General features: G+C 37.2%; 3 protein-coding genes across 6 annotated transcripts; 1 reads left to right on the top strand and 2 right to left on the bottom strand.

Annotated features, from left to right (window-relative positions):
- Nucleotides 1-17,397: 17,397 nt before the first annotated feature.
- Nucleotides 17,398-31,904, bottom strand: LOC131942971 (paired box protein Pax-1). The gene is made up of 3 exons (XM_059302960.1): nucleotides 31,873-31,904; nucleotides 30,851-31,272; nucleotides 17,398-19,185 (listed from the first exon to the last, which is right to left on the bottom strand). Exons 2-3 carry the CDS (start codon nucleotides 30,852-30,854, stop codon nucleotides 18,254-18,256), a joined length of 936 nt encoding a protein of 311 aa, XP_059158943.1. The 5' UTR covers nucleotides 30,855-31,272; nucleotides 31,873-31,904; the 3' UTR covers nucleotides 17,398-18,253.
- An 8,547-nt stretch (nucleotides 31,905-40,451) lies between these two features.
- Nucleotides 40,452-61,501, bottom strand: LOC131943657 (gamma-tubulin complex component 6). Of its 4 annotated transcripts, XM_059303864.1 has the most exons (32): nucleotides 61,364-61,501; nucleotides 57,330-57,499; nucleotides 56,779-56,903; nucleotides 55,462-55,577; nucleotides 55,144-55,232; nucleotides 54,861-54,921; nucleotides 54,713-54,769; nucleotides 54,337-54,464; nucleotides 53,228-53,270; nucleotides 52,862-53,013; nucleotides 52,442-52,649; nucleotides 51,688-51,983; nucleotides 51,280-51,349; nucleotides 51,059-51,168; nucleotides 50,865-50,956; nucleotides 50,586-50,725; nucleotides 50,304-50,446; nucleotides 49,586-49,677; nucleotides 48,753-48,841; nucleotides 48,389-48,504; nucleotides 48,123-48,288; nucleotides 46,571-47,702; nucleotides 46,233-46,313; nucleotides 45,977-46,139; nucleotides 45,650-45,791; nucleotides 45,375-45,531; nucleotides 44,978-45,015; nucleotides 44,712-44,844; nucleotides 43,974-44,028; nucleotides 41,858-42,019; nucleotides 41,452-41,648; nucleotides 40,452-41,319 (listed from the first exon to the last, which is right to left on the bottom strand). In XM_059303864.1, exons 2-32 carry the CDS (start codon nucleotides 57,497-57,499, stop codon nucleotides 41,222-41,224), a joined length of 4,821 nt encoding a protein of 1,606 aa, XP_059159847.1. In that variant the 5' UTR covers nucleotides 61,364-61,501; the 3' UTR covers nucleotides 40,452-41,221. The 4 variants fall into 4 exon arrangements, with proteins under 4 accessions (XP_059159847.1, XP_059159864.1, XP_059159855.1 ...); XM_059303881.1 differs by lacking the exons at nucleotides 40,452-41,319; nucleotides 41,452-41,648; nucleotides 41,858-42,019 and adding an exon at nucleotides 42,026-42,297; XM_059303872.1 differs by lacking the exons at nucleotides 40,452-41,319; nucleotides 41,452-41,648; nucleotides 41,858-42,019 and adding an exon at nucleotides 43,350-43,655.
- A 294-nt stretch (nucleotides 61,502-61,795) lies between these two features.
- LOC131943157 (zinc finger protein-like 1) lies at nucleotides 61,796-71,331 on the top strand. Its single transcript, XM_059303172.1, has 6 exons — nucleotides 61,796-62,105; nucleotides 66,749-66,869; nucleotides 67,147-67,340; nucleotides 67,586-67,901; nucleotides 68,169-68,295; nucleotides 68,377-71,331. The coding sequence occupies exons 1-6, from the start codon at nucleotides 62,004-62,006 to the stop codon at nucleotides 68,573-68,575; spliced, it is 1,059 nt and encodes a 352-aa protein (XP_059159155.1). The 5' UTR covers nucleotides 61,796-62,003; the 3' UTR covers nucleotides 68,576-71,331.
- Nucleotides 71,332-72,089: the final 758 nt, after the last annotated feature.

Below are 72,089 nucleotides of genomic sequence, written 5' to 3'. Positions count from 1 at the left end.
GTCTTCCAATTTGTGCATGTACCCATTTGACCTAATCACGCGCTATTGTATCTATGCAAGGGATAATTTACTTTCCCCGTCGCACTTATTCACCCCGCGATGTTTCCTCCATTACATTTCTGTAAAACGCGTCATTCTATCGCAGCCATCATATTCATTTCTCACCTCCTTCTTTGAAGAGCAGACAAAGTTTCCTTCTCATTTTTCTCCGGTTACCTCCCCTATCCCCTGAACAATCAATTCTCGTGCGAGTGAGTTTCCAGGGTGGGTTCCCCTGTCTCGGCAAGGTTTCCCTACCTGCAGCTCGTCTAGTTAGGGGATTTTCGCGCCCCGTGCGGATTCTCGAATGTACCCCCCAGCCCCACTTGAAAAAAAAACCGCCCCCCCCCCCAGTTACTCCTCTAGAACTGCTACTAGTTTTTAAATATTTGACATTTTGTTTACATACAAATATTTCCAGATATCAATTTTACTCTCACACCCTGCTACCATGTTGTTATTTAAGCATTATTTCTATTCAAATGACGTCAGCTGTGACGTGTTTAACCGACTGGTTGTGACGTCACGACTATAAGAGGCAGGTGGTCCGGGGATAGGGTCCACTAATACATCGCCGACTAAATTAGTTTTAAAATAGAATAAAAAAATGGCGTTCATTAAGCCTAAATGAGCAGTAGCTGCCCTGGTCTATTGATTTTTTTTTTTAATTTACAGGTGAACGATTAACACCGTGTATGAATATGAGCATTCTACTTTGATTTTCTCCATTGATTATTATAAATAGGGCCTATATGATGTAATTTTAAATTATCTTAAAGTTGGTTGCATTGATGTTTATACATTCAAACTGTTTTAAACAGTTTATCAATGAGCTACATGTTGTTCACGTATGAGCAAAAAATATAGTATTTATCTAGAGGTATGAAATAATGTACGGTCTACAAACGACCTCTACCCTCCTCCCCCCCCCCCCCAACCAAGATGTGGGTAGTGCTTCAATCTTTGTGTTGTACATAGTCCATGCTTCAATCTTTGTGTTGTACATAGTCCATGCTTCAATCTTTGTGTCGTACATAGTCCATGCTTCAATCTTTGTGTCGTACATAGTCCATGCTTCAATCTTTGTGTCGTACATAGTCCATGCTTCAATCTTTGTGTCGTACATAGTCCATGCTTCAATGTGTCGTACATGGTCCATGCTTCAATCTTTGTGTCGTACATAGTCCATGCTTCAATCTTTGTGTCGTACATGGTCCATGCTTCAATCTTTGTGTCGTACATAGTCCATGCTTCAATCTTTGTGTCGTACATGGTCCATGCTTCAATCTTTGTGTCGTACATGGTCCATGCTTCAATCTTTGTGTCGTACATAGTCCATGCTTCAATCTTTGTGTCGTACATAGTCCATGCTTCAATCTTTGTGTCGTACACGGTCCATGCTTCAATCTTTGTGTCGTACATAGTCCATGCTTCAATCTTTGTGTCGTACATGGTCCATGCTTCAATCTTTGTGTCGTACATGGTCCATGCTTCAATCTTTGTGTCGTACATAGTCCATGCTTCAATCTTTGTGTCATACTTGGTCCATGTAGGTAGTGCTTGAATCTTTGCCTCGCGTCCATTGTAAATCACTGACCGGCTCTCGTGTCTTGTACATGTGTGTACACGTGTGTACGCACGCAGTAATTAAAGTTTTGTCACTGGATGACAGAGCAATTAAAAACTGCTAATGAATATTTTTTTAAACTTCAAAATGTAAACCACATGTGTATACTCACCAACCGCCACCACAACGTATCACATTTCCAGCTCTCCTACCCCGGCCCCCTCCAAACTCCACCACCCTGCACGCCCCCCCCCTCCCCCACACGTCTGCAGAGTTCCTCCATGTAGAAAAGTAATGAGCTCTAGAACTGATTGTGACAGTACAAATAGTGCATGCAAGCTAAGTTACACCAGCGCTTCGTGTTCTACAACAATTTACTGCATGGATTGTTTCCCTTTACTAGCTGTTTCACAAACTGGTAGAACTGTCGTTTTTATTTGAGGTTTTTTAGCAACATTCTTCTTAGATAAAAGACAGTTTTGATGATGTTATTTTTTTTCCGACCAAATTGGTTTCAAAATAACGATCATATTTTTACTTCAGAATTCAATGTAAAGAAAAAACTATCTTAACTTTGAACATATCTAGTTGTGCCGTAAGCAGCATCTTAGCTTGTAAGTTCAGTGCTATTCACACAACTGGTAACAACTGAAACGTCAGGAGACTAAGTACGGGTTGTCATAAAATCATCGGGACTCTCCTTGACAAAGATTTGATTTCTACTGTTTGATCTCACCGCAGCTTGGCCGCTATGGTCAGTGTGTTTACATGGGGCAGATTCTAGAAGCGCACAAAGCTAAACTATACATCACACAATAGCTAGACTATACATCACACAACAGCTAGTCTATACATCACACAACAGCTAGTCTTTACATCACACAACAGCTAGACTATACATCACACAACAGCTAGACTATACCACCACACAAAAGCTAGATTATACATCACACAACAGCTAGACTATACATCAGTCAGCTACACAATATGTGGGGAAGTTTACAGAGGTTGATCAATGAATGGGTAGAGCTAATAAATTGTGATCAAAACAAAAACGTGATGCAAACAAAATGCACAAGGTAACAGAAAGCATACACAATTATTATCTCAGTTGAAAGTGTGCATACTTAATAAAACAGTGTCAGTTCGTACTTGTCCCAACAAAACATTGTCAGTTCAGTTTATACTTATCCGACAAAACAGCGTCAGTTCATACTTATCTCAACAAAACAGCGTTAGTTCATACTTATCTCAACAAAACAGCGTCAGTTTTACTTGTCCCAAGAAAATAGAAAGAGAATTCATGCTTCTGTGAACAAAACTAACAGAGAGAAAGAAAAGACAGAAGAAAGTGCAGCTCCTCTAGCTGTCGTCTGCAAGTCTCGTCTCTCAGACAACACCTCTCGTATTCCCGCTCCCCCGGCATGTTTGTAAACAAACAATTAAAAGCACATCCAAACCCTTGATCTTAGCCAGGCCTCAATCTGATTCAAACTTTCAAATGAAGCCTTTTCGGTTACCAGTTTTTTTTTTTTTTTTTTTTTTTTTTTTTACTTTCTAACGACCGGAAATTTTTAAAGGAAAAATTGAAGATATTACCTTACCGATGGAGGGAAACGTAACAGCGGAAAGTCAACGATTCGTGCCGTTCCATTAGTTGTCGTTCACAAAGACTGGGCTCGCCTCAAGTAAATTGTACGTTTGAAATTCATAAGGTTTCCGTCGGGGCGAAAACGATATTTGCTTTCTGTCTGATTAGCTTTTTCGTCGCGGTATTGGCAATTTTGTTCGCGTAATTAGCTCACCGCGAGCGACATGAAACGAAACGGATACGGCTCATGGTGGCGAGGCTCCAGGAGTTGTCGTTCCTGGAGATTTCACAAACAAAATGGCGACTTTTGATTCTGCTGACGATTGAGCCAATTTGCTCTCGCCTTCGCTAGAAAAGTAATAGAGTTAGCTTAGTAATTGAAGTAATCGAGTTAACTTTGTAATTACTACCATCGTTTTTTTAAAGCAGCAAGCACGTCGGGCATATTGATATATATAAATATAAATAAAATAAAACATATATATATATATATATATATATATATATATATATATATATATATATATATATATATATTCTGTTTTTAGGACAAGTTCGAAATAATTTGCCTGGCAGTTCTGTTGCATGAAAATAACTTTCCAATAGGACGTGTGAAATATTAACGTTTATAGAATGGTTTAATAAAATAAATGTGTACATTTATTACATTTTAAAGGGAAAAATGAAAACTGGCAATAATCATAATCCTTTTATGCATTTGCCTAACATGAAACCTGTACATAACCCTAAATTAAACCTAAACCTAAACCTTGTATTGTTTGAGATAGGGTAAGGCATTAGTTTATGCTGCACTGTTTTCCTTGAAACTCTTGAAGCCTTGTTGCCCTGCTATTCCCCTGGATTGTGTTCTGGGCGATATTTTGTGCTAGCTAACAGAGCCCTACAGTCTCACTCTACAATTATTATATTTTATATCTCTTGCCTCGTCAGACTTGTGCTAGCTAACAGAGATCTAGACTGGACATTTACCTACACTGTTATGTCTACACTGGACATTTACCTACAATGGTAGGTCTAGACTGGACATTTACCTGCAATAGTAAGTCTAGACAGAACATTTATCTACAATGGTAGGTCTAGACTTGACTTTTACCTACAATGGTAGGTCTAGACAGAACATTTATCTACAGTGGTAGGTCTAGACAGAACATTTACCTACAATGGTAGGTCTAGACAGAACATTTATCTACAGTGGTAGGTCTAGACAGAACATTTACCTACAATGGTAGGTCTAGACAGAACATTTACCTACAATGGTAGGTCTAGACAGAACATTTACCTACAGTGGTAGGTCTAGACAGAACATTTACCTACAATGTTGGGTCTAGACTGGACATTTAGCTACAGTGGTAGGTCTAGACTGGACATTTAGCTACACTGTTAGGTCTAGACTGGACATTTAGCTACAGTGGTAGGTCTAGACTGGACATTTAGCTACAGTGGTAGGTCTAGACTGAACATTTACCTACACTGTTAGGTCTAGACTGGACATTTAGCTACAGTGGTAGGTCTAGACTGGACATTTAGCTACAGTGGTAGGTCTAGACTGAACATTTACCTACACTGTTAGGTCTAGACTGGACATTTAGCTACAGTGGTAGGTCTAGACTGGACATTTAGCTACAGTGGTAGGTCTAGCCTGAACATTTACCTACAGTGGTAGGTCTAGACTGGACATTTAGCTACAGTGGTAGGTCTAGACTGAACATTTACCTACACTGTTAGGTCTAGACTGGACATTTAGCTACAGTGGTATGTCTAGACTGAACATTTAGCTACAGTGGTAGGTCTAGACTGGACATATACATTTAGCGATGCTAAAACTGATCCCAGTTAAAAATGAATAAACTATTAATTGCAGCATAAAGCCATGGCCCTATCTTCACAAACGTTCTCAAGGGATATAACTCGCAAGTTCAAGGGACGTAATTCACTAGTTCAAGGGACGTAATTCATTAGTTCAAACGACGGTAACTCGGCCATTAAGCACGCGCTAATGACGTCGTATTTGTCAAAATGGCTGCAAGATGAATCAAGACCATCATCTTCAGAGGTGAATGCTGGCATCTCCACGGGGCAATTTGTGGTCACGTGGACAGTCTAACACGTGCTGTGGCCGGTTCCACCTGCTAGTGTCCGTTTGGTCCACAGATCTCCCGGTCAACTCACCTTTTGCCTCGTAGAATTCCGAAATGACCAGTTGCAGCGCAATCGTTATTTATAGTCCTTTAAATGGTCAAATTTTGGTAACAAGGGATTTGAGAGGGCCCATTGATGTGTGGTGATTTTTTAGCGATTTTTTTTCTTTTACCACACATTTTACCACCCAAAATACCACACATTTTACCACACACTTTGCCATTATTTAAAACAGGCTTTGCACTCCTCCGGTAATTTAGACAAAAACAATTTTCCACCCATTTTTCCCACCCATTTTTCCACCCATTTTTCCACCCATTTTTTCCACCCATTTTTTACTTTCTCGTATATACGAAGTATAGAGAAAGTCTTGTAATCGTACAAAATAAATAAATCGAGATTTTTACAAATCTCGCCGTTTTACACCTCACTAATACGGAAAAACATAATTTTGCAATTTTGTCCGTATGTCTGTGTGTCTGTCTGTCTGTGTGTGTGTCTGTCTGTGTGTGTGTAAACACGATAACTTGAGTACCGTTACAGCTAGGTTGATGAAATCTCATATATAAGTATTTTATCAAAATCGTAGATCCGTATCAACTTTTGAGCGATTTCCGATAACCGGAAGTGGTACTTTTTCTACTTTGAATTTTTCAAAAGACTATAACTTGAGTATTATTTCAGATAGATAAATGAAATTTTACATGTAAGTAAAAGATCTAATCCCCCACCTTCTATCAAATTTCCGTTGACGGGAAGTACTAATTTACGCTATTTCCGATTTCTCAAAAAACGCATGTAAATTTAAAAAGTACTAATAATATTGCGCCCTATTATGCACATTTTGTTTTGGCGTTCGCTTGGTGCGCAATTATTTTTTCAATGAGATTCTATTCTATTTTTACAAGCTTTTATTTAACTCACTTTCTCGTCAGTCGCCAGTCGTCAGTCGCCAGTCGTCAGTCTAGACCGAAACGCAGGAGTGAAAATTCGGAAACTTCTACTTGACCGATACGATTCACACTTGGCACGTGGGTCAAGACATCAGGACAATGCAATCTGAAATTAAATTTGACTTAATTGGATGCCTAATTAATTTTTTATGAATTAATTAAAATTTGGACCGAATCAATAGGCATGTCTATCCAACCACACCACACGCGTCATCACGTTCAATAGCTGCGCCATCACCTTCAGTAGGCGCGCCATCACGTTCAATAGACGCGCAATGGTTTTTAGTCATGTAACACTATTGTAAATAAAACATGTAAAGTACTGAAAAAAAATTCATAAAAAACGTTTTAATAACAAGCTTTTATGTAATGATGCACTAAAAAGTAGAAAATAAATTATACACTACTATTTAAATTACTATAAAGAAAAGCGTGGGTCTCTTCTCAAATATTAGTAAAGGTATCAAATAGGTACTAAAGTACTAAAGTGACCCACGCTTTTCTTTCTTTAAATAGAAGTGTATAATTTATTTTCTACTTTTTAGTGCATCATTACATAAAAGCTTGTTATTAAAACGTTTTTTATGAATTTTTTAAAAAGTTTAAGTAATTAAAAATCATGTCTATATTCCGAGTTATATAAGAATATTCGAGAAAGTTTAGGGGAGATCACTCCCGGTTTATTTTCAACCCATTTTCATCATAGACACTTGGGGCACAGACTAAACCTTTAGAAAAAATTCAATTTCTTAACCGTAATCACCTACGCTTGAACAAGTGAACTCAACTTTACTTGCCCTATAGACAGTCAGGTTTGAAAGGGAACTTTGGCCCTAGCCTGTGTGTAGTATTGGTGTAGGTTAGCTCTAATTTAACAAATTATAATGTAACATCTATTTTTATATATCTTCTTGATCCTTATTTATTATTCAGCGCCCTATTGCGAAATCTGAAGGTTAGTAGCGCCCCCTACAGGGACATGCGCGGCACAGCGCCTTCCCCCCCCCCCCTAGGGGTATGCTTGATACAGCGCCCCCTATAGGGTAACGCTTGATACAGCGCCCCCTATAGGGGCTAGCTCGATACAGCGCCCCCTAGTGGGCTACATCACTTCCAACTGTTAGCTGCACCTGTCCCTCCCCCTCACCTCACATCAATGAGATTTCTGGGATGCCGCCCGTCCGTGGGTTTGTTTTGACGGTGGTCAAGTGGCCGAACCCTGGGGATGATGACTCCAATACCCAGTCACGTGGTACAGACTGACCAGTGCGCTATGGCCAGGAACTAATCAACGAGGATTGAATATTTTTACGACTTTACGCTATTCTAAATAATCCAGCCTAGTATAAATAAAGCTTAATAACATTAGAATAGATTTTCTTCTCTAACTTTGAAACAGCGAATGTGCAAGAACTATGTAGTGTGCTCCCCATTTATTGAAGAAATTTAGAATGTACAGAGATAACTCTACATTCTTTTTTCTCACTACCCCCCTATCAGTTTTGAACCCACCTCCAGACTACTGTTATATAACATTTCAAACGACCCTCCATACAATAATAATATAACATTTCAAACGACCCTCCATACAATATAACATTTCAAACGACCCTCCATACAATATAACATATCTAGGACAAACCGCCCCACACTAATATACCCACCCAAATTAAAACGAAACGCACACGCACACTCACATACACACACAATTCCACGATACTAACTAAAGTAAAGCCATAACTACCAGCTGAGGTTAGGTCATCACTACCAGCTGTGTTAAGACCATCACTGCCAGCTGAGGTTAGACCATTACTACCAGCTGAGGGATGGCCATCACCACCAGCTAACTACCAGCTGAGGTAGACCATCACTACCAACTGAGGTAGACCATCACTACCAGCTAACTACCAGTTGAGTTAGGCCATCACTACAAGCTAAGGCCATCACTACCAGCTGAGGTAGGCCATCACTACTATCTGAGGTAGGCCATCACTACTAGCTGAGGTAAGGCCATCACTACCAGCTGAGGTTAGGCCATCACTACTAGTTGAGGTAAGACCATTACTACCAGCTGAGGTAGACCATCACTACTAGCTGATGTAACGGTTTCCGCGTATCACTTCCTGATTACAACACGCCAAAACAATAAACTGAGTAGGTGCTCTAAAAATAAACAAATCAACCCTCGCGCGGCCGCCTCGTTCTGACTTGCTGCTCGCGGGGTGGGGCGTTCTATCCAAACAACATGGGTCTAATGGCGGGCACTTCAAAGTGCCGGGATGGTCGAGTGGATGTGTTCTGTGGGTGATGGATGGCCGAGGTTCGGTCATTTCACAAGCGGAGCGGTTTGATGTCCCAGTCAAAACATGCGCGAGATTTGATGGGGACAAGATAGTGATAGCCACATGGTTGTTAGGACCACGTGACCGCTGGCCAGATGACCTCTAGCCTCATGACCACGTGCCATATGATTACAATACGGGTAGCCACAAAATCTACTAGCTGTATGACCACTATTTGACCACAACTAAAATATCGCTAGCCACATGACCAGTAGGCAACTTTTAGCAAGCCACACGACTACATGACCATTTGCAACACGACTATACGACCACTAGCCGCATTTGATTGACTGTACAAGAATTCCGTGATTGATTTTCCCTCGACCATTAGCCACTCGACCACATGACCACTAGCCACAGGGTCACATGACCACCACCCCAGTTCACACCTCCATACACTCCTCTCACACCTCAACACACAAACACCCCTGCGCCCCACCTGGAGGCGCTGTACAGCATTACAGCTAGGGGTGCACCTAATGAAAACCTCTTCAATAGTTCCGGGGCTGTCTCGGTGATTTACTGGTCAATTATTTCCTAGTGTAGGGGGTCAAGTGCTGTCTTACGTCATACTTCTGGAACCTTCGCTAGACGGGAACCTCTTTGTTAGACTCGGCCCCACTCTAGTTGAAGGTATTACATAATGTCCTCTCAGATAGATCCATGTTTTCATCTCACGTGTAGTGGTAACAATTCTCTGTTGTTTTTTGTGGAGCTGACGTCAAATATCTTTATCTTTTGTGTCGTCTGTACATGAAGTCACACACAGTGGCTGTGGGAGAGGTTTTTGGTTTGTGACAAAATGTGACGCTGGGTTGTGACACTGAGTTGTGACGCTGGGTTGTAAGGCTGGGTTGTGACCCTGGGTTGTGACGCTGAGTTGTGACGCTGGGTTGTGAGTGAGGAAGGGGAGACAAAGTCGCATGTGCCATACATTTTTTATTTCTTAAAAATCAAGACAGTGAAGGTTTTTTTTTTACAATTTTTGTTACAATCATGTTTTTTAAAGTAAAGTGTTGGTGTATGGGAGTTGGGGGGGGGGGGGGGGGAGGGGGGAGGGGAAAGGGAGATAACATTTTTGGACGTGGTGTGACGAAGTGAGTTAAAAATCTAATTCCTTTTTGTGACGTTACGTTAAACGTCAGTTTCCAATAGTAAAGCTATCCAACGTTTTAGAAGCATGTGAAATTTCTTTTGTTACATTTTATCACCGTAGCTCTGAGAGAAGATTTTGTTGTGAGTGAAAATGTCGCCTTCCAGCAATCAAACATGACAGTTGTAAGAGCAGGTAGGCTGACAGAAATATAGTGCAGAACTGTCTCAATTGTCTACCAGTACCAACACCCCCCTCCCCGTAATTCAATCACTGCTGCAGGCGTCACTGCATCCCCCACATCAACCGGCCACAGCGGCAGACGTTCAGGGGATAACTCTGACAAATTGTTCACAGTTACGTCCCCTGCCTAGCAACTCTCCTCCAACGTAATGCAGACATTGTGTGCCTCATTAAACAGCGGCAGTAGCACTTGAGTCCTGGCACTTTTAGCGTGAAGACAAGAGACGTTGGGAGGGGGGGTGGGGGTGAGAGAGTGAGGTGGACTAATCTAATGACCTCTGACCCCACACAGCGACAATACAAAGTAGTACATATATATATATATATATATATATATATATATATATATATATATATATATATATATATATATATATATATATATATATATATATATATATATATATATATATATATATATATATATATATATATATATATATATATATATATATATATATTATTTTTAAAAAAAAAATTAATTTTTTTTTCCCAAAGATGGCAGATAAGTTTTGTTGAATCAAGACAAGATAATTAATTAGTATTAGCTGTTCTAGAATTATTATCGCCGTTGATGTTTTTGTAAACTTTTTAAAGAAAGATGTGATCCATTGTAAGCGTTCTGTGAGACCTAGGGTTCTAACTTACAGGCAATATCTGTGACCATCCAGCTCTAGCTGGTACCCAGCATTACACAGACTGTACGCTTATTGACCAACACCAGCTTAAAATTTTAGTAAATTCTACTTCACCTACAGCTCGTCAGATCCGGGAATCCAACCTGACCTTGGTTGTAATGTATGTCAGCGATCCATCTTCTGGCAGTCCATATGTCAGGCATATGTCAGTCCTTTGTTCAGCTATGTGTGTCACGTTGCGTGACCTTTATGCGTCAGATGTGTCATCTGTCCGTGATGTATCATCCTTACATCATTTGGTGGCGACGTCTAGCGGAATATCACATGTCTAAACATCTTTGTTCATCATCACACGGAGCGGGATCATCTCAACAGAAAACAATTCCGAAACACACAAAAACCAAAGCAGATCCAAATATTTTTGTAACAAGCTACATTGCTGCCCGTAGTTTATTACACCCACGTGTGGGCTCACACACACAGGCGCACACACACACACACAGACGCACACACTCCCTGCTAAAAAAAAACCTCGGTGAGCCTCAGGCGACAGACTTGTGTTTTCAATGAGCCCTAGCAGAACTCATGCAGCACAACACGACAAGGGAAGTAATTAGTACAAGTTATGCAGACGCGAGGCCCAGCAGACGAGAGGGGAATACCCGCGCACGTCTGCCATACTTGAGTTAATTTATTACATAAATCAATTGGCCATGCATTGTTGGCCTTTTTTTTCTACATCAATTGGCCTTGCATTGTTTGGCCTTTTTTTCCACTTATGCCCAATAACCCGCAGAAACAAATGCGCCCATTTGTTTTTAAACTGACACAAAAATATGAGTAGCAATCGTCTTCGTAGCCGCCATATAGAAGCAATCTGATTGCTGTTTTAACCTATTTGCAGTTAGGGAAATTACCAGTTAGGAAATTAGCAATTTAGGCAATTTATAATTTAGACAATTCACTATTTAAAGCAAATCATAGTTCAGGGAATTTCCAGTTAAATAACAAGCTTTTATACTATAATGCACTAAAAATTATTGTCTGGAAAATATAAAATTATGCACTACTTTTTGAAAAACTATAAAGAAAAGTGTTGGTCGCTTCCTAAATTTTAGTAAACGGTATTCAATACATAACATACAGACCCACGGGTTTTTGACCCACCTGCCAAGTTTCAGATAAATTGGTCGGTTAGCAGTGGTCGAAATTTCGCTCGTCAGTTTCGATCCAAGACGAAGCACCACAGAACGACAGACTAGAGAACTAGGAAGCAAGTTAAATAAAAGCTTGTAACGAAATTAACTTTAAAATGTTGAATGGTGGTGTATCAAAGTCTTACAAAAAAGTATCTCGTTATGATGTCAATGTGTAGTATTTATATGATATAGTGTGTGATTATTTTGTCGGATTAGTTTTTTTTTTGTCATTTTGTCTGGTCATTTTGTCGGGTTATTTCGTCTGGTCACTTAGGCCTGGTTCTTTACATAGGTTTGTTTAAAGTGAGGCTCCACCAGGTCAAGTACCTGGCTGTGACGTTGTATTTGCATGACGTCACAAATAGAGATTATGACATCACAGAAAGCAGGTTAACTTATAACCTGAGAGCGAACGTCATGTATAAAATTGCCGCTTAAACCACACTTCCTGACAAAGCTTAAAACCGAATCACTGGAGCGGTATACATGCGACGTTGTTTTCAGCAGGCGACTGCATCACACAGATCGCGTTACAGTTGGGGGGTAGAGCTCACGACAAGAATCGCACGCACGTGCCGCCAACTGCTACTCACGATGTTCACAGTTTGTCAGTGCTCGTCATATTTTTATGGCTGGGTGTAGAGGGAAATATGGCCGCCAGCACCTGAAGGCACGCATGCGCAGTTTACACACGCCTGTCCGCGCCACGGTAAGTGAACTGTCGTCACTTCCGATCAGGGCCGGCTACTCTAGATGTCTGAAACTGATGTGTTAAGAGATTAATAATGCTCGCGGTGATAAAAATGAAAAGCCCGGCAGTCGATGAAAGAAAAAGCGCCATTGCTGGAACGGAACCTTCAGATTATCAGCTAATCCACTTCCCATGTCACGCTCCATTGAACATTAAGTGATCACGTTCATCTGATGTGCTCCCTGAGCCCTGATCGTCCTTTCACTGAGTGTTTAAACACACGTTTGTGGTGTTGCTAATCAATTAGGCTTTGCTAAAAAAAAATCACAGTTTTCAGAACTTGTGTAATAATTATCTCAGCTTTTTTCTCCGTCAAGACAGGTGTATTTCATGTTAAATATTACTACACTATTTACCAAATTTATTAAAATATACTTAAAATGATCATTTTTTACTTTCTCGTATACAAAGTATAGAGGAAGTATTGTAATCGTGCAAAAAATCACCTCCCTGATTCGGAAAAACATAGTTTTGCAATTTTGTCCGTATGTCTGTGTGCGTGTATGTATGTGTTTATGTGTGTATGTGATTACCTGTGAACACGATAACTTGATTACCGTTACATCTAGGTTGATGAAATTTCATATATAAGTATTATATCAAATTTGTAGTCCTGTATTAACTTTTCAGCGATTTCCGGTAACAGGAAGTGGAACTTATTCTACTTTCAATTTTTCAAAAACCTATAACTTGAGTAGGCTACTGTTTCAGATAGATAAATGAAATTTCACATGTAATTAAAAGATCTAATTCTCTGCTTTCTATCAAAGTTTGAGTTATTTCGAATTTCTAAAAAAAACGCATATGAATTTATCAAGTATACCACGCTATATTGTTTGCCGTTCACTTGATGTGCAATTCTTTTTTTTATGAGATTCTATTCTAGTTTTAAAAAGTTTAATTATGTAAAAACTGATTAAAAATCATGTCTATATCACCAGTTGCCATCCCCCGTAATGTTATATAAGAATATTCGAGACAGTTTAGGGGAGATCACTCCCGCTTTATTTGTTTTTAATTTTTTTTTATAGCTGCCACATAAAAGACCTATAAATGTATAATGGAAATTGCAGAATGTGTGCACGATTATTAAAATAAATGTGTTTATAAAGCATTTGAGGTTTTCGTTGGACTTTAAAGATTGAGTGTATTTTCGGAAAACCAAGCAAAATTGTTAAAAAGCCAAAACTAATTTTTTTTTTTTTAATTTTTTTTTAAATTTTTTTTTTTATCACTGAAAATTTTAATAAAATGGCGTATTGGTTTTTATAAGTTTAAAAAAAGTATAGTTTTATTTTATAATTGTATGGGGTTTACTGAAGATGTTCGCGAGGTATCTGAACAGCCCAATCAATGCTCGTCTTACCAAAGTGAAACGTCAGGTTATAGTTTAGGCTTGATAAAAATAGAATGTAGCCTAAACGCAAAAAAATTATTTTAAAGTCCTCTGCTTTTGCAACTTTTATAACAATGATTCTTAAATTCTTAATTTCAGAAAAAAAAAATTCACGTTAAATAAGGTTGTTTTTTTTCGGCCGCAAAGATGACAAAATTGAAAAAAAAAAACTTGATTTTTATTATGTCAACAATAATGATCGAACCCATCTCGGCAATCCCATTTGCGTCCTTTTAAAAACGTATACGAATCATTGAATTTGCACATTAAAATTATTTCTTTTTTAAAATCGGCACTAAAACATTGTGATCCGTTTTAGAATTGCTTATGAAAATTACCAAGTATAATCCACAAAAATATTTCAGAGTTAAAAGCCAATCAAAGGGTTTTACGGTAACTATATTTTAATTCTTAGAATGAAGTCGGGCAAACACATCTCATTTTTACTTTTTCATATATACAGAGTATAGAGAAAGTATTGTAATCGTGTACATAAAATCAAATGAAATTTTGACAGTTTTTATGGTTTAACACCTCAGTCCTTCATCACACCCGGAGTATAGAGGACTTATTTTAATTTTAATTAGGCAAAAATTATAAATCTAGATTTATCAAAATTTAGGCGTTTTATGCGTAATCGAGTCTGAAAAACTGGGCTTTGCAATTCTGTCCGTGTGTGTGTGTGCGCGTGTGTGTGTGTGTGTGTGTGTGTGTGTCTGTGAACACGATAACTTGAGTGCCGTTATGGCTAGGTTGATGAAATTTCATATATAAGTATAATATCAAATTTGTAGTTCTGTTTCAACTTTTCAGCGATTTCCGATAATCGGAAGTGAAACTTATTCTTCTTTCAATTTTTCAAAAGCCTATAACTTGAGCACTGTTTCAGATAGATAAATGCTATTTCACATGCAAGTAAAAGATCTAATTCTCCACCTTCTGTCAAATTATGAGTAATTTCCGTTGACAGGAAGTTTTAATTTACGCTACTTCCGATTTCTCAAAAAATACTAATAATATTTCGCACTATTATACACATTTTGTTTGGCGTTTACTTGGTGCGCAATTCTTTTCTCTACGAGATTGTTCTATTTTAAAAAGTTTAAGTACTTAAAAATGGATTAAAAAATCTTGTCTATATTCCCGAGTTGCCATCCCCCGTAGTGTTAAATAAGAATATTCTAGAAAGTTTAGGGGAGATCACTACAGGTTTATTCATAATGTAAAGGAGTTATGACATGAAAATGGGGAGTTAATTCTGGTGGTGTTAACATTGCTGTACACAGTAGGCCACTCAAAACGAGGTATTTCTGTTAGCGTTAACATTGCTGTACACAGTAGGCCACTCAAAACGAGGTATTTCTGTTAGCGTTAACATTGCTGTACACAGTAGGCCACTCAAAACGAGGTATTTCTGTTAGCGTTAACATTGCTGTACACAGTAGGCCACTCAAAACGAGGTATTTCTGTTAGCGTTAACATTGCTGTACACAGTAGGCCACTCAAAACGAGGTATTTCTGTTAGCGTTAACATTGCTGTACACAGTAGGCCACTCAAAACGAGGTATTTCTGTTAGCGTTAACATTGCTGTACACAGTAGGCCACTCAAAACGAGGTATTTCTGTTAGCGTTAACATTGCTGTACACAGTAGGCCACTCAAAACTAGGTATTTCTGTTAGCGTTAACATTGCTGTACACAGTAGGCCACTCAAAACGAGGTATTTCTGTTAGCGTTAACATTGCTGTACACAGTAGGCCACTCAAAACGAGGTATTTCTGTTAGCGTTAACATTGCTGTACACAGTAGGCCACTCAAAACTAGGTATTTCTGTTAGCGTTAACATTATTGTACACAGTAGGCCACTCAAAACTAGGTATTTCTGTTAACGTTAACATTGATATACACAGTAGGCCACTCAAAACTAGGTATTTCTGTTAGCGTTAACATTGCTGTACACAGTAGGCCACTCAAAACTACGACAGTGTTCTGGGGGTGAGTATGATCTCTACTGTAAAAATTATAAATTTTGATGTAAGCAGATTTTGTTTAGTTCAATAGAAGGTTCATTTGGGTCTTCGAATCATAAATTATACTATAATCATCGCGTGATCAGTCATAAGAACTGTCTGTACTAGTAGTACCAAATACCCACTTTTATTTGTCTGCCGTTAGGCTTTGTCCTGTCCCATCCTTCATTTCATTTCTCGTCTGATCCTCGCCTTTAAAATTACATCAAACCATTCTATTTATAATCTTGATGTTTGTATACTGATGTTTGTATTGTAATCTTATAATTATGTTTAAAAAAAAGATTTCCCAAATTGATGGCTTTGTACAACACGTTTTGGTTAAGTCGAATATCCCCCTCCCCAACACACACACACACACACAAACACCCACACCCACACTCACCCCCCCCCCCCCCACACACACACACATACACACACACACTAGTATTGTAACATTCAGCTAAACCAGGGGTCTCCAAACTACGGCCCGCGGGCCGGATGCGGCCCGCGAAGTCCTCTCATCCGGCCCGCGGAGATCCTTTTGTCCAAGGAAAAATCGTTTGTTGGTGAAGGCTAAGGAAGTTTGCCCAGAAAAATCAAAGACATGCCTGGAAGAAACTGGCCCCCAAACTGAAATTTGATAGTTAATGTGGCCCTCGGGCTGAAAAGTTTGGAGACCCCTGAGCTAAACTATTGTAAACAATTATAGTTAGACCTGAAATGTACAAACACAATGTTTTCGACAAAGTGAGATCATGATGTAAACATTTTATTTTGACCAACTTGATGTGAAAAACGTGATATGATATAGACATAAACAATCATCTAAACAAATACAAGGCACTAAGTCATTACATGCAAGGAAGTTTAAGGAACAGGAACATGATTTGCTCGTTATAATAAAACAAGCATTACATTTTAGCGCCATTTTTAATTAGGCAAGTGAATATTTGGCACCATTTTGTTTTCAATTATAAAGGATATTAATTGTCTGCGTAAGGCACGTTCTTCCTTTCGGCAACATTTAATAAGAGAATCTTTTTAGGCAACATTTCATATTGTCTATAAGGCAAACTGTTTATTAAGGCTATAAACAGTTTAAAAATATTTTTTTAAAAATTGAATAATTTTAAAACAAATATCGTTCAAACAAAGAAAAATGTTTTGTTGTTTTCGTGTAAATGACAGGGGGCTTTTTTAAATTAAGAGAGTCAATTTCTGATACCAGGCGGTCAGTGGTGTAGAGGAAGTAGAGCCTGTCGGATCTTTTGTCTGCCCTGCCAAGTTTTGGCGACACATTTTTAAATGCGGACACCCTGACAAGCAGAAGACACATTTCTTTACATTCGCTGTCATAGTTTTGGGAAAAGTTTGTGTAACGTCACAACTGACACATTTCTTTACATTCGCTGTCATAGTTTTGGAAAAAGTTTGTGTAACGTCACAACTGACACATTTCTTTACATTCGCTGTCATAGTTTTGGGAAAAGTTTGTGTAACGTCACAACTGACACATTTCTTTACATTCGCTGTCATAGTTTTGGGAAAAGTTTGTGTAACGTCACAACTGACACATTTCTTTACATTCGCTGTCATAGTTTTGGGAAAAGTTTGTGTAACGTCACAACTGACACATTGACCGTCTACAACACCACAGGGTGAAGACGAAATGGGTTAAAATCAACCCCAAATCCAAGCGTGTAGCAGTCACGTGATACGTACTCCGTATGCGACTGGCTGTAGCCAATCGTCTGACTGGCGTTAATCTTAACATCCTGTGGGCGTGGTCTAACTACCACGTCTACACGCGGTTTTTAATTGGAAGGCAGGCATATCTTAATTAATAACTTAATTAATTTGCCGATTAATTAATCGATTAGCCATGAGGAAGTATAGCAATTACCTTAGCATAGCAAGTTTTTATTTTAAAGATAAAAATCAAGCGATGGAAAGGTTTGTTTATGTGCCATGATAAATCATGTCCAATTTGGCAATTTACAAAAACCGACGAATCTTGCTTTTTGTTAAATGGGAAGTCCAATTGAGCGTTTGGCATGGAAAGACAGCTCTCCACGAGTCTGCGATGTACATATTTAATTTTATTTTTCACATAGTTTTCACATAGGCTTCAGAGATTTAAACTCACTTCTGCCTGTGTTTAGTGCTTGAGCTCACGTATGTGTTTTTGTGAGCTAAGATTTGTGCTCATGTCTATGTTTTTCTGGTGAGCTAATATTTGAGCTCACGTCTATGTTCCAGTGAGCTAAGATCAGCTCTGAAGGTACATGGGAGACATGGGTGTCTTCATGTAGTAGTTGCCCATGTTGTAGGGTTGTGAGGAGATGGCGTTGGTCATCATACCATCCGGCGCCATCGGCATGTGCTGACCACCCATCGGGTGCGCTGACCGGTGGAAGCCGAGGATATCGTGGACGGAATGGGAGGACGGCCAGGCTCGCATCATACAGGGGGACGCGCAGCCCCCGGGGGGCGTCTTGTGATGGGCGGCCATGGCGGGCGGCATTTGGAAGGCCATGCCTGGGGGGACTCCGGGCGTCTGGTGATGGTTGTGTGACATCATCTGGTGGTGCCCCATGGAGGGGGCCATGGCGGGCGCAGCGGCGCAAGAATAGGGGTAGAACTGGGCGTTGTATAGGGCGCCGGGGTGGTTCTGGCCGTGATGGGGGTGGGCCGCTGCTGGGTGGTGGTGTGGATGGCCCGGGGGTGGGGACGGCTTCTCAAACTGTGATCCCTGCACTGGACTCGCCCCGCCAGCGCTGCCCGGGCCGCCGGAGTTAGAACCCGGCCCGATCTTGTTTCTGAGGATCCTGCTGATGGAGCTGACGGACGGCACGTTGTACTTGTCGCACACGCCGTCCGCCAGCAGCTTGTCCCGGATCTCCCAGGCGAAGATCCCCGGGTCCCGCTCCTTGTACACTTTGATGTGTTTGACCACATTGGGCGTCGTCACGCGGGGCTTGGAACCCCCGATGGCGCCCGGCAGGATGGAGCCGGTCTCGTTGTACCTGGCCAGTATCTTGGAGACGCAGCCGTGGGAGACCCGGAGCTGTCTGCTGATGTCGCACGGCCTCACCCCCAGCTGGGCGAGCTCGACTATCCTCAGGCGGATGGCGTTTGGGAGTGGTCGCCCGTTGACAAAAACTCCGCCTAGCTGGTTGACTTCGCCATAGGTCTGGTGCTCTGTGAATAAAATGGCAACTTGTCAGAGAACAGCTCAAAGTTGGACTAAAATAGAATTATGATGTAAAAAAGGATACATAAGTAAATGTATGGGCACATAATTTTAATATTACAAAATAAATATAAAACTGCATTTTGTTAACGTAAATAAGTGTTATTTAAAATATAATTGCTTTACATTTTGAATATTCAAAGTTACTTCCCATTTAAAAAACGAAATAAACCAAGGGATACAACCTCTATGTTTCCTTGAAAGTCTTACAGACAAATGCAGTAGTACATACAGAAAAATACGCGGATAATTATTTACCCTTTAGAATAGCAAAATTTTATATTTTATAAATTTTAGAATCATCATTTGACTCCAGTTAAAAAACAACTATTATTACATTTATTAAATACATAATTTGTAGACCAAAGCTGGCTGAGTTTTTGATAATTATTAAATTCTCGTCTGACATTTAAACTCCGATGCATTTGCATATTACATAATCCAAAAATGTTTGGATACTAGACGAGCTATGTTTGTTTTTAAATAAAATATTTAATTCACAAAAAAAAAAAAAAAAAAAAAAAAAAAAAAAAGCTAGACGAGCTATGTTATACAAACAACAATTGTTGGTAGACTACAAATTTTATTACTATAATATAGTCCATATATGTGAGACAAACATTTCAAACACGAAATTATTGGCTCAAGTTTGACAACTGATGAGTTCACTATTTGTGTTACTCGAATAGACCTTTTTACTTTCTCGTATATACGAAGTATAGAGATAGTATTGTAATCGTGCAAAAAAAAAAAATTGAGATTTTTACAAATCTCGACGTTTTACACCTCACTGATACGGAAAAACATAATTTTGCAATCTTGTCCGTATGTCTGTGTGTCTGGGTGTCTGTGTGTGTGTGTCTGTGTGTGTGTAAACACGATTACTTGAGTACCGTTACAGCTAGGTTGATGATATTTCATATATAAGTATTTTATCAAAATCGTAGATCCGTATCAACTTTTGAGCGATTTCCGATAACCGGAAGTGGTACTTTTTCTACTTTGAATTTTTCAAAAGCCTATAACTTGAGTACTATTTCAGATAGATAAATGAAATTTGATATGTAAGTAAAAGATCTAATTCTCTACCTTCTGTCAAATTTTGAGTAATTTCCGTTGACCGGAAGTACTTATTTACTCTATTTCCGATTTCTCAAAAAACGCATTTAAATTTATAAAGTACTAATAATATTGCGCACTATTATACACATCTTTATTTAGCGTTCACTTGGTGTGCATTTCTTTTTTCTACGAGATTATATTATATTTTTTAAAATTTGAGTATTTAAAATGGATTAAAAATCATGTCTAGAAGTCGATATCCCGAGTTGCCATCCCCCGTAGTGTTATATTAAAATATTCGAGAAAGTTTAGGGGAGATCACTCCCGGTTTATTTTTTTATCTTTGCTGGAATGCGACATCATTCTTTGTCTTTTCATCTACCCATGTGTAACTTTATTAATGTTTTTGTTCTTTTATATTTTCAAGCTTGATTCCCGCAATTTTGTTTGTCATTTGATATCTCCAAGCTCGACTTCATCCAACTATTTGTGTCTATTGATATTTCCACGCTCGACTTCATACAACTATTTTTGTCCTTTCATATTTCCACGCTTGACTTAGCAACTATTTTTATCTGTTCATATCTTTACGCTTGACTCGACAACTGCTTTTGTCCTTTCATACTTCCCACGCAAGATTTCACGGTTATATTTGTACTTCCATATTTCTGCACGTGACTTGACAATTATTTTTGTATTTTCATATTTCCACGCTTGACTTCATACACATATTTTTATCATTTCGAATTTCCAAGCTAGATTTCACAATTATTTTTGTCCTTTCATATTTGCAAGCTAGATTTAACAACTATTTTTGTCTATTGATATTTCCACGCTTGACTTCATGCAACTATTTTTGTCCTTTGATATTTCCACGCATGACTGCCCCAGCTTTTTTTGCCCGTCCCCCCACGCCCAACACTGGCTACACGAGCGTATCAACCCCCCGACTTCTCCAAACGATTCCACATTCCACCCGCTGACCCGGAAAACTACTCCGAGTTGTGTTTTTGTAAGAACCGAAGCCGTTCATCAAGCCGGGCACCGACTCCCCCGAAAGTGGCGCACTGGTCCCGCCGCCGCTGTGAATCCCATCAGCTCCAGGATTCACTGGCCAGATTTTTCCCCGTCCTGAAATATTCCTCTAATCTGACGATCTCCCCGTGGTTCTCCGCGAGATTTGTCAACTCTCCCAGCGTTCAAGATCTCCCTAACGCGGTATGCTAACACACTCGCTGCCGCAGTTTCCCATCCATTTCACGCCACTTGTTACATTTAAAACAACCGCTTTCCTTAGTTGATTAATAAGGTTGTGCGAAAACGTTAAAAACAAATTCCGCTTCTAAGAAGATATGGAACAATTAATTTTACATTTGAAGTTTGTGTCATAATTAAATCAGTTTTTCCATTTAGTTTTTGTAGTATTGTGTCTTTAACCAAGGACATTTTTGTATAAAAACTCCAATCCACCACCACCCACCATTCACATCCCATAAAAGCTTGACATCACAACTGAACTGATGACCCCACCACAGCAACAATACCCCAAGAAGTTTAATGTCCAGATATTCTGACCACTAAATCAATTGGACTTACACCCCCTTACCCCCACTCCCACGCTACTAAGCAGTCGAACGTCCCGAATAGCCCCACACCCTAAGGAGCCAACCCCCCCCCCCCCTCCCAGGGTTGAATCCAGCAACGGTGCCAGGTAGAGACTCGCGTATAGGGGAGCGAACTGCGGAGAGTTGTCGGCGCTGTGATACATGAGCCGGGGGAACAGAGCCGCCTTATTTGTTGATATCTCTGTTTGTTTGCGCCACGGCTAAGGGGCGTTAAGTTTGTTTGGAACTGACACCAATGTTGCTTGTCGGCCCTTGTCAATGAACATACTTACCTATCCAATGTGTTGACCAAAGTCTAATAGAAAGGCTCTCCAACCAACACCCTATATATATATATATATATATATATACGGTTCAGAAAGTATCATCCCACGAGAGATAGAATGTCACATAAGTTAGTAAAACACGCAGAATTTCAAGAAAAAGCCTTTTTGTGTCAGTAATTTAAGGGCGGCTATCGAGTGCCCCTTTAGAGAAGGGAAATAATCGCATGATGTAAAACTGGAAGGAGCTCAGAAGTGAGTGAAAGATTTATAGTTGGCAGGCGGGCACTGAATGTAGGCTAGGAAATATCGCAGTTATGCCGGTGATGAAAGAAACAGTGGCCGTTTGCAGGCCGTTGCCAACTACGTCATGACAGACCGCTTGATTTAACGGGCCCAATAAAAGTGCTGGAGCAGGCGTCAGTTTGTGGGGAAGCTACCCCTGCCAGAGTTCAGTCCCCTGAGTTATGCTATGTAAGGAGTTTCACTTAAGTTTCTATTTGGAAGTTTCTCGTCTTGGTGTCGCGGAGGAGTTAAAATTTTATTGATGTGAAGAGTTTCTAAATATAGCATGTGAATAGTGGAAATTGTCTGTGCAAAAAAACCAAACTGCCAAATTTATTTTTTTACTGATAAATCTTTTAATGTTTTAAAAACATCCTCTTCACATCATAAGCTCCCCATTTGTATGAGCATAAAGTGTATCTTTTCATTAACGTGTTGATCGCGGTGTAGAGTTGCTGCCCTTGTGCGTGGAATTATTTCCCCTTGTTGATTTAACTGGAACTTATCATTTCCCATCATACACCAGCAACCTGACACATGGGATCAAAGTTTGGATGGATAAAATCACCCCTCCCTCCCCCTCCCTTGTTTGTTTACTGTAACATTTCCCCTGCACTTAATTGCCTGTCTGTTTGGCTCACAATTTAACGAACAAACGACTTAGTCTTAAAAACTGGGCTCTCAACATTGGAATATTTTGTTTTGCAACCGTTAGATCAACATGTTTTTAACAGAGGCTACACTTTATAAAGTGTAACAAATTCAAATCAATACCTTGTGATTTGGTTATAACTTGATGGTTGCAGATTGTGTGTGATTGTAAGTAGCCTGTCTGGTGAATGGGTAGGAGAACAGTGGTGGATACAAACAAACAGCAATACAGACAGCCAGCAATACAGACACATACAGACAGGAATACAGACAATATCAGACACCAAAAAATACTGACACAATTAGACAAACAGGAATACATACAACCAACAGTACAGACACATTCAAACAGGAATTCAAACAGACTAGCGGACAGAAGGAGATATATGGACAAAGGGGCAAGTAGTATTTCAAGTGGATAGATCTATTAATAAGTAACAAGCTAATATAATAACGGTTGAATGAATGAATAGTTCAGACGATAGGCGCTTTTGTTAAGCCTGAGTCAATGAAACGGATTTAGGTAAAGGTTAGGTTTAGAGACAGATGTAAAGATTATCATTAGGTTAAAAGAATAAACATAGAAAGGATCGGGTTTGTGCAAAGTTTAGTTTTAGGTAATACTAGAATACCCGTCATCCGTTAGATAACTGTGGGTTTCGGGGGTCATCCATCAAAAAACATCACGTCTGTCACTCAGAGGCATAGCGACCCTTCCCGGCGCCCGGGGACAAACTTTTCGATTTTAACCCCCCCCCCCCAAGATTTCGATTTTCAACCCCCCCCCCCTCAAACTTTTGATGTGCAACCCCCCCCCCCCCCCTCAAACTTTCGATTTGAACCCCCCTCAACCTTTCAATTTATTTTTCCAAACCATTTTGGCGCCCCAACATATGTCCCCCCCCCCGCCCCCCCCTTCCCCCCCTCCACCTCCCCTTCCCCCCTTCCCCCCCCGCCTCCCCTCCCGCCCCCCCCCCCCCCCCTCCTCGCTACGCTACTGCAGTGTCACTTATCGTCACAAAAAACAGACCCCCACATTCAAAAATATGTTTCTTATCTTTTAAAAACACCGAAAACACCGATTTCGGACTATCCCTTCATATACTGACGTCACATGTGACCTACTCAACTCTACTTCACCTGCCCAGTGTCCCGCCAAGTCTCAGACAACATGTTTTTATCGTTTAAAAAACGATTCCAGCCGAGCATGTCTCTGACCACACTATCCTTTCATATGCTTAGGACAAAGAAACAGATGAACTCTACTTCACCTGCCCTGTATCCTGCCAAGTTCAGATAGGCAACTTTATCATTCACATCTAAAAAAAAAATTGAAAAAAAAAGATCTTTGACATATTGGTCTAGAACCTGTGCCACCCACATGAGAGCGGACTACGCTATCAACTTAGCTATTTACTCGTGACGTCACAAATGAATTTTTATACTATACTTTTGAGTCTCCGCGCATAGATCTAGATCTAAGTCTAGTAGTAGAATCTAGTAACTTTCAAATTAAATTTTATCTTAAATTAGCCAAACAAAGATTTATATAAAATAATTAAGGCCTGAAATAGATTCTAGATGTATTAAGGCCTGAAATAGATTCTAGATGTAGAATTTACATTAAGTCTAGATCTAGAATTTACATTGAGTCTAGTGACCTAGATCTAGGCTAGATCTAGATCTAGGCTAGATTCATAACTTTCCTTCGACAGCTGATCTTTAGATCTAGAGAAATTTATTGTAAAACTAAATGAAAAAAGACAGTTTAAAATTGATATAAGTGTTGGAACGTAATAAATACAGCAAACGGACGTATTGTTAAAGTTATGACCGACAAAAATTAGATTTAGAACGCGTTAAACTTGTGAATGGGAACACAATTTTCTTCGATAGACGCCGCCATTTTATTGAACTAAAGAGTAAACAAAAACCTGTGACGTCACGGTCCCGCCGAGTGTAGTGGTCGTTTTAATCTTTTAAAAAAAAATGGGTTACTCTGCGTATGAATAAATCAATAAATTAATTAACGTCTTTAAATAAATTTGTGATTAACAGTCTGTCTGCATTAAAAAATTATTCTCTACCTACATACTATTTTACAGCTTTCCACGATGAGTGCAACCATGAGCAATAGTCAATCAGGCAAACAAACAAACAAACAAAAAAACAAATAAATATTCAAACATGTAAACAAACTTGACTTTTAGTAGTATTATTAAGATAAGATAAATGACAAAAGTAAATTTTCTTTAGCCTTTAGACGCTGTCGAAACGTTCCATAGAGGGATATATATATATATATATATATATATATATATATATATATATATATATATATATATATATATAATTTGGTAGTAAGGCGTATTACAGGCTAGAAGTGGCAGAGTTTGAGCCGTTAACGGATGTGTCCAGATGTGTAGCACGCGAGCCGGGTCGGGCAGTACTGAAGACAACACAGCGGTTGTTCGGGCCGGCACGGAATGTGATGGCTTTAGCAGAGCCGGGTGTCAGCCCACCGCGGGGAGCCCCGTTTGTCGGATGGGCCCGGGCCATACGCGAGTGCACAGTTCTGAGGGGGGGGGGGGGGGGGATACTAGCTCGGCCATGCCTCATAAGCTATTGCATGTTTAAAAAAAAAGACTACAATAAAAAAGTTACAAATCGAAATCAAAGAAATGGGAACTACAAAAAAACGCAAAGGTTGATCAAAGAAGGGTGTAATTTGTTTAAGGGAAGTAACTTCGTTTAGTTCTTCAAAGGGCGGTAATAATGATTGGGGTTGTAAATATGGAGATTATACGCTTTCTTTCCATCATCCCATATACGAACAGTTATTTAAGTATCAATAAAGCGAGTAATGCCTTTTAACAGTAGGCCTCATCTTTTCTTAAAGACAGCGATCGCTGAGAAAAGTCTTATTTGTCTAATAGAGGAAAGTAATCATTATGCTGGCAACATTGGCTTAACGGATACAAATCTACAAAAGTTAGGGGTAATTTAAGTGTTAGACTATGGTGTAGGTCAGTGGCGTAGCCAGGATCGTCTCATGGGGGGTTCCAATTTTTACCCGGGGACAAACTTTCGATTTGCACCCCCCTCAAACTTTTTATATATAGGGGTCTATGGGGGGTTATGACCCCCTAACCCCCCTGCCTACGCCACTGGTGTAAGTATAAGGTAAGTTGACAAATCTACAAAAGTTAAGGGTAAGTTAAGTGTTAGAGTATGGTGTAGATATAAGGTAAGTTGACAAATCTACAAAAGTTAAGGGTAAGTTAAGTGTTAGAGTATGGTGTAGATATAAGGTAAGTTGACAAATCTACAAAAGTTAAGGGTAAGTTAAGTGTTAGAGTATGGTGTAGATATAAGGTAAGTTGACAAATCTACAAAAGTTAAGGGTAAGTTAAGTGTTAGAGTATGGTGTAGATATAAGGTAAGTTGACAAATCTACAAAAGTTAAGGGTAAGTTAAGTGTTAGAGTATGGTGTAGATATAAGGTAAGTTGACAAATCTACAAAAGTTAAGGGTAAGTTAAGTGTTAGAGTATGGTGTAGATATAAGGTAAGTTGACAAATCTACAAAAGTTAAGGGTAAGTTAAGTGTTAGAGTATGGTGTAGATATAAGGTAAGTAGTATGTTTTGATTTAGGAAGACGTCTATTTTGTTATTTAAATGGTCTAAATTAATTAATAAAGTTGTATCTGATTGGGGCAGAGCTCAACAAACAATGCAAGAAGAAATGTTATGTGTTAATATCCACATGTTTAGTAACAAACTCTGATGCTATCGAAACTTAAGCTCTTGGTTATGTTTTGGGTAATTTACACCGACATAGACTCGACCTAATGTTCGGATGATGAGGATAGAAATATAATGTACGTCTTGCGGTTCTTTGAAAGATTAAATACGAAAGTCGTGACTGTTGGAAAGATTAAATGGCAATGAATTCGTTGTGTGACTGTCGGTAAAATTAAATGATAATCCATTTATAAATAAACCGTGAGTGATCTCCCTTAAACTTTCTCGAATATTCTTAATCCATTTTTAATTATTTAAACTTTTTAAAATAGAATAGAATATCGTAGAAAAAAAAGAATTGCGCACCAAGCGAATGCCAAACAAAATGTGTATAACAGTGCGGAATATTATTAGTACTTTATAAATTCACATGCATTTTTTGAGAAATTGGAAATAGCCTAAATTACTACTTCAGGTCAACGGAAATTACTCAAAATTTGATAGAAGGTGAAGAATTAGATCTTTTACTTACATGTGAAATTTCATTAATCTATCTGGAACAGTACTCAAGTTATAGGCTTTTGAAAAACTAACTAAAAGTGAAATAAGTTCCACTTCCGGTTATCGAAAATCGCTGAAAAGTTGATACAGAACTACAAATTTTATATAATATTTATATATGAAATTTCATCAACCTAGCTGTAATGGTACTCAAGTTATCCTGTTCACAGACGCACATACACACACATACACACACACAGACATACGGACAAGATTGCAAAACTATGTTTTTCCGACTCAGGGAGGTGTAAAACGTCGAGATTTGCAAAGATCTTGATTATTATTTTTTTGCACGATTACAACACTTTCTCTATACTTCGTTTACGAGAAAGTAAAAAAGAACTAGAAAAATTAATGATAGACGTTCAGGCACATTGCAAGTTTAATATATTAAATCAGTAGTAAACATTAAATATTGGTACTGAAATGTACTAATTTATCTATTGTAAACAGATGCCTACTGGTAGTTGTATGTTATTAATCCATCATTAGATATATCTTGAGCTCCCAGTTATATGAATGTTCTAAGATACAGCGAACATAATTACAGAAACAATCACGGTGTGGATACAGAAATGGTCGCGTCTTCATTGTAAAGCAGCACAGGATAACTATAATAGTGATGGTAACAATAACTGTTTGGCCAACTCTAAATATTGGGCCAACACTTACTTCTCGACCAACTCTACTTGTTTGGCCAACACTAACTTTTTTGGCCAACACTAAAAGTTAGACCACACGATTCCCTAAATTCCTTTATGTTAACTATGACTGCCCGTGAATAATTATCACACATTATATCTTGTCGTAAGAGACTAAAATGATCTAATATAGATATGATTTTTGTTATGATGTCACATCTAACAAAGTTCGATGTAAAATGGAATAGAACTGTGTAAGGATACCGATTTGGAGAGATGAAATAAAGCTTTAGTATGTTTCAAGATGTTGAATCAGTTTTACAAGGGTGGGTGAATTAAATTTTTCCTGAGACTAGACATAAGATACATTTGTCTTAATGTTTGTAGACATAATTCTAGGATCTCTTAAATCCTAGGGCCACTTAAATCCGAGGGTCACCCTTAAGACCATATGAAGCTTTGGGACTCTAAAATCTCAGGATAACCGAAATATTTTGGCCATTTAAATCTTAGAGATACTAAAATCTTAGGGCGCGAGTAATCTTTTGGTCATTTAAATCTTAGAGATACAAAAACTTTGGTGCCACAGAAATCTTTTGGCCATTTAAATCTTATTGATTCATGAATCTTAGGGCCCCAGAAATATTTTGGCCATTTAAAATTTAGCCTGTAATTTTAGGGCCACATATTTTAGGACCAAATTGTTTTTATACAATCAATATTATTTATTTGAAAGAAACACGGACAAACTGTTACACTGTGCAATATCATTTAAATAATTTCTTAGAATAAAAAATACAATCGCAAACTCTCATAATCATAATAACCAGCACATTCGATTTTAACCGTTTGTAGCCCTTGAACCAGCAACAAATTATTGTTGTTTAATTAAGAGTGCATGAACAGCAAAACATGACGTCATTTATTTATTTCGTATTGCAGATGTAAAAAAAAAAACTGTTAACACGGTCGAAATTAATAAGAGAGGCTAACGAGGTATAACTGGTCACAAAATATGATTCATCATTAGAAAAATATACAAATAACTAATCGTTTGTTGAACGCTTTACTAAGATATATTTAGATCTAGTTCAAAACTCAAAAAGAAAAAAATGTTGAATGTATGATGGAACTTTTGATACAAAACTAGTCGACCAAGGGTATCTAAAATTTGTTAGCAATTTAATTGTTTTTTAATTCATAAAAGCTTAACCTTAGTCTTCAAAATTTACAAATTGTCATAGCTTTATAAAATATACATCTCACAACTCTAAACTTTCATAGCTAGCAGAATTAGAATGTTAATATTCCATTAGATGCCTTTCGTGCGTGAAAGTTTTGCAAATAGTCAACAAATTGGTTTAGCTTAATCTGAGGCAATTATTGGTTTCGATCAATGGTCGGTAATAATTGATTTAGATCAATGGTCGGCTATTATTGGTTTAGATCAATGGTCGGCAATAATTGATTTAGATTCTTTAGATCAATGGTCGGCAATTATTGGTTTAGCTCAATGGTCGGTAATTATTTGTTTAGCTCAATGGTCGGTAACTACAGCTCCGAACAGATGAGATTTTATGAACAAGTAGGTGCGGCGCATTAATCAAGTAATAAGAGATGTTCCAAAAAAACACTACGCAAAAAACATGTTTTGTATGTAGGTAGTTTCTAAAGATGCAACGGTTAAAATTATAACTCCGTGTGGCTCTGGTTAACACATAAGAATTTTATAAATAGCTCTTTACTAAACAAAGATTTCCGAACTTCAACTTAGCAGAGAAAATTCTCTAATCTTAACTTTACTAAGGACATTATTCCGATCCCTATTTTACTAAAAAGGTCTCCAATCCTTAGTTTACAAAGGAAAGGTTTCCGATGCATAGTTAACAAAAGAGAGGTTTCCGATCCCATAATTTATTAAACACAAATCTCCAATTCCTAGTAACTTTAGTTGTCTTTAATTCCTAGTTTAGGCAGGTTCTCCGACCCTTAGTTTACCGAAGAAAATTCTCCGATCCATCCTTAGTTTATTGAAGAAGGGTTTTCGATCCCTAATTAATCGAAGAAAATCATCCGATCCCCAGTTTAGGTTTTTGACGAGTTTTCTATTGTCAGTAGTTGACTAAAAATACTTGCGTGTGCGTGTGTTTCTATCAGTATGTCTGACTTACTTTAGCTCACAGTATAGCTGACGATTTTATATCATCGAGTTGAAATCGAACTTAGAGCTAAAGTAGCCCTGAGTAAAACTAAATTCCCTACAATTAACATAACGTAGCCCTGCGCAATACATAATTTTTAGTGATTTCAACAAGTCCAACCCCTGCTGTATACACTACTTCTACAATGACTAGCCCTATACAGAACTGGTTTAGGTAAATTAGACGATATGAAACATCTCTTATGGTAAGAAACCTGACTTAGAATATAATCAAGAAACACGATTTTAGAGCTATTCAAAACGGTGGTTAAACCCATGTCTTCGTTGCATGCTTAACAAAGAATGGGTTAAAATCATGGTTAGCAACATGACTATAATCTTAACATGACTTAACTATGATCTAAACATGACTTAACTATGATCTAAACATGGCTTAACTATGATCTAAACATGGCTTAACTATGATCTAAACATGGCTTAACTATGATCTAAACATGGCTTAACTATGATTTAAACTTGACAACCTATTTCATGACTTTTGACTAGTATTCATCACCCTACAGTCTTATAAACACCCCAACATAGCTAGACCCCCCCCCTACACACACACATGTACCTACCCATGACAGCAGAGTGGCCGAAGTCCAGCGGCAAGCCGGCATGTAGAGCGAGGGTGTCCAGGGCGAAGTCTGGAGCGCCCACCGTTGTCAGACCGGACACCCGGATCAGGTCCAAGGGACCAATGGTTCCTGTAGGTCAGCTCTAGTCACCTGGCTAGGTGAGCACTTAGTGTGTAGCTAACCTACCAATGAAGGTGTGCTGTAACTAAAGTGGTCAGCAGACCTCAAGTACCAGGGGTGGGGTGTGGCTCCACAGACTGGGGTGTGGGGCTTGAGGCTTGGAACACGACGCTACAGCTTGGTTGTTTAATAAATGTACCTCAACATTTTAAACATTCCGTTTTGTTTCAATAATCCATGGATGGCTAGCATCCGTTATCCAGTCCTTGATATCCAGGTATTCCGGGAGTTTTCCGGAGAATCTGGAGAGAGAAAAAATGGAAACATTGACGAAATTTTGGCCTAGTAACCCTCGCTAAAACAATGTGTAAGCCAACTAAAGGTATCTTATTTGTAGGACATCTATGGATATTTTATTTGTACACCAGCTATATATATATATATATATATATATATATATATATATATATATATATATATATATATATATATATATATATATATATATATATATATATATATATATATATATATATATATATATATATATATATATATATATATATATATATGTTTTTTTTAATAGCTTTAGGAAATATTTAGTTAAAAAATAACTAAAAGATATTTTTTTAGTAAAAACAAAGATTGCGTTAAGAAAAGTGTTTTTGCTTCAAGGAATGTTGACACTACGGGCCGGATGTTTTCTACTCCATTTCGTTTTGTCGTCTGCAGTCAGTGTGTGGAGTAGGCTATACAAAAATCTGAGCAAATCATCATCATTATTTTTAGAATTAAGTTAATTAATACTAATTGGCCGTATCGAAGGTTAATTGTTGTCTCCATGCCATGCCGACTAATTAAAAAACAGAGCACGCGAGTTGAAGAGAAATAAAAACCTGTACAGCTAATCCCCGCATAAACCTGTTCACATCTACAAGCGCAGAGGTGCCGAGAACGCTTGTTGCTGGGGTAAGACTGTCTTGGTGAGCGACCGTCCCGCCAACAGCTGATGGTGAGTGCGTGACACGGCGCACACACTGGCCATGCATGGCAAATTGACTTTCACGGAACGTGCCTGTACCTTCCTGTTCCAGCAGACCCGCCCCCCTCCTCCCCACCCCTAATCGCCTCTATCCTGCGCGCAATGCTTCCAGCCAATTTCCCAATTGTCGGCTGCTAATTATGTCCCGCCCCTATTCTCTGTAAACTTGTTGCATGACGTCACGCATCTACCAAACGATGTGTCCATACACATGCGCCACGATTGGTTCCAGATTTCTCCCGCATTTAATTACAAACGTCCATCACCAATAAAACAAGCGGCATGAAAGCTCAGGCCCCGCCCACCGCGGGTAATGCCAGAAAAGTTCCTGAGCGGCAGGAGCGGAGCCGGCTGTTATCTTCCAATTGGTTCCGCCTGGGCTGGTCACATCCCGTCTCCCCGGGACTTGTGGCACTTCCCGCCCCGGGCCCCTAATGCGCCAGGGGGGACCAGGGGAGCTAATTTGATGATCCACGGCGCAGGGTTTGGTCCCAGACAAACGCGCCGAGGCTGTAATTGCCGGGGCTGTTAGGGAAGACAAACCGCTTTTAGCTATTGTCTCCCTTGGTTAGCTGCTGCTCTCTTCAGACTTTCTTTGACCAAAGTTTAGATAAGTTGGGGGGAAAAAATGTCTGACTTAACCTAAGCGTCAACAGTTGACGGAGTAAAAATTTTAAATCCCACAAACTCTTAGTTCAAAAAAATATTTTAAGGTTTCTATCCACTCAAAAAATACTCTCTTCGCCCCAGTTTATAACTAAAGACAGTATTTCAAGATCTTTAATGAAAGCTATATTTTAAAACTAAAACTGTATTTCAAAAACTAAGGCCCATCCACGATTAACAGCTCAAGGCAGAGTAAAGGCATGTGTAATTTGTAACTTGGTACTAGATCTAACATCTTATAACACAACCTAACCCAACCCAACCCCATCATGGGTCACAATATAACATCCACTAAGCGACATAAAACAACCCACCCCCATCATAGGCTATAGTGTCAACACGGTGTGGGCTAATAAGACAGTTTAGAGTTAAATATTCATTTAACATTTCCAGTTTTAGATTTAAGAATACAGTTTTGAAACTCATGAGTATAAGCCAAATGTTTAACAATTCAGGAACTTTAGAAAGTATACTTTTACGTTACATTTTGCACCATTTATTAAATTGCTGCATTTTGCTTCAACAGTATGTATCAGTAGAGGCCATACTTCAAGGCGAATTTTCTAAACCATATTCTAGTGGAAGTCATACTTTAATTTGAATTTTTGAAACCATACTCTCAAGCTATATTGCGTATTGCTAATATTTTCAACTCACGTTCTTAGTAATAAAACAGATAGTGTTAGTTGCCTCACAAGTTCAAGACAGTTACAAGTACTATGGACGTTTCGACCCAAGGTCTTCGTCAGCACACAAGTACTATGGACGTTTCGACCCAAGGTCTTCGTCAGCTACCATTTAACTGTCTTTAACTTGTGAGGTAACTAACACTATCTGTTTTATTACTAATTGCATTAACCTCACTGCAGCTACCATTTGTTTTTAACAACTCACTTTCTTAGGAACAATATATTCTTATGGTGATCATTAAGCCGTCATCATTTTTATTGCATCATTATTCCATAACACATTCACAAATTAAATTTTGTTAGTTATATTATAACACCATCCAGTGCTGCAGCCCAAAAGAAACCAAGCCCTAACAAAATGTATCACGTGATTTGACTCAACGAACAGCGACAATAGTAATAAGATGATGTCGGTAAACATTGCTGTGATGGCGTGCAATAAAGTGGTCAAATCCAACAAATATGACATGGAGTAGCAGGTCTATTATTTACTTGTGTACCCATCTCATCAAACTCCTGCACTGTTTCGCTCTTTTATTTAATTAATTATTTCATACTTTCTCTAGCTTGTCACAATTTTCTGAATAGTTTTGTCCGTCCATGTCTACAGTTGTGGTAAAACAAACAGTTTAGTTATGTGAAGAATTACATTGATAGCTTTAGTCTAATTAAAATATTTTAATTAAAATTGTGTTCAAAGTAAGATGGTTAAAACTAAGTAAAAAATGAAATTATAGCTTAAATTAGTTTAACATGGTTTAAAAATGTTTCTTACAAATAACACGGTTGTCGGCATGTTTTATCTACAAGCTTCTCATCTTAATTAAGTACATTTCAATTTAAATTTTCACCAAATAATTCACAGGCTAAAGAACAAAAAATTAATAACTTGCAGCTTCATAATCAAAAGATTTTTTAAAAAATAAGTCTAATTTTTTTACCGGAACAAAGTTTATGAGAACAATATCAAGATAAACTTCTCTCAGACGAGAAAATAATGTTAGGTTTAGTTCAGGGACCGGTCTTTCGGATATTGCTCAACTTTTTGATGAGCATAAATAAGATCTGCAGATAAGGACTCGCTTGAAGATGATTTAAAGAGGTCTAAAACGGAATCAATGAAGTGCACTTGCTGTTGCCGGTCTATTCAAAGACATTCCGTCATGCGCAGTGGGACATGTCTAGGCGCGAGCAGGGGAAAGGTGGGCGCGGCTCAACATCAACTTCCCGCGAAATGCCGCAGAGACGCGGCTCTAGATAAACACTGGCGACTCGCCTGAGGGACCCGCACTCACATGGGATTCATGGCCCATACTAAAGCATGAGATTCATGGCCCACACTAAAACATGGGATTCATGGCCCGCACACACACGAGATTCATGGCCCACGCTAACTCATGGATTCATGGCCCACGCTAACTCATGGATTCATGGCCCACACTAAAGCATGGGATTTATGGCCCACACTAAAGCATGGGATTCATGGCCCACACTAAAGCATGAGATTCGTGGTCCACACTAAAGCATGGGATTTATGGCCCACACTAAAGCATGGGATTCATGGCCCATACTAAAGCATGGGATTCATGGCCCATACTGATTGCCGACCTCGTCTGTCTTAGAATGTTTTAATAACAAGCTTTTAATATGTAGTAATGTTCTAAAAAGGGGGAAATAAATGATTTTGTTTATATATACAATAATACACTACTATTTATATGCCTGTAAAGAAAAGCGTGGGTAACTATATCATCTGTTGAAAATCTTTACTTAAATTTAAGAAGCTTACCAGGCTTTTCTTTACAGTTATTTAAATAGCGTGTAAAAGTGCGGAATAGTAGTAGTAGGACAGCCTACTCATTTCAGAAAATTTTAATCAATTCAAAATTTAAATTTAATGTCATATTTCATTGTCTTCATGTCTTGACTTGCGTGCCAACTTTAAAAAAATCGGTCAGTTAAAAGTACCCGAAATTTCGCTCGCCCGTTTCAATCTATGACGACATACTGACGACAGACAGAGAAAGCAAGTTAAATAAAAGCTTGTAATTTTTTTTTTTAAATATGGAAATTAGTGCAATCGATAGTACCCAAACAGCTTTAATTTTTAAAATGTAATCTCAGTATTATTGCCTGCCATATTTTTTAAAAAGATTTTTTTTATTTCGAATGATTATAATTATATAGATATAGATTTTGAACCAGTTTTCAAGCCTTTTCATGGGGAAAGGCGTGGCTGTAAAAATAAAACAACCAATACATTGGAGGCAGTGATTCACCAAGGTAAATTATTTATTTTAGACTCGTTGAATTTGCAGTAATACATGTAGGCAAATTAGTATTAACTTTTATTGATAAATAATATGATGTTAATTAATAAAAACAGGTATTTTCAAGCATGTGAAACAGTATTTACATACAAAAGGTTGCCAGGCAATAAAGAGAGAGGTTAACGAAAACTTGTTTTAATTTAATCAGTAAATATTTACAATGCTGAATTTTTTTAGAGTAAGGAAAATATGAACGTTTTATTTCTAAACTTTCACGCGTAAAATTTAAAACATAATGGAATTATAATTTAAATTTTATAAACAAAGGTAGAGCAATATGTCTAAGCTAATTCTTAAAAAAAACAAATAATGGCTAATACATTAGGTGTGTGTTAATAAAAACCTAACAGACTGGACCGTTGCTGACTTGGGTATATAAAGTAAAAAATCATTAACAAAAAAAGTTATCAATTCACATTTTTAAGTTTAGAAGAGGAAACTTCAGGAAACATTCATCACCAAGGCAACAGTAAACAATTTAGTCACATGTTTTCTTTATCATCCCTTTCTTTAAAAATTGGTAATTTTGTGTTGTCAATAAACAATAAAAACATAGTTTTAAAAAGAAAAAGAAGGAGAACATAACTCTATTGTATTTTAACGGTGCAAGGGAAACAACCGTGCAGTAGAATTGAACCACGGAATATTTAGTTACAGTAAAAAACGAAGAGATAGAAAAAACCTCCCGTGTCTATTGTATTGTCAGTTTTCTTTATTCCACGCCATTAATAACCAATGAACGAACAGGTTTAGCTATTAGCAATGATTGATTCGCCATCGGCGCAGATTGCTCAAAGGTAGGGGGCAGCGAGAGAGGAGCGGAGAAAACGATAGGTGTTGAGGGACGCCAAGAAGCGGGGGCGAAGGTGAAACGGGAGCCGCTGCACAGGGAAGCAACAACATCGGGTGGAGGCTGAAGGTCGTTAAAGGCTCATCACTGTCTCAGGCGGAACCCTGACGAGCACTTGGCGACACCCGGTTCCCTCATCCTCGCCTCGAGGTACTCACTCTTTGTCTCGTGGAGATGACAAAAACTGCTCGCGTGCTGGAGAGGGGGTGAGAGAGTTATGGACGGGTTTAAGAGGGGTCATATGTGAGGGAAATGGGGGGGGGGTCAAATGTGAGGGAAATGGGGGATCAAATGTGAGGAAAATGTGGGGGGGGGGGGGTCAGATAGGGGGTCAAATGGGGAAACTGTGGGTCAAATGTGGAAAAATGGGGTTCAAGTGGGAGGAAATGGGGGGGGGGGGGTTTAAAAGTGGAGAATTGCAGAGTGATCAAATGTATGGGAAATGGAGGGGGGGAGTCAAATGTGAGAAAAAGGGAATTCAACTGGGGGGAAATGGGGGGGGGGTCAAATGGGGAGATCAAATATGGAGGGGATTGGGGGATAAATCTGGAGAAACGGGGTTCAATTGTGGGGAAATTGTTGTCAAATGGGGGTCTAATAGGGGGAAAATAGGGGACCGGAAAACGGAAGTGGAGGAAATGGGGCGGGGGGGGGGGGTCAAATGGAGGATCGGAGGTGGGGAAATGTAAGACTAGAATGGAAAGAGTAATAATGGAAAAGTAATATCGGGGGAATTGAAGATTTGGAGAAATATTAGACTGGGGCAATGGAAGGCGGGGGAAAGTGAAAGTGAGGGAATGTAAGACAATGGTGGAGGGGGGGGGGGTAAGACTTTAGAATGGATGATTAAAGGTTGGCCGAATTTTTTTCTTGTTTGTTAACTATACGACTGACTTTCAAACATGTTACCTTGCTTCTTGTTCGCATCATGATTGGTCCATAGCATGCCTTGAATGAACACGCTGATTCTTACTGAGAAGATCAGTGGGTCACCACTTAATGATTTACATTTGGCTGGACCAATAGCAATTAGGGAGTGTACACATGTATAAAATAAAACAATCCACACCCACACAAACCACACTTACACATAAACCACACTCACACACACAAGCAACGCACACGAAACAACTTACACACACTAACCATATTCAACACACGAACCACGCTCATACACACAAACCACACACCCACACAATAAATGACTGTGTGTGTACTTGAGCAGGTCTAGTAACACTCCAGTGATTGAGCTTCCATCAACTTTCTTTACGCTATTTAGTTTACTGTGTCTGTTAGTTGGTTTGTTTGTTTGCGGATTTTTTGGCAAATCAATTCTGACCCATTTCTTGTGCAATTAATTCGTTTAAATTTCATTGATATGTTCTTCTTTATAGACAATGCTAGTATACAGTGTTGATGTAATTAGATATAAATTAGTCATTAAAAATGTATTTAGATGACTAAATTCAGTAATAAAAGGGGAGAGAGCAAGCGGATTAACCTCAAGCAAACACTCGACCAGCTTGGTTAGGGAGGTGAACTGTTGGACATGGTTGGTTGGTTTCATGCATGAGAGCAATCACGGGCGGTACGAAGGGGCAGATAATTGTCTTTTAAAGGTCGCAAGCAACTGATAGGGTTTGAAAGCACATTTTTAGTCGTATGTGGCGACTTCATTAAGAACGAATTACTAAAAAAAATAGAAAATAAAATAAATAATTAAAAAACTATATAATTATGAACTTTTAAAAGCACAGAAAAGAAGAAAGAAAAAGGTTGTTTTTTTTTTTTAAATAGAAGCATTTGTCGCTCCTGAATCCTCATATAGATCTACATTTGAGCGACCAATCTTTATTAAGAAAAGCAATTTTGTTTTATTTTGCTTATTATCAATACATTTAATTGTTTATTATAAAGATTAATTATATTTTGTTCTAATTCTATTGCTGTATTATTCTTTTAAATACAAAATTAAATAACTCAATTTTGAGACTTCTTTAAAAGTAAAATATCTTACATATTTTAAAGTGTATTTCATGAATAAGACACTATATGTGTGATATTTTATGGGTAAGAGGACGAATTCCTAATGAGTTCAACTAACAGTCAATGGTTTACAAACACACGGCTTGATTAGTTTATACAGTTCAATAGCCTACATTTCGCGAATATAATTTTAAAATTCACCTTTTTGTATTATCCACTATTTACCTAATGTTTAACCGCTGTTGTACGCCATTAGTAGCATAAAATTAAAATGTATGAGTTTAGTTCGTTATTTGGTTGTGTGTCGGTTTTTTTCTGTATTCGGCTGAAAAAATATGATTCTAGATTGTTTCAACAAGTATTCGTTATGTAGTTATTCAAGTGGTTTTCCTGGTATGGTACTATGTGTTAGCAAACACAGAAATACTGGCAATCAAAGAAGTTTTTGAATTCCATCTTTTGAGTACATTCTAAAAATAAACTGTTATCCACGTTAAGCTCTTTAAAAAAATTATTATGAGCTAATGTGTTGACAGAGGGTACGGCTAAAATAATTGTGGGATGCATTCCCCTTTTATTTCAGCCCCTTTAATGTTTCACTGAACTTTGGAGTATTTTGAACTAGAAAGTTTCAAGATGCTGTTAAAAATCTAGCCAGATAAACTAATAAAAAACTTGCCATATGAGGGCGTTGCATTAAAAAATGATATCAATCTTCATTATTTCGAGGGTTTTATCTGGCTCCAGGGCTTCAACCACGGTAATGATTAAACCAGATAAATTATTAAAGTTTGATTTTACATCCAGCCGCCACACTGTCTACGGCACGATCTGGCTCCTACAGTCAGGCCGTCTGTAGTCGCGGGAACACAGAGTAGCTTCCCTTGAGCACGTACCCAGAATCCACCAGGTGAACGCCAAATAAAAAAGGTTGTCAGGTGAAGTTTGTGTGAGTGACATCCAATCTGCTGCTGTCTGTTTTTTTCTCCCGGGGGGCGTTTACGGCCAGTTAGAGTAGCACCAACCATATCGCGCATGCGCTGCAGCAGCCCGTTTTTATGGGATATATTTGTTTCGTTTCACAACTTCATTTGTGACAAAGTTTCTAAAATTGAAGATGCGCTACTTCAAAAAAAAAAAAAAAAAAAAACCAACTGAACAGTAATAGACTGATGGAAAAGTCTGCTAAGGAAAACTGTCCGAAACGCAACACCGACTTCAACTAAAGTGCTGTTAGCTAAACCTCGGTTAATGAAGCTGTTAAAAAAATAAGCAGCTGTACATTTTCAAGTTGTTTCCTTCGCTGTATGGCACATTCATATGCATTTGACATTCCATTGTTATCTTGATTCAATTTTTGACATCTAGGCCTTGACATTTAAGCCTTGACATTTAACTGTTGGCATCTAGGCCATAACATTCATCAGTTGACATCTAGGTCTTGACATTCAACTGTTGGCATCTAGAATATTTGAAAGGTGAATCTAGGCCATGACATCCAACTGCTGAGCATCTATCATGTCATATCTAGGCCATGACATTCAAATGACAATTATTGGCCCTGGCAGCAAACTGATGATGTCAATTCTTCATCATTCTTAATATATTTTTTACACTGAATGAATCACACATCAAACAAGACCAACTAGCAAGTTCCCAATACAATTTTCTCAGTGGGGTGTTTTGGGGCTAGAGTCTAGGTATAAGCTGCAGTCTTGTAGAACACATTCTGGTGCCATACCAAAAGGTTTGTGTCTATAACTTGTGTCTATAAGTTACCATAATGATGTCAAAGATTCTTGAGAACTTCATTAGCAGATCATACTTTTACAAGACAACATTCACCATATCAAGTAGCTCATCCATCACTTCAAAAACTCTGAACTTCAACAAAAAGCAACACAATTGTTTGGTGTTTTGTAATCAATTTTATGTTATGTTTTCAATTATTTTGTGCATAAACAGGATGTACAGTCCTCTGGGAGTTTAATAAAAAACTCACCAGTATTAGATTTTTTACAATTAGAATATTTTACAATTTTTGTAATGTTACAAAACGACATATTAATAACAGGGCATGGTTAAAAATAAATAAGTTTCATTGAATTACAAAAAGCAATAGATTGTATCAGTGAGTCAATGTTAAGGTTAAAGACATTTTTTAATAGAAAAACATTTTGCATAGATGAGTCTTGTATTTAATATATTTTAAAGATGTTATTTAAATTACAATATTTACTATTCAATAATACAGATATATTTTGTTCAAATGACAATACTTTGTCAAAATTTAGATAGGATAAAAAATAAGGCATTTCCATTTGTAACCAATCCAACATGATACATCAATATGGCAAACTGGACAGGAGATTTAAGGGAGGGCATTTTGATTTTTTAACTGTAGGAGAATGTTACAGTGTATGAGGCAAGAAATCAACACTTCAAGTCTTTAGAGAAATTTTAAGAAATGGAAAAGTGTGTTTATCAAACATATTTGTTCAAATAAAGATAGCGTCAACATTATGACCAACCTTCGCCTATCTCTCTAGCTCAAATTAATAACATGAATTCAAGTTTAAAGGTCACAGGGTCACCAGTTCATCAGATTTGTGCAATAGCCTTTGGGCTGTAACAAATGTTTTAATGACCCCAGGGTTAAAGGTCAGCATCACAAAGGTCACAGTGTCATCAGCTGGCTGCCTCTGTGTAGTAGCCATTAAAGTTGAGCTGTAGCAAAAGTTCCTGAAGATGTGGCTGGTAGCCTTTCTGTGACAGTCTGTTAACAACTGTGGTGTCAAATCACAATATTATTAGCCAAGTAGGAAGTAAAGCTTATTAAAAGTGACCCCCCCCCCTCCCCTCCACATTCTTTAATTTATTATAGCCACTTTGGTAACAGCCTAAACCAACATTCCTACCTTTAAACAAAAAGAAGCTGTAGACATGAAAAGACTGGTAAGTGTTGACCAGGGCAGCAAAGTTTGTGTGAGTGACCTGCCCTTGATCTCCCTGTTGCCAGGTAGCACTGACCAGCTGGGACCTGAACTTGAGGATCAGACAGAAAATGTCCTGGATGATCTTCATGACCCTCTCAGCCTTCTTGTCCAGCAGACACCTGCATGAGGGTAAGGTTATACAACATGGGTGATGGTGTGTAGTCATGGTGATTTGGGACTGAACCAAAATTGGGGAAACCAAATATAGCCTGCTATATTCTGTTTACGTCTAGATTATTTTTATGATTACTAAATTTGGTTTTATGGTTTCTATGAGAATCTGTTGAGTATAAGAAAGTATTAAAACTTAAAATAAAAACTGACTGACCTTGAAATGGCCCTGTCCACATAGCGCTCATGGAGAGTCCTCAGCTGATCCAGACCTGCGATTGGTTGAGCCAGGTCAGACTGGAACTCCTGCCAGGACACCAGGATGACCTGGTTGGTGATGTAGCCCTGCATCATCTTTACAAAGTGCTCCATCTCCTGGCTGAAACAATTTACACAAGATTTACATGTGATGTAACATCATCTTTACAAAGTGCTCCATCTCCTGGCTGAAACAATTTACACAAGATTTACATGTGATGTAACCCTGCATCATCTTTACAAAGTGTTCCATCTCCTGGCTGAAACAATTTACACAAGATTTACATGTGATGTAACATCATCTTTACAAAGTGCTCCATCTCCTGGCTGAAACAATTTACACAAGATTTACATGTGATGTAACCCTGCATCATCTTTACAAAGTGTTCCATCTCCTGGCTGAAACAATTTACACAAGATTTACATGTGATGTAACATCATCTTTACAAAGTGCTCCATCTCCTGGCTGAAACAATTTACACAAGATTTACATGTGATGTAACATCATCTTTACAAAGTGCTCCATCTCCTGGCTGAAACAATTTACACAAGATTTACATGTGATGTAACCCTGCATCATCTTTACAAAGTGCTCCATCTCCTGGCTGAAACAATTTACACAAGATTTACATGTGATGTAACATCATCTTTACAAAGTGCTCCATCTCCTGGCTGAAACAATTTACACAAGATTTACATGTGATGTAACATCATCTTTACAAAGTGCTCCATCTCCTGGCTGAAACAATTTACACAAGATTTACATGTGATGTAACATCATCTTTACAAAGTGCTCCATCTCCTGGCTGAAACAATGGACACAAGATTTACATGTGATGTAACATCATCTTTACAAAGTGCTCCATCTCCTGGCTGAAACAATTTACACAAGATTTACATGTGATGTAACATCATCTTTACAAAGTGCTCCATCACTGGCTGAAACAATTTACACAAGATTTACATGTGATGTAACATCATCTTTACAAAGTGCTCCATCTCCTGGCTGAAACAATTTACACAAGATTTACATGTGATGTAACATCATCTTTACAAAGTGCTCCATCTCCTGGCTGAAACAATTTACACAAGATTTACATGTGATGTAACATCATCTTTACAAAGTGCTCCATCACTGGCTGAAACAACTGACACAAGATTTACATGTGATGTAACATCATCTTTACAAAGTGCTCCATCTCCTGGCTGAAACAATTTACACAAGATTTACATGTGATGTAACATCATCTTTACAAAGTGCTCCATCTCCTAACTGAAACAATTTACACAAGATTTACATGTGATGTAACATCATCTTTACAAAGTGCTCCATCTCCTAACTGAAACAATTTACACAAGATTTACATGTGATGTAACATCATCTTTACAAAGTGCTCCATCTCCTCGCTGAAACAATTTACACAGGATTTACATGTGATGTAACCCTGCATCATCTTTACAAAGTGCTCCATCTCCTGCCTGAAACAATTTACACAAGATTTACATGTGATGTAACATCATCTTTACAAAGTGCTCCATCTCCTGGCTGAAACAATTTACACAAGATTTACATGTGATGTAACCCTGCATCATCTTTACAAAGTGCTCCATCTCCTGGCTGAAACAATTTACACAAGATTTACATGTGATGTAACATCATCTTTACAAAGTGCTCCATCTCCTGGCTGAAACAATTTACACAAGATTTACATGTGATGTAACCCTGCATCATCTTTACAAAGTGCTCCATCTCCTGGCTGAAACAATTTACACAAGATTTACATGTGATGTAACATCATCTTTACAAAGTGCTCCATCTCCTAACTGAAACAATTTACACAAGATTTACATGTGATGTAACATCATCTTTACAAAGTGCTCCATCTCCTGGCTGAAACAATTTACACAAGATTTACATGTGATGTAACATCATCTTTACAAAGTGCTCCATCTCCTGGCTGTAACAATATTTAATATCTTGCAAAAATTCAACAAAAGTTCTATAAAAGAAGCAAATACCAAATTACAATAGCAACGAAAAGATAAAAAGCACTAAAGATTGTAAATGTACTTACCGATGAAGCTGAAGGTGTCTAAACTGTGAGGTACTTCCTGCTTTGTGAATCAAGGCTAAAGCAAGGGAGACAAATGAAAAAATATTTAAAATTTAAACAGAGAAAAAGGTAATTTGCTTTTTACCCCACCTAAAAATTAAATTTTGTAAAAGTTGACCCAAAATTTTTTAATTTTATAAGCAAAATATACCTACGCTTGGTGCTTGTTTTATTGTAAATTTTTTCCCCCAAACTCACTTCAAGGTATTATAAATACTTTATTTTTGTTGTGAAAGGAAAAGTAAAATAAATGTTATTTAGCAGAAGTTGGGTTAGCATGAAAATAGAAGACACCATTTCAGACCTGAAATGGAATAGTAGTGTGAGATCTATGCCCAACAACCTTTACTATCCTTAACATAAGTCAGGTACCAATCAGACCTAGTCAGACCCAGGGACATCTATGTACTTGGGCAATGGACCAAGACCTGAGCCTTCAGGTTAGTAGGCAGGGTCTACCTCCCTGGCAGGTCATCCCATGGGTCAGCAAGCAACACTTTTACCTGTCTGACTTGACCAGTCTGACTTGACCAGTCTGACTTGACCTGTCTGACTTGACCTAACTTTACCTGTCTGACTTTACCTGTCTAACTTGACCTGTCTGACTTTACCTGTCTAACTTGACCTGTCTCAAGTTTTAAACCATGAACCCTGTGTCCATCAAGTTTTAAAGCCACAGAAGTTAAAAATGTGACTGACCGTCTCTCTTTAGCCTGTGCCAGACATCCTTCAGGACCCAGACCACTCTCTTGATCTGCAGCAGGAAGTCAAAGACGCAGTAGTACTTCTCCATGCATGAGCTGCTGAGTATGACACACAGTGGCCACGTCACCTATAGGACACAAGCAAGAACCTTAGCCCGACTGTGGAACTTGAAAACTACACACATGGTATAGAGTTTAAACCAGACAAGCAAACATTCATCTAGCCAAACCTTGTTTTAAACATACAGTACAGAAACTTACATTGTATCTCAGCTCCAGACACCGTAGAGAGTTGGGGGCTGAAAATAAATTTTGAAGTTTTCAAGTTGTATACTCAAATGATAAAGTTACCATTGGGGTTTAGAAATTTAAGACATACTTATTTAATGAAGTTTCTAATTGGGTTAAAATTTTTTACATAATATCTACTCAAATAATGAAGTTACAACCGGGATTAAAGCAAACAACTTTAAAGCTGGATGTTCTTTTATCTTCTTAAATTTTATTTGTTTTAACAGTAACTTTACCATTGAAGATGTATGTTGAATGTGAACATTCGGTGCGGAAATTTTTTTTTAGCACCAGGCATGGTTAATAAACTTTACCACTGAACATGAATACGAAACTCAAATATTTGGTACAAGAAGCAAAACTTTACCATTAGGCATGAGCACAGAGGGCATGAACTTGAGGGCGAAGCTGAGGTGTTTTGTGTACTCATCATCTGAATGTATGGAGGATCTGATGGCTTTGGTCAGGGCACCATTCAAAAATACAGGGTTTAGGATCTCTTGGGGCAGCGGGTTGGTGGACAGCTGAAAACATGGAGTTAAATAAAGATGATTTGAAAACCAACCAGTCCAAAATTATTTTACATCAAAACTAACAGAAGATCTGAATTTTCTTCAAACCCAAAGTAACCCTAACCCTTACTTTTTCTAACAAGATGTTGGCCAGAATTTCAGCAAAGTCCCCATCAGCCATAAGAAGATATCGCCTGATAGCTTCAAAGTGCTGATCAACCTTGAGCTCTGATGTAAAGTAGTTGATGATTGAAGTGTTGACCAGGGAGATCCTGTCAAATATAGGTTCAATCTCAACAACCACTACAATCAACATCATTGCTATATGGTGCTAATGAGCGGTTCATTTGTGAAGGTGTTTGAAGTTTAAGCTAGTGTGTATTGGAGTAATTAACAGTATGGGAGGATAAAATAAAAGATGTAATAAGTTGTTAGCTAGAACTGTGTTAATTCCTACTGAGCTCGTATGGGTGCTGCTATGGAGCGTGTGAGCAGGACAGGCAGTGGTGTGTTCTTGTAAGCCTCAACCTCATCCTCACTGGTGGCCACAGGACTGACCAGGTAACTGCCCAGGTCAATCACAACAATGCCGGACATCAGGTCTACACATGGAGCCTCATCTGGAGAAAGAATTTCTCATGCAATATGTTTGTGTCAGGTTGGTGCCCACATTTCCTATAGCAATAAAACAGTTCAGACAAGTCAGTACTCACCTAGCCTTGTGTATTCAGTCTGGTAATTCTCCAGTTGATAGGGCAAACCTGCTTGTAAAGTGATTCCCCCCAACTCACCATCTGAAGAAAAGGTGCCATCATTTCAATACAAATTGTCAGCAATACAAAAAACTGCTATAACCAGAAGCTAGTTAGCATGAGTTGTCCATATTAAAATCTAAGACTAACATCAAACTTTCAAACATTGTACCCAACATGTTTCAGAAGATTTATCTCTGGTAACTATTGATCATTTATAAACTGGTCAGATAAATCATTCACACTTAACACACAAATCATTCACTCGCAACATCCCACTTAACACACAAATCACTCACCTACAACATCCTCCTGGACTGTGTTTAACCTTCGAGCCTCCGGGTACAAAAGTTTCTGGACGGTGGAATCTGAGGAATGACCACTTGCATTGCGGGCTAAAAACTTCTGTCTGCGCACAACATTTTCATCAACCTGCTGGGACTCAGTGCTTGCATTACGATGTGCATAAGTGCGGATGTGTGAGCGCTGATCCCCTGAAACAGCTTGGCTTTCTTGAGATGCTGACATGGCTTTGTTCATGCGCACTCCAGGTTTGATCAAAAACTCTTTGTAGTCAGACTCCATGTTGGCATGTCTTTGGTTTTGTCTCCGGAGTTTTGGAATGGTGACGACATAATTGGCGTTGGACAGCTGAGAGACATGTCCAAACACGCTGGCTTTTTTAATCCCCCATAGTTTGGACTCTGTCTCTGAGGACACACCTTGACCACTGGATGACCGCTGCTTCCTGGGGATCATGGCTCTCTCCCCTACAGATTCCTGATTGACCTGTTTGCCAGCAGAGAACTTGAGATGAGGTTTGAGGGCTGCAGGCTGAGACTGTCTGGAGGCTGACATGGTGGAGGATGTCTTGATGTGCTGGACTGTCCTGGCAGGCTGGCTCTCCTGCAGGATGTTGGCCCCCTCCACCATCTTGATGCTGGGCTTGCTGTCCTCACTGGCGACTGTCTCCTCTGTGACGTGCTTGCCTTCAACTTGATGGGTGTGCTGGACAGCTGGTTCTTCTTCACTCTCTCTAGAAGGGTGGGAGGTCACTTTACTTTTCTGTATAGATTCCTCAGCTGATGTCTGACTGGTTACAGCCAGACCAGCATCCCCTCCCCTCAGGTTGTCTGTGCCTTGCTCTGCTGGATCAAACTGTGCTTCAGGCACATTATCCTCATCACTTCCATGGTCCTCTGTGATAAACATGGGATGGAAATTCTCAGGATAAACTGTTCTTTTAGCCCAGTTGGGTAAGGAACTGATGATATCTGGAGAATAGGAGTCCCCTCTCACAAGTGTGTAGTTATCTCTCAGGGCCCATGTTGGGAGAGTTACCTCCCCTTCATCTGTAACTTCTATTGTGCCGTCAGCTGAGCGCATGGCCCAGCTAGGGAGGGTGGGGGACAGTACAGCATCCACAACATCCTGTAGAGGTATCAAATATTATTGAACTCTACACTAAGTGAAAAATAAAACTGTCCTCAGCATTAACTTAGAGATAAAAACTAACCACTGTACTAACTTAAAGATAAAACACTGACCACTGCACTAACTTAAAGATAAAACACTGACCACTGCACTAGCTTAAAGATAAAACACTGACCACTGCACTAACTTAAAGATAAAACACTGACCACTGCACTAACTTAAAGATAAAACACTGACCACTGCACTAACTTAAAGATAAAACACTGACCACTGCACTAACTTAAAGATAAAACACTGACCACTGCACTAACTTAAAGATAAAACACTGACCACTGCACTAACTTAAGGATAAAACACTGACCACTGCACTAACTTAAAGATAAAACACTGACCACTGCACTAACTCATACAACTGACCTCTCCAAGATGGTCCTGGTATTCCTTACGCCATCTTTCAGCATCAGCCTTCAAGAAGAGATACCTGGCATAGCCAAGCTGATGTCGCCTGACCTTCCACAAGGCAACTCTCTCTCTGTGCATGGCTTCTTCCCCCAGCTCTGTGTAGTATGCCACCAACTCTTCCCTGCACAAACAAGTGGTTTGAAAAACTTAAATAGGATATTCTACCGTAACAACATACTTTTGTTGTACTCAACAGAAAACTAGCGAGTATAATAACCAACCTGGCTTTCTTTTCTAGCTCAACCTCCTGTTGTGAAAGTGCCTCCTCCTCTCTATTCAGCTGTGCCATGTATTGCTTGTCTCGTTCTTTTTCATCTTTTTTCTCATCTGAACGCCTCTATTTATTGACATTAAATTATACAATCAATCTTTATTTTCAATTCTTCATTTAGGTTAAGATTTTTTGTACAGACCAAAAATTGCAATTCAAATAGCATTGGCTGCTTTACACTATTTAGACTGAATTTAGTAAAACTAGAATTAAATTGAAATGTTTAGCTATTGCTGTTTATGAAGGAATACAAATCTGATGTATTAGCGATGAACCATCAAAAAAACGTATAGAAAGCTGGTACAAAAGTTTACTTGTATATCAGTCTCCATTTGTTGTTTCAGTCTGTCCAGTTCCACACGTTGTTTAGCTTTCACCCGCCTTCTCCTCTCATCAATTTGTCCTAACATACAAAAAAATTTTTAAAGTTAAAATTCAGTTTTCTTTCAAAATTAAATACAAAGTTTAAATACAGCTTTCTATCAAAGTTAATTACAAAGTTTCAAATCTTCTTCTTCTTCTTCGTTCTTAATTATTAGTGTTGAAGGTGATCGAGATTTATCTGCCAGTGGGTTTGAACTTTGTTCGAATTTATCAACCATGAACTTTTTGCCGACTCGACCACGCCTCCAACACAATTAAGCGTTACGTGTCAACTGGTTATGCGCCATTGAGGCCATTGACTCCGATTTCAGCCTGCTTTTCTTTTTGGATTTGCTTCCATAGCCTTTGTCCAACCAAGAACAAACTACAAGGCAGCAGTTGTTTAATTTTGGAGTTGTCTCTCCTAGAAGAGTGGCTGTCCCCAGCTAACGAGCCTCATCTGCCCGAGGGTTCGAACTCGAGACTTTTCGGTTTAGCAACCATGAGCTTTACCGACTCGACCACGCCGACCCCAAAAAGTTTCAAATAAATGTCAAACTTTTTTTGAAAATTAAAGAAAAAAATTTTGTTTAGTTAAATTACAAAGTTTTCTTTCAAGCTAAAATACAAAGTTATGAACACATTCGAATTAAAAAAAATTTTGTTAACGATTTAAAAAAAAGAAAACTGTAAAGTTTAAAAAACAAATCTGTTTTAACTAAATTCAAAGCTGCCATAGAGTTCCCTCCAATAGAACATAGGGGAGACAAGAAAAGTTTCCTACCCTGTAGTCGTTTGATTTCATTCTCAGCCATTTGTCTGGCAGTTTGCTGCAGCTCCAATTTTTCTCTCTCAATTCGCTCTAAAATCTCCTGCCTGATATTAAAATAAATATACACGTCTAAAACCTCCTGCCTGATAGATGTATTAAAATAAATTTAAATCTCTAAAACTTCCTGCCTGATATATGTATTAAAATAAACGAGCCAGCCCGCTGCATAACATACGCCGCTATATAGTTGTTTCTAATTTTCAATAATTCATAATTTGTGAATTCGACAGTACCAACGCTGACACTGAAAATATTTCTTTAAAACACTATAAGTAGCTCGTTAAGGACCATAACCCCCCCCTTCCTTCCCCCCCCCCTCCCCCCCCCCCCCCCTACGTTTAAAATCGTTGGCTCTGCTTGTAAATAAACATTTAGAGTGAACACAGCTCACTAAAACCATGTAGAGGTGGGGAGGTAGGGAGAGCGTTTGCAGCTTGTTTTCTAACGGCTCGAAGAGGAGAATTATATATATAGATATACATCTCTAAAACTTCCTGCCTGATAGATGTTTTCAAATAAATATACATGTCTAAAATCTCCTGTCTGATATATGTGTTTAAAAATAAATATACATCTGTAAAACCTGACTGATATTAAATTTAAAAACAAATATACATTAAAAGGGAATAATAAACATATACATTTTAGTTTAAAGAAAATTCAGGCCAACCTGTCAACTGTAATTTGCCTGGCAATTTGTCTCATACGAGCCACATAAACCTGACAATATCTTTCTGTTATCTTTAAGTCTTTTTGAGAAAATGTGATGGTGACTGGTGGGATGTCACTTTCAGTAACATTACACATGAAATGCTGACAATATGAAACAAATATATGTTAAATCAGATGAATTATCTCAAGAACTATTATATGTATTGAACCATAACATAGATACAATAATAGATACAATAAGTAAAAGAAAACAGTTTCCAGAAGCTAGAGAGTTCCTAACCTGAGGGCTGCAGATACGTAACAAGTTGATAGACTTGCCACAGGTGACAATGTCATTAATAATTTCTCTGAGAAATTCTGGAATTCCATCTTCCACATAGTTGGGAGACAAGCTGTAGGCTCTGGTCCAATAGGTTTCATCTGCATCAAAACATTTCAAAATCTTTTTAGCCCATGTAGGAAAAATACAAGGTTTTAATATGTATAAATTTATATTTTTTTTAATCCTTAAGATATGATATAAGCCATATAGGAAAATATAATTTTCTGATTGGTCTACCTCTTGCTTCCAAACAACTCAAATCAATCTGAATCATGAACTCTTCATAATAGTCCCTGTGGACACCATGGAATACCCAATTTCTGATAAACCTGAAATAGAAAACATAATTTTAAATCAGGTTAATATTAGTAACCCTAGCAATTAAAATCTAACTATCAAAGTGTAAAGAATGAAATCTTAGACCAACTTACAACATAAAAGGTGTCCATGAGGTCTGAAGTATGGACAGCAGCATGGAGTAGTGGGGGGAACTGGAGGAGACTGCAGCCTCAGCATACAGGTAGGACAAGAGTTTCATCCCCTGCAGCAGGAGAGAAGGGGAGAGCAATGAGATCAACAGCTGATACAATCAGACTTGATGTAGCATTTACAAACATGTTAGAGATGGAAAACAAAGAAAGGCAGAACTCACTGTTGGAAAATTTCCAGGTGCCACATGGGGAGGAGGCTTGTCATGACACTGGCACAACTCTGCTAAATACCTGGAGTTTAAAATAATAGCGTTTTTTTAAAGGTTTTTTTCAACATTAATATAACAATTGAACACAAATAGAAATCAACATGTTATTTTAACAAATACATAAATTTGCAATAATTAAAATATTGAAGATATTTTTGTTTGTTTTTCTAGATTCAATCACGTACTAAATGTAAACACTAGTTTTTTATAAGGCCAGTTGAACATGATAATATAGAAGATTTGGTTATTACAATACTATATTATTTTTTAAAAATCACACTGTTTATGCTTTTTTTTGTTCTAATTTCAAATTGTTAAAGGAAACAAACAATAATTTTTTAAAAGACATGCAGTAAATACCTGATCTGCTGCATGGCCTTATACATGTGAACCTTCAGCTGCAGTAGCTGTATGTCATGTGCTATACTGAGAATGGCTGCTGTATAATGGTTCAGCACTTTCCTTATGGCCCCTGTAAAGGCTTGGAATATGAGACCCCCTGTGTAGAATGAGTTGAGCACGGGTGGCTGAGAAAAATGGGTCAGTCGCACGTAAAATGTCCCACAGTGTAAAAATTCAGTCAGAAAATTTTTCAGCATTTCTGGAGATATTCCAGACACATGGAGGCCATCAACAACATCAAAACAACTGGTGCTCTGAAATATTTTAAACTGCTGATGTAGAAACCAGTTTAGTCATATAACTACAGTCAATAATTCATCAATATTTTATCATCAAAACAACTGGTGCTCTGAAATATTTTAAACTGCTGATGTAGAAACCAGTTTAGTCATATAACTACAATCAATAATTCATCAATATTTTATCTCAAAACAACTGGTGCTCTGAAATATTTTAAACTGCTGATGTAGAAACCAGTTTAGTCATATAACTACAATCAATAATTCATCAATATTTTATCTCAAAACAACTGGTGCTCTGAAATATTTTAAACTGCTGATGTAGAAACCAGTTTAGTCATATAACTAAAGTCAATAATTAGTAATTAATATTTTATCCAATTTAAAAAGTTGGAAGAAAAAATTGTTTTCTAGAATAAAGTAGCTTAGCAGCAAACAAAACCATTTGTATAAATAGTAAAATGGATACTAACGTGATTGAATGAGAAACTGTTGGATGGTACACCAATAAGCATGAGTAGAATATGTTGAACCAGCTTGTCAGGCTGGACAGTCACTAGAGGAACAACATCAGTATCTGGACACAGTATGGTGGACACCCGCAGCTTTAGCCTGATCAGAACATCAAACGCAGCTGGTCCTGCTTCTGTCAGGAATGGCTTCTCTGTTTTTCCAGGCTGACTGATGGTAAAATGTTACAGTTTGTCTTAGGCTATACCAGTAACAAAGCAAGGCAAGATGGGGAAATTGTTGCACCCTACCTAGTGACATGATTGGGTTCGATAAGACAATGGTATAATTATGAGTAAACTCATGATAGGCTAATTGTTGATTTTTTATCTTTAGTCAAAGACAGAAAATTGTATAAAGTAAATGTAAAAATAATGTCCTACTATCCTATCCACTCCCAGGTGTAGTGATTGGACCTGGGGTCAGTCAGAGCTTTCTCCCAGATGCTGTCGTCATAGCCACTGTGTCCTTCCATGGTGAGTACAGAGCTGGACATGGAAGCGCTGCCACTGCCCAGACCAGACTCTTCTGACATCTGGGGAAAAGTTATCTGACCATTCATTAGCTGGACAAATAGAGCAGGAACAATGTTTACAGATGTTTCTTAATGCCACACCTCCTCACCCCTCCCTACTAGATACAATCCTTTCCTTACCCAGTGAGAAACTAAATCCCTATTGCCTTTAGAAAGGCTTGTGAGAGAGATAACAATATAATTTCTAATAAATAGTTCAATAATTGACTGTTACCTCAGTTAGTGAAGAAGATTTTCTTGGCTGAAGCTCTGGGATTCTAAAGAAAATTATAAAAATTAAAAGTGGTTAGCATTATTCACCAAGATCCCTTAAACTTTTGTAAACACAACTCATATCTTATATCCACTGGCAACTGGTCTAATGGCTAGTGAAGGCTGATGAATTTTAGATAACTCTTACAAAATTGTACACTTTCATATGGAAGCTATGCAACAAGTATAATCTAGTATTATGATGTATAATATATACCATTATTAAGTTGTTAAAAATGAATTATGATTATTTCTAAAAAGGTATATATTAATACATTTCTAAAATATCTTTAACCCTGACTAAAATTGTAAAAAGAAAGTATTTCAAATCCTTTACTAAAAAACTCTTCATAGGATCAATTAAGTTTTTACAACATCAAGTCTACATACTACAATACAGATGTATTAATTCACTTAATCTGTCATGGGATCAATTAAGTTTTAAAACAAAAAGTCTACATACCACAACACAAATGTATCAATTCACCTAATCTGTCATATGATCAATTAAGTTTTACACCACCAAGTCTATATACTACAATACAAATGTATCAATTCACCTAATCTGTAATATGATCAATTAAGTTTTACACCACCAAGCCTACATACTACAATACAAATGTATCAATTCACCTAATCTGTAATATGATCAGTTATGTTTTACAACATCAAGTCTACATACTACAATACAGATGTATCAATTCACCTAATCTGTCATGGGATCAATTAAGTTTTACAACATCAAGTCAACATACTACAATACAAATGTATCAATTCACCTAATCTGTCATATGATCAATTAAGTTTTACACCACCAAGTCTACATACTACAATACAAATGTATCAATTCACCTAATCTGTCATATGATCAGTTATGTTTTACAACATCAAGTCAACATACTACAATACAAATGTATCAATTCACCTAATCTGTCATACAATCAATTAAGTTTTACACCACCAAGTCTACATACTACTATACAAATGTATCAATTCACCTAATCTGTCATATGATCAGTTATGTTTTACAACATCAAGTCAACATACTACAATACAAATGTATCAATTCACCTAATCTGAGGATCCAGTGAAAGGTCAGGCAGCTGTAGTAGCATATTAAGGTCAGTAACTCTTCCTTGCATTAACCCACCAAACAAAGAATTGTGAGTTATGTGCTCATGACAGTCATCCAGTAAAAACTGCAAAAATATACAAGGAAGAGTTATATATAATATTTTCTGTATACACATTACCATTACATTTGTAGTGACAAAATATCACTTATTTATGTTACTGTCACATTACCTTTGTAGTAAAAAAAAATATCACTTATTTATGTTACTGTCACATTACCTTTGTAGTAAAAAAAAATATCACTTATTTGTGTTAATGTCACATACCTTTGTAGTAAACAAAAATATCACTTATTTGTGTTTTTGTCACATACCTTTGTAGTAAAGAGACAGTCCGGCCCCAAACCTTGTCCAGGCAGGGAATCAAATGCCTGGGGAAGTTTTTATTTAATGTTGTAATGACAAGTTAAACATGAACAACAGTGCACACACAAATAAAGAAAAAATAACTGGCATACTCACAGAATAAATTTGCTTCTCGTTTGTCATCATCACAGTTGGGAAAGGTTTCTCAAACACCTCCCTAAACAAAAGTAAAAAGGACAAGCTAGACTGGATCATAGAGCAGTTATAATGTAACACTAAGCATGCAGAAAATAAAACCACATTTTAAAGAGACAAAATACAAATAAGTCTGCTTAGTTGCAAGCTACATCATAGAGTAAAAAAAGGCCAAGTTATATCCAACACTGTGTAAGAAGCAGAGCTAATGATATTAAAGATGTGCTGGAGTAAGAAACAATACCTGGGATAATGCAAATAATAGTGGCCAGAACTGAGGGACATTTTTAAATCTCCATAACACAATGGCTGTGAGAAATAGTGCTCCACATTCTGAAAAAAGTAAAACAACACATAATGCTGAAAAGTATAAATATTTGGACAATGATTTATTTTATCAACAGCTGTCTATATTAAAACATAATATGGTTAAAAAATAAATATTTAATTTAATTAGATATCAGTTTATTTGTTTGAGTTAGCTAGCTTGCACAGGAGACCTGAATAATTAAAATGCTATATGAATGTCGCATTTAGGCGCCTAAAAGTTATCATATTTTACCTTTTCTTTTTTTGTTTTAGGAAAATGAAAGCCTGCTTCCTGTGTCTGTGGTGAGTCATTGGTGTCTTTTAATGCTATCAAAAACCTTAAAACATGCCGAATTTCTGTATTGTCTTCTGAAGGAAAGATAAAGTACAACATCATCAAATTAAAAAATTTGAATTTTTGCAACTATAAAATGCCTTTATTACGGGCAAACAAGTGTGAGTGGAAAATAATTATCCTCTTAACACCTTGAGTTATGTAAAAACTATTTGTGAGGTTTTTCTTTGATAAGGAATTAGTGCAAATTACCAACTGTTAATACAATAACCTGCCTTATCTCCCATGTCACCGTCTATTACACTATCAGAGTTGTCTGTGTTTTGTTAAAACTGTGATGTACTATCCTTCTCATTGGTATTCCTCATTTATTAATTACATTTAAGTAAACATCCTATTGGTTTAAATAAATATAGAATAATTTATACAGTGGTACCTTGACATATTGAGTGCCCCGACATAAAACATTTTTTACATCTGAGCTGTCAAGTGAGCTAAAATTTGCTTTAACATACAAACAAAAATTTTGAGATACGAGAAACCGGATTAGCTGATTTAAAAGTTCACCCTGGAAAAGTTGCAGAACAGGGAGGAAAAACAAACCTTAGAAAGGTTTATTTAAATGGGTGTTAAAAGTGGGGAAAGGGAGGAAAGTGTGGCAAACAAAGGTTAGACCAGTGTAGAGAAAAGCAGTGATAAAAATTAAACAAAATGAACAAAACATATTGTAACATTTAGGGTCAATTATAGTTGGTAAAATTTAAGTTCTGTTAAGTTTAGGGATAAAGTAGAGCATTTTGAGTGTAATGAGCAAGTAAATAAAAGTGACAGAAAGAGCTTAGCATTAAGAGTAAGTGAACAAAGTGAAGCTCAGCGTATCTACTCCACCCTACACTGAGACAACACCTCTACCACCATCTTCAGTAAGCTCAAGTCAGCTGATTTTTAAATTAAATACAGTTTATAAAACATGTTTTACGGTTTATTTATTTGCATAATCCTTTACTATGTTATTACACAATGTTTTTCATGTAGACTATAATAAACTTTTCTTGTTTAAAATTTGTTTATCCAAAACTGGAGTGGCATTTTGAAAACTTGAACGGATTAATGGCATTTCAATTAATTTCAATGGAGAAAATTGCTTTGAGATACCAGCAATTTGACATACAAGCAATGTTATAAAACAAATGAAACTCATATCTTGAGGTACCAATGTACTGCATTGTCAGGTTCATAATATGAGGTCATTAAAAATATATATGACTTTAGTACCTAGTTGCAGTTGATTAAACAATGATTCTAGCCTATCTGCCTCATCATATTTTCTTTGAAGGCGTAGTTTGTAAAATTCTAGTAAAATAGTTTCAACTTCATGGTCACAAACTGTTTTATCATCACTGCAAATGGAAGAAAAAAAATTGTTATGACAGCAAAACTAAAATAAAGGTAATGGATATTGCATAAAAATCTGGCAACGTAAGATCCTATGTCACCATGTACATCTGGGGTTATTTTGTGCTCTTTTTACCTATGCCCAGCCCTTATGAATAAAAAAAAGTTACCTGTGCAAACCTGAAAAGATGAAGTAGACCTCACCTGTTTCTGTGATCTGGGCATAGGAAGGGATATTGTAATAAGCACTAGATCTATACCCAGTTGCCTTTACTTTCCAATGTGAGTTAAATACCCATCAGAGAAGGGTGGACCCACATATATCCTTCGGACTGGAGCCCGGGATCAGAACACAAGCAGCCATACACTCTAATAGGTAATTTACTGTTTCACTTGAAAACATCTAAAATAATGCACCAAGTTAAACTTACACTTTTTTGTCAAATAAATATGAAAATAATGCATTAAATGCCAAGATTTTCAATCTTTTCTTGGAATCACTTCTGCTAATAGTAGGCTGTTGTCTGTAAGCTCTTTGAGCTGGTCCTATGTGAAGGTTGCACAGTCTACTTATCAATTCCAGAACACTTGTTTCGTTCATCTAGAATATTAGATATAAATTGAATATAAAACTAGAGTACTTTTTAAAAATGTACATAATTCAAATTATTAAAATTGTACTAGGCAATGCAAAATAAAATCTGTTCTCTATGCTTCTGAGAGTGACACAAACTAATTACTAATACTAACAAACTCCAGACCTACACAAACGGATGCATACATTATAATAATATATTGAACATCAGCTGGTCTGATAACATTACCAACATAATGGTATTAATAATGATTTGCAGTAAATAATCATTATCTTCTTGTGTGAAAATCATATTATAATGGTTCTGTTTTTTGACCACTGTGATGCTGATGCACGGTTCATTTTGTACACTAGTAAAATGTATACTTTTGTTCTGAATCTGAAAAATATCATATTTTATTCCTATTACAAATAACTAAATGACTATGCAGAGCAAACTGCATACCGCCCAGCCTTCCCAAGGCCCTAGACTAAGCGCAGTAGATGTGTATGTGCATGCACCAGAATTCTTTGTGCTTGACATTCAACTTTTTCATGTTGTGGTTACAATTCAGGTGGTCAAAGTGGTTGCACATCAGTCAGCTTGTTTTCCTGATATGGCTTCAATTCCTTTTGGCTCTGAGTTTTTTTTTTTGCTCTTGTCTTTCTTATTTTACTTCATAAATAAAAGCTGCTGTTGAACTTTTGGAGGGTTACAATAAAGGTTTAGGCTTTAGGGTTGCCTTAAAAGCAATTGGATTTTTCAAAGGGGGGGGGGGGGGGTGGAAAGAGATTCATGAATGGAAATCTTGTCAATGAGGATTACTATTACTAGATTTGACTAGTGACTAGATCTAGATCTCTTGATCTAGATAGGCCTACTACATTTTCTTACTACTAAAACTAGTTGTAGTTATCTACTATCTAGTAGTATCTTCATCTAGATTCTAGACAAGTGGTTCTTAGTATAAACCTTTTTGAAGTATGAAGGCACCAAACGAGCATTTACAGAACCTTCTTAATAATTTATAGCATTATTTATAGGCTGATTCTAGCCAGAATAAACTATGCATGTGCAGTGAAAAAAATACTCCCTTCATATCATAGTAATAGTAATGTTTGCAATGTTCTGTGCATTGGTATACTTTATTATTATAATACTAATAATTTTGCTGTCTGTCTATCTATCTGTCTGACAAGAACGCTCTAGAGAAAACACAAGCAATTTAAAAACTTTCACAGTGAAACGAAAACGAAATATGACGTCACATTTAGCATAGAGTAGAAAATAATATCAAGCCGGAGAGTGCACACAGTAATATGACGTCATTAATTCTCGAGTAAACATTGAATAAAAGACAATTTTGTCTAATCTAAGTGGTTTGCGTGAAGAGTTTCTTTCATACAATTCTTCGGGTAGGGGCGAAGCCCCACCCCCGCGTAAGAACATCTGAGCCCCCCCCCCCCTCCCCAACTCAAAAGAAATTTCTTCATCGATACTCTATAATAAAATTACCGCCTAATTAATGTGTCTAATCTAAAAAGTGGTTTTCTTGCAATTTCTTTAATGCAATTCTTAGGGTAGTGGCTAAGCGCGACACCAGTGTTTCTTTCAGACTTTTTCCTCCCCGGAGGGGGGAACTTTTTCTAATCTAAAAAGTGTTTAGCGTGCAGTTTTTTTTTCAAGCATCTCTTCCGTTCGCCCCGCCCAGATTCTTCCTTTAGTTTGTATGATCTACAAATGCGACCAGTATTTCTTTCAGACTTTTTCCTATCCGGCGAGGTGTGGGGGTAGTTGAATTTTTTGGGGGGCGGGGGTAGAATTTTCTGGGAGGGGGCGGACACTGGAAAAAGTATATAATTATAGTTCCTTGAATGGGACGGTAGACATGTTTTGGGGAGTGGGGGGGGGGGAGCCCCCTCCTCCCAAGTAGAGTTGCCTGAAAGAAACTCTAAATGCGACTTTTGTCATGAATGAGATTAGGTGCATGGTTTAGGGATACGCCTATGACTATATTTTGTATAAATTAAAGTACCAATTCTGGATAAAAATCCGTTTTCTATGTCATTTTTTGTTTCCGGTTAAATTGAATTAAGATGGTGATTTTGGTTTTAGTTTTAGTTTATAGAGAATAGACAGCACTATCAACCTAGCGCCCATTGTATCCTTCCTCAACAGGCCATTTTTCTCGTTTACTAATATTTACCCTAATGCAAAATCCTATCGCCTTATCCTATAGATCTAGATCTAATACTTACTAGATCTAGTTGTAGATTACTGTAGTACTACTAGTACTACTAGACCTACTACTACTTAGTAGGGGCCTACTTACTAGATCTAGATCTAGTATTTAGTGGGGAGTTTTTTAAGTTTGTTAGAATCATCATTTATTAATTATTAGTATTAATTATAGGCCTAACAATATCCTAATATATAAATCCCCACGTTCGCACATCTCTCTCTCTCTCTCTCTGTCTGTCCGCAAAATATTTTCGCCGGACATCACGTCAGAAACGGCAGCGATATATGCAGAACTTTATACGGACTTTTGTTGAAAATAATATGTTAGATGTTTTAAATGTATAACCACAATTTTAGTTAAAGAAGAAAAATAAAAATTAAAGGCGTATTCGAATGTAGAGAAACAGTATTATTTATGCAACCGGAAAAGCATTAATATATGTGAAAAAGAACGCATAAAACTGTGACGTCACTATTGCTTATACATTAACTAATGACGTCATCTGCCGTGTTTAGAATGAAAAGAAGTGAACTATTTCATTCAAATTTGATTTAGATCTACGTACACTATGAAATGTATACAATACAATTTTTCCGGCCTAAACTCATAAAATTTATTTTATGTATTTGGATTCTAGATCTAGACTAAATCTAAATCTAAATCTAGGCAATAACTAGATCTAGACGTAGACGCTAACTAAGATCTAGATTTAGACTCTAACTTCTCTAAAATCAATTCCAAAAATAAATTTCTATATTAGGACTAAACTATTTCAAGACTTATTTATTTTATACAAAATCTTTGTTTGGAACTGGCTAATTTGGGATAAAAAATTAATTTGAAAGAATAGGCATATTCGCGTAAGTTAAGATTTTAAAATACGTGTTTCATTCTCCGTATTTTATAAGATGCCTAAATAGCGGAGATGTTAGTGTACATTAAACCACGCAGGTGGTGCGGGTTCGAGACACAGCAAGTCAACTTGGTTAATGTATTCTTTTTTATTATGCTCGGGCTAAACTTAAAAAAAAATTCTATTAGGAATCTAGATCTAGATCTAGATTGTCGGGTGTCCGATAGCGCACTTCCCGGCGCCGCAGGCGCTTCAAATTTGGCATGATCTTGCCTTGGTGCGACAGAACACGGGGGCCGGTTGGCCGAAAAGTCTACGATGTGGGGGTCAAAACTGACCTCGACTGACCGGTACCTTATATGAGCTATAAATCGAAAAAAAATGTCCACGGAGGAACCTCTTCATAACTCTTGAGGTCGTAGACCGACCTTCGGGCGAATTAATTAAGCATTCAAATTCTCAATGTTTTCGAAAGCCTAAGCGAAGCTGGGCAGCATGCCTAGTTAGATTAGAAAAGTGATTAGATTAATACTGAAATAGATCTAATCTAGAGACTAGTGACTAGATCTAATCTAATATTAATAAACTATAATCTAGATCTAGTCTAGATTTCTAGATATTAGATATCTTTGTGTTTTTTTCATTCATCGAATTCATCAATTCATTTTTTCAACGACGAGTTTTTACTTGAAATGATTGGAAACAATACATCGAGCGAGATCGAGATCGATATGAAAATGAATTTGAAATGAAATGGAAAAAAAATTGTCTCACTGACAGTGAACAAAAACTTACTTTACTTCAAATGAAAAATTTCCATGAGATTCTAGATATACTAGATCTAGATCTAAATAGATCTAGAATTAAAAACAAAAGGATGATCTTTATTCTATAAAGATCTGTGTGCTATTTTGAATGCTGCTTCTCAAATATTATTATCTAAATTTAGAAATGGAAATCGAAAGTTGAAAGTAAAATACACACTTCTTGTTGAAATTAGGAACAAAATAATAATTTATTTTCCATTGCAACTGTTTGATGAAAATACATTTTATCATTATCTCTTGATAATATAGTAATCTGATAAAAACTGATGTTTTTTTACAATAAAGAGTTGGTAGTAGATAGGCCTATAGGTCTACTTAAACTTTAAAAGTAAGAATAATTAAAAATTTATGCTGTGGCTGTGAAAATATTGTTTTTATTTTAGATTGTTTATCGCGTGAAACAACGAGAACTCCACGCGTAAACTAAGATGGCATCCTACTAAGAAATTTGCGATCTATGCAGGCGTATCAGTTTACACTGTTTATGAAACCCAAATTAAAAAAGTTTTAGATAAACCCAAGAACTTATTCCTTATATATTCATCCTCTGAGATAGATCTAGTAAATGAGTAGATCTATCTTATATTTATAGCAGATAACCCACAGAAATGGGACTATGTAAATGTCCCAAACGAAAAGTAACAAATCTTTTCTGTTTTGAACACCGTGTTAATGTCTGTGAACACTGTCTAGTGGCGAATCATGCCAAGGTAAGAAATTAATGATGACTTAATTTTAAAAAGCATGTTAACTATGACTAGATCTATGTCAATATAGCATTGGTAATTATTTTGGAATTGTGTTCGGGTGTGGTACTTGAGTGTGAAAGACTGCAGCAAGAAGAGTCAAGACTAGTCAAGAGTATGATTATATTTAGAATTTAGTAGGTACTAGGATTGGCCTCCCGATTCTCGCTGAGCGGCGTATTTTTTCTCCCGTTACCGACAGGTTTGCGTGTGCGGCTACGCGAATTCGACGGTTTAGTAAATTTTTTTCCTCTCCGTTATTGAACGGTCAAATTTAATGTGAAAATTGTTTTTCTACTTAAAAATGGACTTTGCCTGGTTTTTTATATTTTGTTTTTATTTTCATGGATTATTCAAAATGGAGCTTTTCATTGAAAATAAGGTAAGTTTGATTTATTATTTAAAATTAACTATTGGACGCATGTCTTTTTTTATTGATTGCTAGAGTCCCTACACCATTTTCCTCTATCATACTGAAATTTGAAAGAGTTTGGATGCAGCTCATAGAAGTTATATGCTGCACAGTGGGGTGTATGGTTAAGCGCTGTCTAGTGCTTACTTAGAAAGCGAAAGTAAAAAACCGGAAGGTGTCGGGTCTCTTTATTTCTTAATACTTTACGCTTACACGAGAGGGGGATGATTGTGTGATGTGTAGGGTCTACTGTATTGTGGATGGGGAGAGAGTGGGGGGGGGAGCTTGACTAATTGCATGACGTCATATGGTGTTAAGCGTAAGCATGTGTAAAGATGGCTATTAACTAGGAAATTATGTATTAGATTGTGGGCAAGATAGGCGTATCAACTTTGTTGTTTTTTATTTTATATTTGGAACAGTGTAATTTGTTAACTTATTTAATATTATTGTAGTTTTTAAATATATATATACAAATCGTATAGGCCCTAGCGTGTTTTATTTTTTTAACTGTGTTCACTGGGAAACGGTCAATGACCGTCCTATTTGACGTCACAGAATTACGGGTGAAAGTGAGGTCAAGTTTTGGCTTTTTCTGATGTGCTACGTGCGTGAGGGTTGAGTAAATGTAACTTAGTAAACATCGGTGGGTGATACAACTTGGTGACGTCATTTATGGACATTTTTTTTTCGCTCGCTGATAGATACAAAGACTTTACTACATTTTTAAGTTTCTCACCACATGTGTTTGAATGTAAACTTTGTAGCGCCGTGCAGTTTTTGTGTTATCACTGTAGCATGGGCGGTAAAGCTGTTTTATCGTGAGCATTAATGACCACGTGCCTTATTGATGAGCGGTTTTGTCGGGGATTTCACATTTTCAGTGTCGGTTTTGTCGGGAATATCAATGTCGGTTTTGTCGGGGATTTGAATGTTTTGACGCCGACGCGCGTTGTTTTGACGCCGGCGATAGTGGCGATCATTGTTTTAACGCCGGCGAGCGTTGTTTTGACGCCGGCGATAGTGGCGAACATTGTTTTGACGCCGGCGATCGTGGCGATCATTGTTTTAACGCCAGCGAGCGTTGTTTTGACGCCGGCGATAGTGGCGAACGTTGTTTTGACGCCGGCGATAGTGGCGAACGTTGTTTTGACGCCGGCGATAGTGGCGAACGTTGTTTTGACGCCGGCGATTGGGGCGAGCGTTGTTTTGATATTGACGGTAGTGGGGTGGGGGAGGGGGGGGGGGAGAAAGGAAGGTCTTGTAATAACAATACACATTAAATATTTGGTGTATTCAGAAAGCCTTTTTATTTTGATGGGAAGGCAAATAATGTACTTGTACTGTTTACTTTTCCAGATAGAACCTACACTTCTAAACCAGCACATCTCTACAATATGATGAGCAGTTATATGGCCTAATGAGGGAACACTATGTAAAAGAGGAATTAAAACTGTTAAAATAAATAATGTGTTCATCTTTTATTTAGGCAAACTAATTAATTTGTGATATGAACTATATCCTTTTAAAACCAACCAATGTTGAACTTCTCCTGAAATGTAATATATTAACGAATAGGCAGAAACACATATATTTTTAATTAAACTATTTATATAAGTATATCAACAAGTTTATTACATTTATTCCAATAAAACACCTTACATTTCTAAAAGATTTAATTTGCCTTCATTTTTTAAAATTTAAATATGTGCGCTCAGTTTTCAATGTTAGGTGTGTCGATGACTCAGCATTTTACATTTTTACCATCCTTTACCTATTTGTCAACTATTTAGATAGAACCATCAAACACGCTTATCTTAGAGCTTCACTTTAGTTAGTTGTTAGCTTTAGATTCAAATAGATTGAGCCTAAACAAATAGTGTATGAACAAATTTCGTATTTAAAAATAGGGGGTTTACCCTGTTCCACCCCTTATTTTTTGTCAAACAGATAGATTTAAACATATATTTTGATTGTTTCTGTTTGAGAATAGAGTCATCTAGAGCCAGACAAATTTTGAGACTTAAGTGCTTAATAACTCAAATTTGCCATCATGTTGAATTTAACATCAACAAGACTTTGGATTTGCGAAATGGCATAATCTATCAGCTCTGTAGCAGTTAAAACAAAAATCTTTTCAGTTATGAATATTATTTTGATTGTAATAACTGACACATCCATAGCTCATCATTCTCAGCAAGTTTGAGCTTAATTTTTCAAAGTGTTAAAATTTTAACTGAGATTTTATGAATGCACTGTATATGAAAAAATAGGGGGGGTACCCTGTCCTGGGACGGAGTGGTCTAGTGGTAGAGAGCTGGATTGCTAACCCGTTAGTCTCGAGTTCGAATCCGGGTTCAAGTCAGTAGACCGTCCCTGAGTCCACCCAACTCAGATGGGTACCTAACTCACGTTAGGGGAAAGTAAAGGCAGCTGGGCATAGTGCTGACCACACTATCTCTTCATATGCCGAGGTCACAGAAACAAGTGAACTCTACTTCACTTGCCCCATAGACCGTCAGGTTTGAAAGGGAAACTTTACTTTTACCCTGTTCTACTTCTGTTTTTGTTTTACTCTGCCCATAAATTTCTAATTTTATTGTTTATTATCCTTCCATATATGATAGATAAAGATATTGCAAAATTATAATCAATTTGACCATATGGTTTACAAGCTAGGACAATTTTAGTAAACGCTTAAAAAAACTCTAACACAGAAATTGGAAAAAATCATAACTATTTAACCGTTTGAGCTACATCAAAAAGGAAAACTGATCTGTTATTGTAATTTTTTGCTCCTTTTAACTGTAGTGGTTGTTTTCCTATTAAACCAATTTTCAAAATTTATCCTAGTACCTAGAATTTAGTTATTTAGAGTAGAGTAAGAGTGTAAATTTAATAAGTCACATAACCTATGCCATTAACAGTAAACCATTAACATTTATCAACACCATTTGTCAAAGTCTAATTTAAAATACACAGGCATTACCACAGGGCATTTTAAACTATTGTAATATTCTTAAACCACTATGTCTTAGTATATAGGATATTATTATTATATGGTAATTGGCCTAGAATCTATATGTAATACAAACACCGTCAAATTTTTAATAGCTAAAACTTCTGAAAGCATAAGCAACAATGGTCACATCATATATTGCAAAAACAAATTCAGCAATTTGCTAACTTTGCTTTCTAATTTGCTTCATGTTGTTTTTTGTTTTTTTTTGCTTGTGTTGAAATAAACTTAAAACTATTAATTACTGCGCTTGTCTTTATTAGTTGTTTAACTGGGCCTATAGTTTACAGTATCAGTGTTTTTATGGGTCGGCGTGGTTGAATTGGTAAAGCTCATGGTTGTTAAATCAAAAAGTCTCGAGTTTGAACCCTCTGGCAGATGAGGTTCATTAACTGGGGCAGCCACTCTTCTAGGAGAGACAACTCCAAATCAAACAACTGCTGCCTTTTAGTTTGTTCTTGGTTGGAAAAAGGGTATGGAAGCAAATCTAAAAAGAAAAGCAGGCTGAAATCCGAGTTAATGGCCTCAATGGCGCATAACTAGTTGACACATAATACTTAAATTGTGTTGGAGGAGGGATCCCTTCCAACACCATGATAAAGAACAATGAAGAAGAATTATTTTACCAAATAGCAAATGAAACATACTCTTGAATAAATCAATAGTACAAATTGTTTATAAAGAAGGGAATATGCCTTTTGTCAAGCCTCCCTAGCTTGGCGTCAAGAAATATTTCTACGCATATGCACTGACCTTGTGCAGCTACACATATAAGAAGTTGTTAAAACTTTTTTTTTTGGCAGAAAATTTTTTCCACATGCTTTTTGTGTCTCCCATTTTAAGAAACCCTGCATCTAGACTAAACTAGATTCTTATGCCCTAGATGTCCTATATTCATAAATAATTGTGAAGTCATAGAGCTATGTAAAAGAGACAAACTCATTCTTTCAATGATCCTATCTCTCTGTGCCACTATTCCCCCCAGCTGCCACTGTTTTAATCACCTGACATTTATGTCTTGCCAATCACAGATACCTATGATATTATTAGTAAAAGGCAAGAAGGATACAAAAAAACAGTGGTATTTAAAATTGAATGCTACAATGTAGTAATTTTTTTAAATACACTTTTTTGTGTCATAATATATATATTATTTGAGTTCTTGCATACTTTCAGTGCATTGTAAAATCTTACCTCCAATGGCTACAAGATAGTGATTACAGTCCCCTGTGTACATTATGCCAACAAAATCTTTCTGATGAAGAGTATGGAGAATGTGTCAGGTTAACTTGTTATGGTATAACTTATTTTTAAATGTTTACCATAGTATTTTTATTTATTATTATAGCTAGATTATTTGTATTGTTGAATTAACAATTTTTAACAAATTAAATAATGTTATTGTTGAAAGGAGTATGGAATAATTTTCTTCTGGCAACATTTAGATTTATAATTATTCCATTAGTTTTGTTTTTGCATTTCAAAAAGATTATCTTTATATTATTGAGGGTAAAGTTATTCACCATCCTTACTTTAGTTATGTGTCAAATCATATTTCTCTGTCCAAACTTTAGATGTGTTCCACTGGAGTTGTTTGAATGAATATGCTCAAAGGTTTCCAGCGCAGACGGCACCTGCAGGATATACCTGCCCATCGTGCAGTGCCTGTATATTCCCACAGTCTAATATGGTGTCCCCTGTAGCTGATGCTGTACGTGTCCTGCTACAGCAGGTCAACTGGGCAAGGGCTGGACTTGGTTTACCATTGGTAGGACACATCTTTATCTCTTGTTCACTTATTACTGCTTTAAAGCTTTAACTAGCCTATTATTTTGTTGTTGTCTTTATAATTTTGTGAATATTAGTGTAAAATAATTGGGTTTAGGAAGCATCAAATAATTTATATAGGGGCCTACTTAAAAATTATTTAAGGTGTCAAGTCCTTTAAATTGTGATATTTTTTATTCAGTTAAATTTGATAGGACCTAAATATTGAGTAACTTATTTCTCTAGATGGAAGAAAGCAAAGCTCCACCAGCACCTCCCCAGCCGGCTGTCTCTAAAGCAACCCTCACCAATGGTGCCGTGCCTAACAGTTCAAACTACAGCCACCTGAGGTCTGACCCAAATCTTGGTTACGCTCCAGGACTTGGAGCGTCTCCCATGCCACCCAATGCCACAGCCAGCAGCAGCAGTGGTAGCCTGGCTTCAAGACCTAGCGCACAAGTGGCGCCATATTCTTCCTCTCCTACAGGAGTCCTGGCCCAGCACAGCTTGATCACTGTAGATGAAGGGACAAGTGCAAGAGGGCAACAAGGATTGTTCTCTAGTAGGATTTTATTTTACTATTGTCAATACCACATTTAACTCCCTTGTATTTTTAGATCATTACTTGGCTCTCTCAACCAAAAATCTGTCTGAGCTGAAAGACTTTGACAGACATCCTTGCTGACCCTAACTGTATTTAATGTTAAAATAGTCAGATTTAAAATTTTAGAATTTAACTAAAAAGCTACAATGTATTTATGTGTGGTTTTAATTTATTTATTGGATGTGAAATTTACATTTTTTGAAACTGCTTTAAAATTTTTTCCAGATCCCAGAAAATTGTTTGACACAACAAAAGAAGATGACCTGTTCAGTGATGTTGGAAGGTCACATGACCATGATGAAGACAAATACAAAAGAAGACCAGCATTACAGTGGTTGGCTTGGTGGTTTAAGTAAGAGATTTCTGTTGTTTTAACTAACATTAAGTTCCTTGTTTGTGTGTTCGAAAGATTGACGTTTTAAATTTATCCCAGATCTATGGATGGGAACAAAAGGAAAGATCCCCATGCTGTGAAGAAAAGATTTGCTGTCATTCTGCTGATTGGCATCATAGGGTTCATCACTGTCATCATCATCTTCTCCAAGCTGGGGCGGCAAGCTACAGAGGACGACCCATTCTTTGACCCCCTACAAAACCCAAACATTAAAGTTGAAGCCAATCCCCTACAGTAGCACATAAGCTCTTGTTAATGTTTCTAACATTTCTTGTACAAAGCGGTATCAACACATGCTACTAGAGAATATATATGTATATTAATAATTTATTGTACATATGATTTTATCATTACTAACATAAGGGGGCATTACCCTTTCATCTAGCTAACTTGCCACTAGGTTGTTTTTTTTAATTAACAGAAAACATGGACCAATCAGAAAAAATCTAATGAAATTAGTAAACATTATTCTACATTCATGTTGACATGCACTTGCAAACTTTTAAGTTTGAGCAAAGTGCACACCTTCCTGTCTGGCTTTTCCATCAAAATAGTGAAATGTGGTAGGCCAAGTGCTGTTATAATGACACACGTGTAATCTACTGCTGTTTGCTGGCTGGTAGAAAACTGGGGACTAACTTAAATAACTTTTACTTTCTATTATTCTTTATTATTGAGAGCTCATCAGATTTCAAACAGAATGCTTTATCAACGATTTTAAGTCTAGAATGTTTGCATTGAAAAATTTTCACGTCTAATTTCTTTTTGAACTTTGAATTTTCCAACTTCTCTCTTCACTTTTTCATTGTAAAATATCTAAGTTATATAACACAATCATAAGCAACTGTCATAAATAGCATGGGAATGTGTGATGGTTAATGCAAGTGAAATATTTTTATTGAAAAAAAATCATGTGATGGCAAAGTCAATCTGAAGAATATTCATGCTTACTAATGCTCTTTTACTGTCCTAACATTGTGATATTTTGTTTCTTTGAAAGAGTTACATTTTTATATCAGTCCATTGTCAGATTGGCAAATTATTGTATCTGAAAGAATGTGTGTGAGAATGTAAATTTTCATCAGGTGTTTGTTCAGTTTGTATAAAGCAGTGGGTTTCATTTGGTTGGTTATAACATCTAGAACATGGATACTTGAACCATTTTATAATTACATTCCAGTTCAAAAGAAGAAAAAAAAATAATTCAAATTGTTTCAGTTTTAGAAAAAATTCTGTCCATTGGTAACTCTTCAGAGCTAACTTATTTCTGTAGTTGCTTCCCCTGATACATTTTTTTTTATTTAGTTGCCGTTTTTTAGTCCACAAGAAGAAGCAGTACACTGGATAACAACTGATAAATTTTTAATGTTGAAATTAAATAATCTAAGACACTTGCAGTTGTGGAAGTTTTTTTATTTCGCTTTAAGACACCTATTTTTCTTTAAGCAGTACATTTCCAAAATAGAAAATTTAATCTTTCCAAATTGAGTGGAAATCCTTCAATCAATAAAATAGTTACATGTCCTGGTCAGGAAGTGTGTCTTATAAACAGGTGTCTTATTTCAGTGTTGGTGTATTTCACTGTTTTGTCTCGTTGCTTGACATGATGGGCACTCATACAAAAAAAGATGTAAATCTACACTGTTACCATTTTTAGTGTCTGACTGCCCTACTATATCAGTACTGTAAGATGGTACGTTTGTTTGAGATGGCCAATATACTTAGTGTAGCAGTTTGGTCTTTATTTTGTTGTCTTTGAGTTTGTATGGGGCTATTTGTATCAAGCTTTAGAAAGCACGGGTCATCAGCTTATCATATGTTTGGAGCTGTTCCCCAGAATGTGATGGTTCTAGTAGGCTGCTGATGGGGCATGAGCCTCACTCCTTAAAGGTGTGGGCCATTCTCTCCAGCTTTCTCCTTGTGTGACCAGTGTCGCCTCTTGTTCTTTTTCAACTGTTTCCACTCTCCTTTACTAAAGAATAGGTTGATTCTGATGTCAGTTTTAATGTCTGTAAAACAGCATTGATGGGTTGCAGTAGTTTGATTTTAATGTCAGGTTTTAATGTCTGTTAAACCTAGCATGGGTTGCAGTAGTTTGATTCTGATGTCAGGTTTAAATGTCTGTAAAACCTAGCATTGATGGGTTGCAGTAATTTGATTCTGATGTCAGGTTTTAATGTCTGTAAAACTTAGCATTGCTGGGTTGCAGTAGTTTGATTCTGATGTCAGGTTTTAATGTCTGTAAAACCTAGCATTGATGGGTTGCAGTAGTTTGATTCTGATGTCAGGTTTTAATGTCTGTAAAACCTAGCATTGATGGGTTGCAGTAGTTTGATTCTGATGTCAGGTTTTAATGTCTGTAAAACCTAGCATTGATGGGTTGCAGTAGTTTGATTCTGATGTCAGGTTTTAATGTCTGTAAAACCTAGCATTGATGGGTTGCAGTAGTTTGATTCTAATGTCAGGTTTTAATGTCTGTAAAACCTAGCATTGATGGGTTGCAGTAGTTTGATTCTGATGTCAGGTTTTAATGTCTGTAAAACCTAGCATTGATGGGTTGCAGTAGTTTGATTCAGATGTCAGGTTTAAATGTCTGTTAAACCTAGCTTGTGTTGCAGTAGTTTGATTCTGATGTCAGGCTTTAATGTCTGTTAAACCTAGCATTGATGGGTTGCGGTAGTTTGATTCTGATGTCAGGTTTAAAGTTAGAGTTAGCAGCTTGACCTAAGTGTTAGCAGCTTGACCTAGCTAACTTGCTAATGTGTGTGCTGCTCATTTGTTAACCAAATGTGCCGTAATTGCCGTGCTGACTTCAGCATGATTAACCATGCAATCAAATAGATTCGACAGACCCAGGCAAACTATTGATTGGTGTGATGGTGGATGATGTGTCTATTAATGCTGGGACTGTGTACTACACACAATGCTGAACAAATCGTGTATGTAGATGTGCTAGTGACACCTGTCTACATCATTGATCAGTCAGGAACAATAAAAACGGAATATCTTAACATGTGTTCATTGTTGGGGTTTCATTCAGTATTGACTAAATATTTATCTGAGGCATTGTACATATATATATATATATATATATATATATATATATATATATATATATATATATATATATATATAAATTGACTTTCAACTTTAAACATTAACACAACAACTTGGGTGTAACGAGGCTGTTGTGTTGTTGGAGCTCAAGGCCCCCTCCCACAATAATACGTATACTAGCCGTAGGTACCCGTTACACGTGAATTATAGATCTATATATTTTTAATGTTATACATTTTGTAGAAGAATATTTTATAAAATAGTTATTGGTCAAAACGCAATGTGCTTTACTACAGGTTTAACGGTATTATTTTGTACAAGCAGTAGTCTTTGATGAAAACACGATCAGCAAACTTTTTAGACAACAAAACCACCACACACAAAAATTATATAGGTCTTTGCCTCGACTTAAAATACATCGATTAAACCGTTAGTAAAGCACTTGATGCATGGCATAATTAAAAGACAAAAAAGTAAGGATACAACATACACATCAAAACTTTACGATAGGTAACAGCCTACCACAGATTCATTACTACATAATAAGATACAATACAATATCCATAATACGAAATGTTATTGCCATGTATTTCGCATACACTCTATGCTATCCAAGCACGACTGTAATAGTTGCTTGTACTAGCTATCTACTTCATTCTCCACCCAACGCTGACCACCATATTAGACACGCCCAC

Source organism: Physella acuta, unplaced genomic scaffold, assembly GCF_028476545.2.
Source record: "Physella acuta isolate Inbredline_101_S28 unplaced genomic scaffold, ASM2847654v3 ptg000038l, whole genome shotgun sequence".
In the NCBI taxonomy this organism is placed as follows: Eukaryota; Metazoa; Mollusca; class Gastropoda; family Physidae; genus Physella; species Physella acuta.
This window is presented reverse-complemented; position numbering and strand designations above follow the sequence as displayed.

What these genes read in the sequence shown, in the direction of transcription:
- LOC131943657 (XM_059303864.1), bottom strand. Translation starts at nt 57,499, where the DNA reads ATGAACGAAACAAGTGTTCTGGAATTGATAAGTAGACTGTGCAACCTT. An exon ending in CTAAAACAAAAAAAGAAAAG is followed by an intron (nt 55,233 to 55,461) that starts GTAAAATATGAT and finishes TACTTTTTTCAG; the next exon opens with AATGTGGAGCACTATTTCTC. An exon ending in CTCTGTGCTCATGCCTAATG is followed by an intron (nt 45,016 to 45,374) that starts GTAAAGTTTTGC and finishes ATTTATTTTCAG; the next exon opens with CCCCCAACTCTCTACGGTGT.
- LOC131943157 (XM_059303172.1), top strand. Translation starts at nt 62,004, where the DNA reads ATGGGACTATGTAAATGTCCCAAACGAAAAGTAACAAATCTTTTCTGT. An exon ending in TAGTGGCGAATCATGCCAAG is followed by an intron (nt 62,106 to 66,748) that starts GTAAGAAATTAA and finishes GCATACTTTCAG; the next exon opens with TGCATTGTAAAATCTTACCT. An exon ending in TGGTTGGCTTGGTGGTTTAA is followed by an intron (nt 68,296 to 68,376) that starts GTAAGAGATTTC and finishes AATTTATCCCAG; the next exon opens with ATCTATGGATGGGAACAAAA.